Genomic DNA, 72,089 nt, shown 5'->3' with positions numbered 1-72,089 from the left:
TTGTTTGGGCATTTTCAAATTGATCATTAATAAAATTAATTCTATTCATCCACATCTATGGTGTCTTGTTTTTACTTTTTTGCTTTACTCTAAAAATGGTAATCACAAAAAAAACATAAATAAACAATATAATTGTCCATCTACATAATATTTGGTCACAAATTCACTTCTCTAAAATCAAAATATCAAATCATTATGCAGGTTGGTTCCTAACCCCATTGAATACAATGATCCTTATCCTTCTCCAAATTTTGAATTCCCTGTGTTTGAGGCCGAGGAGGAAAGTGATGTAGAAGTGAGTGATGAATTATCCCGTCTTCTTGAGCAAGATGAAAAGACCATTCAGCCGTTCGAATAACAGATTGAGCTTGTCAACTTGGGTTCCGAGGATGATGTGAAGGAAGTCAAGATTAGGTCTCGCCTGTGTCCAGATGTCAAGAAGGGGTTGATTGGTCTTCTTTGAGAGTATTCAGATGTGTTTGCTTGGTCCTATCAAGACATGCCTGGTTTGGATTCAAAGATTGTGGAGCATAGATTGTCGTTGAAGCCAGAATACCCGCCAGTTAAGCAGAAGTTGAGAAGAACGTATCCTGATATGGCTGTGAAGATCAAAGAGGAAGTGCAGAAGAAAATTGATGTCAGTTTTCTAGTGACCGCTGAGTATCCGCAATGGGTGGCCAATATTGTGCCTGTGCCAAAGAAAGATGGAAAAGTCCGCATGTGTGTCGACTATAGAGATTTGAATAAATCCAGTCTGAAATAGGCTTTCCCTTTGTCACACATTGATATGTTGGTAGACAATACTGCTAAATTCAAAGTCTTTTCGTTTATGGATGGATTTTCTGGATATAATCAGATTAAGATGGCACCCGAAGATATGGAGAAAACCACATTCATTACACCTTGGGAACATTCTGCTATAAGTGATGCCTTTCGGTCTAAAGAATGCTGGTGCAACTTACCATAGAGCAATGACTACTCCTTTTCATGCTATGATGCATGAAGAGATTGAAGTTTATGTCGATGACATGATTTCTAAATTGATTGATGAAGAGGAACATGTTGAGCATTTGTTGAAGTTATTCCAGCATTTGAGGAAGTATAAACTCCGCTTGAATCCCAATAAGTGTACATTTGGTGTTCGTTCTGGTAAGTTGTTGGGTTTTATTGTCAGCGAGAAGGGTATTGAAGTTGATCCTGCCAAGGTCAAAGCAATACAAGAGATGCTTGCGCCCAAAACTGAGAAGCAAGTTAGAGGTTTTCTTGGCCGCTTGAATCATATTTTCAGATTCATTTCACACATGACTGCCACATGTGCACCTATATTCAAGCTTCTTCAGAAAGATCAGTCTTATGATTGGACCAAAGACTGCCAGAAAGATTTTGACAGTATCAAGGAATATTAGCTTGAACCTCCGATTTTGTCTCCACCTGTAGAGGGAAGGTCGTTGATCATGTATTTGACTGTGCTTGAGGATTATATGGGTTGTGTCCTTGGTCAACAAGATGAGACTGGAAAGAAAGAATTTGCGATCTACTACCTCAGTAAGAAGTTCACCAACTGTGAGACTCGGTATTCTATGCTTGAGAAAACTTGTTGCGCATTGGCTTGGGATGCTAAGCATCTGCGTCAATATATGTTGAATCATACAACTTGGTTGATATCCAAAATGGATCCAATCAAGTATATATTTGAGAAGCCTGCTTTAACTGGGAGGATTTCCCGTTGGCAGATGTTGTTATCAGAGTATGATATCAAATACCGATCTCAGAAAGCGATCAAAGGTAGTATCTTGGCTGACCATTTGGCTCACCAACCGATTGAAGATTACCAGTCAGTACATTATGATTTTCCTGATGAAGAGATTTTGTACTTGAAAATGAAGGATTGTGATGAACCATTGCTTGAAGAAGGGCCAGAACTTGGTTCCCGTTGGGGCATGGTATTTGATGGAGCTGTTAATCAATATGGAAATGGCATTGGGGCAGTGCTCATTACTCCTCAAGGAACGCATCTACCATTTACGGCTAGATTGACTTTCAAGTGTACAAACAACATGGCAGAATATGAAGCTTGCATTATGGGGCTTGAAGAGGCCATGAATCTCATAATCAAGTATTTAGATGTCTTTGGAGATTCAGATTTGGTTGTGAATCAGATCAAAGGTGAATGGGAGACGAATCAACCCGGTTTGATACCATATAGAGATTATGCGAGGAGGATTTCAACTTTCTTTACAAAGGTTGAGTTTCATCATATCCCTCGAGATGAGAACCGGATGGCAGATGCTCTTGCAACATTGGCGTCAATGATCGTAGTGAAGTATTGGAATGAAGTTCCCAATTTGTCTGTGATGCGTCTTGATAGGCCAGCTCATGTGTTTGTTGTTGAAGAGATCAAAGATGAGAAGCCGTGGTATTACGACATCAAAGTTTCCTCCAAAGTCAGATTTACCCGCCTGGGGAATCTTTGAAAGATAAGAAGACTTTGAGAAGATAAGTCGGTAATTTCTACTTGAATGGTGATATATTGTACAAGAGAAACTTCGACATGGTTTTGCTCAGATGTGTGGATAGACATGAAGTAGACTTGTTGATGACTGAAGTGCATGAAGGTTCCTTTGGTACTCATTCCAATGGACATGCAATGGCGAAGAAGATGATGCGGGCAGGTTACTATTGGCTGACAATGGAATTTGACAATTGCAAATTTATGAAGAAGTGCTACAAGTGTCAAATTTGTGCTGATAAAATTCATGTTCCTCCAACACTTTTGAATGTTATCTCTTCCCCATGGCCCTTCTCCATGTGGGGAATTGATATGATTGGGATGATTGAACCCAAAGCTTCGAATGAACATCGTTTCATTCAGGTGGCAATTGACTACTTCACAAAATGGGTTGAAGCGGCATCGTATGCAAATGTAACCAAGCAAGTTGTTGTAAGGTTTATCAAGAATCAGATTATATGTCATTATGGTGTGCCAAGTAAGATCATTAATGATAATGGATCGAACTTGAATAACAATATGGTGGAAGCTCTTTGTAAAGACTTCAAGATTGCACATCATAATTCTTCTCCCTACAGACCCAAGATGAATGGGGCTATTGAAGTTGCGAATAAGAACATTAAGAAGATTATTCAGAAGATGGTTATAACATACAAGGATTGACATGAGATGCTCTCATTTGCTTTACATGGGTATCATACATTTGTGCGCACTTCAACAGGGGCAACCACTTTCTCACTTGTGTATGGTATGGAAGCAGTGCTCCCCGTAGAGGTTGAGATTCCTTTATTGCGTGTACTCATGGAAGCCAAGTTGACTGAGGCTGAATGGTGTCAGACCAGGTTTGATCAATTGAATTTGATTGAAGAAAAGAGATTAACTGCCATGTGTCATGGCCAGTTATATCAGCAAAGGATGAAGAAAGATTTTGATAAGAAGGTCAGACCTCGGGTATTCAGAGAAGGTGCCCTTGTGCTCAAAAAGATCTTGTCGTTCAAACCAGATTCTAGGGGAAAATGGACCCCCAATTATGAAGGCCCATATGTTGTTAAGAGAGCCTTTTCAGGCGGTGCTCTGATTCTTACAACTATGGATGGTGAAGAGTTCACCCATCCTGTGAACGCAGATGCAGTTAAGAAATACTTCGCCTAAAAAGAAAAGAACAACTCGCTAAGTTGAAAACCCGAAAGGGAGGCTTAGGTAAAAAAGAGCGTCTCGGTGGATTGAAAACCCGAAAGGGCGGTCCAGGAAAAAGTTAGAGACATAAAAAACATAAAAAATTTCCCGATAAGTTGAGTACCCCACCTTGGGGCAACTTATGCAAAAGTTAGGGATTATGGCAAGTAACTGCAGTCTGTTGATCACCTAGTTTTGGAAAAGACTTTGTTAAACACCAGGGTTGACATCAATTCATCATCCCAGCAGCGGTCAAAAGTACAGTGGATATCAAGAGTTGGTAGAAGGACTAAGGATCATTTGTATTCAATGTAGCCTTTTTCCATGTAAATTACCATTTTCAACTTTGTAGAAATCTATGGAGTTTTGTCCAAATTGTTTCTTATCTTATTTACTTCAGACAATAGTTTAAATTTTATTATGATCATTTTGAAAATTTAAAATTTTTAATCAAAATCTTTTTCTTAAAACATATAAAAATAAGAAAATTTCAAAGCAATTAAAAGGAAGTATCAACAACACTTCAAAGAATAGCAAGTCCTTAAGTACTAAGCATTGGAGGTTCCCCAAGCAGTTGACCCTTCGGGTATCCCTAGTCGTTTGTGTTGATCTGGTTCCCCTGCGAAGTGTTTGTTCCCTAGTGGAGTTCCGATTCTTTTTCCTAGCTAAGTTGGTTAATTTAGTACCTTGCAGCGTGTTATTTCCCGACAGTGTTTCTGTATTTCCCCAACAGGGTTGATCTTCAGCAGAGTAAGATCTTTTCCCCAGTAGATCGCATTGGTTTCCCCACCAGTCGCCATCCGAATCACTCCCAGTCAGAGTTTCCTCCTAGTTTCTGAGCAGCTATTTGTGTTTATCTTCTGCATGGTTGTCTCCCATTTGATAGGTGTTGACCTAAAATTCCTTGCAGACTCGATAACTTCGCCTCTCCTCATCAAATCTCCTTCTGCGGATAGGTTTTGAGCCTTTGGTTTGTTGATCTCTCTGTTCTCCAGCAGTTGTCTCCCTCTTTTTGTGGATTGACCAAGGATTGTACCGATTATTCAAATTCTTTGCGACACTGTTGTATCCTTTATGATCGTTTTGTCAGCATAATCATCATATATATACATATACATATACACATAATTTCATAATTGCATATTGGCACCAACATATTTGTTTGATTTGTCGATTTAAGATTCTCATTCTATGTGTGGCGGTACTTTATCCCCATACAAATTTTGGTGTATGTCCTCCCTCAATTGTAGAGCGTCAGCCCCTTAGGCAGAAAAACTTTAACCTTTCTCCTCTTCCCCACTGAGTTGCTCCTCGTGGATGATTACTTCAGTGTCCTTTCCAGTTGTTTATCTGGATGGAATTACTCCCCTTGAGTTATATCCTCATTAGGTTGAGTCTTAATTGATTGTTTCTTTCTAGCTCTTACTTGGATAGATGCCCCGAGTCTCCTAAGAGTTTATTGCCCAATAACTGGTAATATTATTTTTAGTTTGCAGTTTGTTACTTCTTGCCCAATACCCGACAAAAGTACCCCTGTTTTTCTCCTCAGTAGAGTCCCCAGTGGATCTATTCTCTAGAAAGTATATCCTTGATATGTTCACCCTCACCGGTGACGAATATCTTTCTCTCCCCGGTTGAGTTTATCCTTGATATGTTCATCCTAACCGATGACGGATACTCTCACCTTTGGTATTCTACCTAGTAAAGAGGTAGTTGTAATACCTATTCTTGTTCCCTAGAGAGTTAATCCTTGATATGTTCATCCTAACCGATGACAGGTTTCCTTCTCTTTGCGGTCTTCTACCCAGTAACTGGTAGTTGTAAATCCTGCTTTTTGTCCCCTTTGCAGAGTTAATCCTTGATATGTTCATCCTAACCGGTGACATATTTTCTCTTTGATGGTATTCTATCTAGTAACTGATAGATGTAATTCCTATTTTCTCCACTCTCAGAGTCTATCCTTGATATGTTCATCCTAACCGGTGACAGGTTTTCTCTTTGATGGTCTTCTATCCAGCATTCGATAGATGTAATTCCTACTTTTTGATAAGTTGGTTTATCCTTGATATGTTCATCTTAACCGATGATGAATATCCTCCTTGACATTCTCAGGCAAGTCTATCCTTGATATGTTCATCCTAACCGATGACGGATTTTCTTCCCTGTTGAGTTTATCCTTGATATGTTCATCCTAACCGATGACGGATACTCTCACCTTTGGTATTCTACCCAGTAACTGGTAGTTGTAAATCCTGTTTTCTGCAGTTTTCCCCAGCAAGGCTATTCTTACCCAGTAATCGGTAATGAATACTCTCTCCTGGCTTTTTCCCAGTGAGTCATCCTTGATATGTTCATCCTAACTGATGACGGATGTTCTCTTTGTCAGATCTTTATTATCTCCTCACCCAGTAACAGGTAGTAGATAATAGATTTATGCTCCTTCTGTGTTGAAGTTTATTTCTTCCCCAGTCGAGTTGAGTGCGCATTTCCTTAGTGAAATCGCTTTTCCTGCATGATTCAAGTACTTTAGTTTTATCCTGACTTACTCATATCCCATGCATATGTTGTTGTTTCTCTGGCTGAGTTTTTCCATGTTTGTATGGAATTCCTTGAGTCCCCCAGTAGTTTTAAGTCGTAGCATGGCCCACGCATAACTCCTTTTTCCCCCCAGAGTCTTTGTCTCCCCAATGAGTTTTCCTTATGGAATATGTTATACTCCTGTTGACTTTCGGTCTCTCTGATTTCTTTTCCTTTGTGGCAATATTTCCCCACATAGCATTAACTTTTGCATTCATACCATTTGCATAATGAGGTCTCTTAGGGACCAAAATTTGTTTCAATATGTTGTTATTTAAGCCCATTCTACTGAGTCGACATGAAGATTTTAACCTTCGCCTCCTCAGTTAGAATGTCCTTAAATAGGGGTAGCTGTAAGACCCCAATTTTGACCCTAAGATCCCTCATGCAATTTCATCATAAGCATTAACATTGGGATCATACCTTGGTATCCTCCTTACCCCTCTTTCATTGGGTTTGTTTTGGGAGAGATCACGAAGCACTTTGTGATTGTATCATACTTTTATATTATCATTTTACTAGCCAAAATATAAAAATATGTTTTTGCATTTGCCTAACTCTTTTGTAGGTGGGGCATGATCTCCATTGATCTATCAAGTTCATATCTAGGGTTTGAGACCCTCATGACAAAGAGCACAACCATTAATTGATCCAAGAATGGTTATGAGCATCATATATGAGTTCCATTGATTCCTACATGTTATATTGATCAAGTTTTCTTCAAGAGTTTGAGGGTGATTTGCCTTGGAAACCCTAGTTTAACTGGGTATCTTGAGTAACTTCTCCAACAAGCTATCTCATCAATTGATCAAATTTCTCAAGGGACAATTCAAAATTAATCATATTATATATGATCTACCATGAGCCAAGAAAGTCCAAAGAATTGAAGGTTAGCAAGTGGGTTGGTGGTGGTTGGCCAGATGAATTCATCTGATCAAAACTGGGTCTCCCTAGACCCTATCTCCTACAATTTTCACCATATGAAAATTATTACAAGAGAAAAGTTACTCTAAATTACATTCCAAGAAACTTTAATGTTGAGACCTAGAGCTATTTTTTCTTGGAAAATCATTTTCTATGTTGAAACATTATAGGTCATTTTGTCTAAACCCTAATTTGAAAGTCAACTTCCCAAGGCCATAACTTGCTCAATTTTTATGAGATGAAATATTTCCAAGTTTCACAATCAAATTCAAGATGTCTACTTAAACTTTGATGTTTGGAGTGAGAGATAATTCCACTTTTTTGAGCATGTGATATGAGGTTACATTATAGGTCACTTTTGACCTACACCATTGAACAAGTGATTTTTCCAAACTCAAAAAATGCATAACTCTATCATTATAAATCCAAATCACATGAAATTGGTTACCATTTTGAAGGTATTTGAAAGAGCTACAACTTTGATGGAGACACGTTTCTCATTTGAAGCTCACATAAAAAGTTAAGCAAGGTGGAATATTGAGATATATGGCTTGACACTTAGAAATTTTTTCAACATGTTGAAATTTCCAAACTCCCATCTCAAAATTCTTCATGTTCCAAGCTCCAAATAAAAAAGTGTTGAACATGAAAGTTGTTCCTCTTGATCTAACCTTTCCAAAAAGTCCAATTTCATCCATTTTGGACAAGTTTTGCTAGGGTTGCGCATGGCTGGAACATTGCATCATCATTTGGCAAAGATCAAACTTCAAGCTTCCATGTACAATTGCCTAGCACTTCAATTTTAGTTCAGACTTGTCCACACTCAATTATGGATCAAATGGAATGATCTCATGGGCCTGTACACGCCCATGCACACATGCATCACTCATTGCCAATTTTGGAAACTCATTTGGAAGGTGCAAATATCACATGATCCAGCTATAAATAGAGCTCCATATGCTCAGAATTGAGGACCCCTTTGCGCCAGCTTTGATCCCAAACACCAAAGCCTTCCATTTGAGAGGCTAATCCTGAGAAATTGCTTTGGAAATTGAGTTTGAATCTCACTGTTTTGATATTCAAAACTTCAGGGATCCAAGACCTTTTGTGCATTCTAATCTACTTCTGCAAGCATACTGAGCAAGATCAAGCACGAGCCAAAGCAAGAAAAGGTGAATCCAGACCTGCATTGAAGATATTTTCCAGAAAATTTCATCTCTTCGATTCTCTCTCAATTCCACTCAATTCTCTTGGATCTTTGGTTGTTTGAAGTCCTACCAATGTAGGCAAGAAGATTGAGTTGCTTAGATGTCAAATCGAAGCAACTCAGTTGACACACCTCAAAATTCAACTCCTTATATCTTTCTATATATGTGGAGTTAGTTAAAATTGAGGTCAGGTTCGTGCTCTATACCATTTTTCCTTTTAGATCATGTCCTCCTTTTTTATTTTGGTGATGGTTGAAGGTGGACCAGTCCGGTGAGGTCCACTAGAGAAGAAGACCGGAGCTACAGCTCCGGTCGTGTGTTGGCACGACTCCAACCATAAGATCCATTTAAAATGATATAATCTCACACGTTGGTTCTGATTACCATTCCTATGGCGCATTGACTCAAGTCCACGGTGGAAAACGCGTTGAGGACCACTTGATATGCCGCCTCAATTAATGAGGGAGATCAAGTGGTCCACGTTTTTTTGTTATTTTCTGATTTTCTTTTATTCCTGTCATTTTCATTAATCCATATTAATTTTAATATTGATCCAAAAAATATGAGAGTTTCACCAAAAATTTTCAAATAATTTCCTCTTTCATATTCTGAATTAAAATTACTTTTTGGATCATTATTAATATTTTTCATGATTTAATTGATTTTGCATTTGTTTTTAATTATTTAAAAATACTGTTGGTTCTAAGTGTTTGCAGCAATTTTGGTAAAACAAAGAGTGTTCAAAAGATGTTATGTGTGATGTCTTAACATGAGATATCCTATGTACCTACTGGAGCTCAAGAACATGATCATGCAGGATTGTTTCAGAATGTCATGATGACATAGCATCTGGTGATGTGTACCTGATGGAGTTTAAATGGAAAAACATAATTATGCAGGATTGTTTTAAGATGTCATACACAATGTCATGGCATCTGATATGTTTGTACCTGCTAGAAATTATAAAAGGAATTATGAAGTTATGCAAGAATTGTTCCAGGATGTCAGACCCGATGTCATGACATCCTGTACACAGAATATTCAGTATGAATGTCTGGTGTTTTGTGATTGCACAATTAATGACAATCTATGTATGATTGAAGATCTGATTTGCAGACGCATTCAATCATGGATTACAACCTGATTTACTTATTTTCCAAAGAGATCTAACCAGCTGTCATGAGAAGATTTGATTGGAAAATAAATTTAGGGTTTTCAAGATGTCCAAGCCCAGCTGAATGCTTCTATAAATAGGACATGGAAAACCTGTTTGAACACATAACCAATACTGAGCGAAATACAGAGAGAGAGCTAGGGTTTGTGTCTTGTTTAGTCGTGAGACTGGTAAGCCATTCAAGTCATCCATTGATGATTGAATTGGTCTGATTTGTGGTTGTAATTTGTTACTCTAAAGCTACTAAGCAAGAGTGTGTGTCTACTTGATCAAAGCTGTGAAGCAAGATCAGGTGTGTGTCTTCTTGATCAAAGTTGTGAAGCAAGATCGAGAGTGTGTCTTCTTGATTGAAACTGTGAAGTAAAATCAAGAGTGTGTTATTGAAAAGTGTTTTATTTTCTCAAGGGATTGTTGTTTAAGATCACAGGTGTGATTGTAGGGAAGTGAGTGGGTTCTCATATCTAAGAGTGCTTAGGTAGAAATTGCACGGGTAGAGATTAGGTGAGAAAGACTGTAACTTGTTTAAGTGTACGGAGAGTCTTTGAACTGGTTCTATTTTAGTGAATTTCCTTCCTGGCTTGGTAGCCCCCAGATGTAGGTAAGTTGGACCAAACTGGGTTAACAATTGCTTGTGTTTTTTGCATTACTATTCTCTATCTTTATTCTTTTTGCATTACTCAGATATTAGTGTCGTGACATTACCTTCGACATCTCATATCTGATAGCAGAATTTCAATTGGTATCAGAGCAGGCATCCTGCTCTGGTTCTGGGTGAGATCTAGGGACAATACTTTCTGGTACAATGGAGAGAGATGGAAGATCTGTTCAAAGGCCACCAATTTTGGATGGTTCTAACTATGACTATTGGAAACCTCGAATGGTAGCCTTTCTAAAATCTCTTGATAACAAGGCTTGGAAGGCTGTGTTAATAGGCTGGGTGCATCCTGTAATTACTAAAGAAGGAGAAGCCACTATTGAGAAGAAGCCTGAAGAACAATGGTCCAAGGAGGAGGATGATCTAGCCCTTGGAAATTCTGAGGCATTAAATGCAATATTCAATGGGGTAGACAAGAATATTTTCAGGTTGGTAAACAACTGTGAAGTGGCCAAAGATGCTTGGGACATTCTCAAGACCACTCATGAAGGCACCTCTAGGGTAAAGATGTCTAGACTTCAGCTGCTCACCTCCAAGTTTGAAAATTTAAGGATGAAAGAAGATGAAGACATTCATGAATTTCACATGAGTATCCTTGAAATTGCTAATGCCTCAGGAGCCCTGGGAGAGAAGATGACAGATGAAAAACTGGTAAGAAAAATACTCAGGTCACTCCCTAAGAGATTTGCTATGAAGGTGACTGCCATAGAAGAGTCTCAAGACATTTCCAACATGAGGGTTGATGAGCTAATTGGTTCCCTCCAAACATTTGAGATGGGGTTAAATGATGGTTTTGAAAAGAAAACCAAGAGCATGGATTTTATGTCAAACACAGAAGAGGAAAAGAGTCAGGAGGTTGATGAAGATTTGGTCAATAAAGTAGAAATGCTGGGAAGACAGTTCAATAAACTGTTGAAAAAGATAGATGTAAGATCTAAGGCAAATGTAAAGAACATCTCATCTAACATCAGTAAATCCAACAATGCTGGAAGAAGAGCTAGATCAGATGAGAAGCCCAAAGAAGGAAAAGAGGTACAGTGCTATGAATATGATGGGTATGGACACATCAGGACTGAATGTGGAACCTACCTCAAGAAGCAGAAGATGAGTCTTGCTGCCACTTGGTCTGATGAGAGTGAAACAGAGGAAGCTGCAAACCTTGTGACTGCTTTGACAGGAAGATGGGGATCTGATGAAGACTCAAGTGATGATGAAGTAACCTTTGAAGAATTGGCCTCTACCTACAGAAAGTTGTGTCACAAAAGTGTAGAGCTGTGCAAACAGGTTGAAAGCCAGAAAAAGGAAATAACTCAACTTGAGAATGAGAAGGTAGAATACTTGGAAACCATCTCCAAATTACAAACAGAAGCAGTGGTTCTGAATGCCAAGCTAGATGAAAATCAACAAGCTGAAAGTCAAAAGATAGCACAGCTGGAGAGTGAGAAGGCAGACCATGTGGAAACCATCTCCAAGTTAAAAACTGAAGCTATGTTCTTAAATGCTAAACTGGAAGAAATGACCAAGTATGTAAGGATGTTAAACAATGGTTCTGATTCTTTAGACAAGATTCTCCAAACTGGACAAATAACAGGAGATAAATCTGGCATTGGGTATAATCGGTCTAAGCCTGAGAGCAGACATCAAGCCAAACCCAAATGCAGCCATAGTAAAAGTAAAACTGAGATGTCACAACATCAGAGGATACAGAAGAAAGGGAAACACCAAAGATGGATATGCCATTACTGTGGGAAATTTGGTCACTTGAAGCCCTTCTGCTATAAGTTGTATGGTTATCCTAGCCCTGTTCACTACCAACCCAAACCCAAGCAACACAAGCCTATCAACAAGAAGCTATGGGTTCCTAAAACCAATGTTACAAGTCTAATATCTCACATTCCCCTCAGAATCTTAGCCAAAAGAGAGTGGTATTTTGATAGTGGATGTTCTAGACACATGACTGGAAACATAGACTTGATAACTGAACTACACCCTCATGCCATAAGCCATGTAACCTTTGGTGATGGAGCAAAGGGTGAAATAAAGGGGATAGGCAAGCTTGAATGTCCTGGAGGTCCTAAACTTGACAAAATACTACTGGTTAAGGGCTTGACTACAAATCTAATAAGCATCAGTCAACTATGTGATCAAGATCTGAATGTTAACTTCACCAAAACTGAATGTCTGATTACTAACAAAGACAGTGAAGTAATCATGAAAGGAATCAGGACCAAAGACAACTGTTACATGTGGAGCTCTCAAATTGATTATTCCTCAAAGTGTACCCATGTCAAAGAAGAAAGGATGAAGATGAGTATAGCTACTAGAGGAACTCTCAAGAATGATGAAAGACAAGTCTGTGGGAAATGTCAGACAAGGATGTCACACCAAAAGCTCAGACTTAAACTCACTTTCAAAGGAGAAAAGGTCATGATGGCTCAAATAGCTGAGAAGTTGGATCAAATAGGTGGACATGTGACTAGTCATATGCAGTCTGAAATTGGAAAGAGCCCTGTTGGAACTGGACCACAAGGGACTATGTGTACCAAGAACAATGAGGAGAAGTTTGAGATGGAGAGTGAAAGGACTCATGCTACTATACATTTGAAAGATAAAAATGGTGTATATAATGAAGATATATTAGATGAAAGCAGTTGTTCTTAACTAGGTTGGATGAAACTACTGATAATTGCATACAATGTCACACACGATGTCATGACATTGTATTATGACAACCAGAAGGCTGCAACTATGTCCAAAAATCATATTCATCACAGTTGGACTAAGTACATTATTTGCTGTCATCACTCAATTAGAAAATGTGTGGAAGACAAATTCATAGTTCTAAAGCATGAAATGCAACTAGCTGACAAGGCTGCAGGGGATGTGGATGATTTTCAATTTGAATTCGTAAGAGGGAAATTAGGAATGTGGATTCTTGATAAATTATGGCAATTAATATGGAAAGGAAGAGGTAATAAAAATATTGTCTGGCCAATTAAAAGAAAGAGCCACATTAATGATGAATCATTACCTTGTATTGGAAATAGTATCTATGTTATCTTCACACGCTACCTGAACACAACTCCTTCCATCTTCATCAAACTGCTCAGAGGACCTCTTCTAGGGCAAAGAAATTTCTCTCAAAAGTCCAACAACATGTCTCAACATCCTTCATCATCTTGATCAAAACCCACTCAGCATGAAAAGACTCCTTCCATGGAGTTTCTAGATGAAGACGTGCTGGACATCACTCCTCTTTGTGTGATACCCAGTGACGCACCAGGCCCTTCTTCCACGACTGAAAGTAAACTAGGTAACATCCCTGATAAATCTCCTTTTCCAAAAGACATGCATTATGTTGATCGTGCCATTAGGAACCTAGTGACTAGGATTCTAAGTGAAGGACGTTCAGTCAAGGGGGTTTCTACCCCTCTGTCCAGAAGGGACCCCTCACCTGAGGAGGAACCCCATGCTGATAAAGATGATGACTCATCTAGATCAGAAAAGGAAGTGGCTGCTGAGGGGCTATGCTCTCTAGGTAAAACCCTACCTAGCAAGAAATCAGCAAATATGTCTCAGGAAAATATTATTGACCTAGAGGAAGAAAGCTCTGAAGAAGAGGATGACACTTCGGTCCATCTTGTAAAACCAAGTGTAGTTGAGAAACTGAGGACTAGAAAAGGGAAAAGTGTGGCTAAAATAAGAACATCAAGAAGAGTGAAGAAGGCTGTAGGACCCTCAAAAGCCTGGAGTAAAGTTGAGGTTAGGAAAAGGAAAGAAAGAGACAGTTCTGACTCTGATGAGGATGTCCAAGACGATGTCCCAGACATCTCCCCTGCAAAAAGACAGGCTGTTAAGAAGTCTCATGGCAAAACTGTTGTTGTGCACCTAGACAATATCTCCTTCCATTTAGAAGATGGTGCTGCAAAATGGAAATTTGTCGTTCAGAGGAGGGTAGCTGTTGAAAGAGAGCTTGGAAAAGAGGCTGTAGAGGTAAAGGAAGTACTTGATTTGATCAAAAATGCTGGACTTATGAAGACTGTGGTTGCTCTACCCCAATGTTATGAGGGGTTAGTAAAAGAGTTTATTGTGAATATCCCTGAGGATATTTATGAAAGAAGCAACAGAGAGTTCTGCAAGGTGTTTGTAAGGGGTAAATGTGTGAAATTCTCACCAAGCATTATCAACAAGTTCCTAGGAAGAGGAACTGATGGAGGAGTGTATCTAGAGACTACAGATAATGAGGTCTGTAGGATTGTTACAGCTGGCCAAGTTAAGGAATGGCCTAGCAGGGATCACCTATCAGCTGGCAAGCTAACTGTTAAATATGCCATCTTGCACAAGATTGGATCAGCCAATTGGGTGCCTACTGTAAGAACAAAAATTGTTCTACAACAGATTCCAAGATTTTGATGATAACAAAGGACGAAACCAAAAATGGCACTCTAACAAAAAGTTTCTAAGTGTCCAGGAATCTAAACAAAAAGAAAGGAATCTGATTGCGTCATCAGATACAGAATCATATCAGATACAAATTATCAGCAACATCTGAAGTAGTAACGCGCTCAAGATGTTCTAACTCTGAGCAAAACAGCAAAACATCAGAAGCATCTGAACAAGGAGTACGCTCTAGAAGTTCTGACTCTGAACAAAGGCATATCCAAATTCCAGAAGCTCTCAGCGTCATCTGAAGACATCATCAGAACCCTAAGAGAATCAAAACATCAGAAGCTCCGAATCCACATAGCAAGATCTCAGATTAACAGAGTCACATAGACCTTGATTATGGATTTCCTAAATCAGATAGAATAACGTCAACTTCGAACTTAAATGGAAAGGAACTATTATTGGAAAGAAGTTATTCAGGGAGACAAAGTTGTTTTGGCAAGAAACAACAGAAGTTATGGCATTGATTCCTAATCAAGACAAAATCATCTGCCATCAATTTCAACGGTCCTTTCACCTCTATATAAAGGACAGCAAATAGCATTGAGAGACACACCTGAACACATTGAAATATTCTCTCTCTCTCTCTCTCAAAGTTTCACGAGCTTTTGCTCAGAACGTGAAATATTCTATTTGCTCTTACAGCTGTAATACTTGCTTTATCTTAGAAGCACTCTAGATTACAAACTCTGTTTCTATCTAAGTTGTTTTTTATATTCCTCAAGTGACTCTGCGCAGTCTGTATACTTGAGAGGACTAAGAGATCCTTCTCTTAGACGTTGGTTGTAATAATCTTTCAAGATTAGTGGATTAAGTCCTTGTTGAAGGCGAAATCACCTTGGCCGGGTGGACTGGAGTAGCTTTGTGTTATAAGCGAACCAGTATAAAATCCTGTGTGATTTTAGTTGTTTTCAAAAGCGCTTATTTTCCAAAACAATTCAAACCCCCCTTTTTTGTTTTTCTCACCTTCAATTGGTATCAGAGCTTCGGCTCTGTTATTGATTTTCTAATCAAACACTTAACAGTGTAGAGAGATCCAGAACGAGAAAAACCATGGCCCACGCAAATGAAAGAGACAGTTACAATGCTAAGCCTCCTGTCTTTGATGGAGAAAAATTCGACTACTGGAAAGATAGGATTGAGAGCTTCTTTCTAGGCTATGATGCTGATCTTTGGGACATTGTCACAGATGGATACAAACCTCCTGTCATAGAGGATGGAGTTGAAGTTCCCAGAAGTAAGATGTCAGATGATCAGAAGCGAGTTTTCAAAAATCATCACAAGGCCAGAACCATACTTCTCAATGCTATATCTTACAACGAGTATGAAAAGATCACCAACAGAGAAACAGCCAAAGACATACTTGACTCTCTGAGGATGACTCATGAAGGAAACTCTCAGGTCAAAGAGACAAAGGCTCTGGCGCTTATCCAGAAATATGAAGCCTTCAAAATGGAGGATGACGAAGCCATAGAGGTAATGTTCTCTAGATTCCAAACTCTTATTGCAGGTCTCAAAGTTCTAGACAAAGGGTACACAACTGCAGACCACGTCAAAAAGATAGTCAGAAGCTTGCCAAAGAAGTGGAGACCCATGGTCACTGCTCTGAAGCTGTCTAAGGATCTGAACAGTATCAGTCTTGAAGAACTTGTCAGTTCCCTCAGAAGCCATGAGATAGAACTAGAGGAAGATGAGCCTCAGAAGAAGAACAAGTCTGTAGCATTAAAGTCCAGATCTGAAAGACGCAAATCTGACAGAACCAAAGCATTCCAGGCCGAGACAGAAGATGTAGATGACTCTGAACAAGAAGATTCTGATGAGGAAGAAGAATTGTCCCTCCTGACCAGGAGAGTTAAACAACTCTGGAAAAAGAGGAACAACAACTTCAGAAGACCAAGACCCAGAGGGGATCGATCAGAATCAACGTCTAAAGGTAAAACTAACAAAGATGTTACTTGTTATGAATGTAAAGAAACAGGTCACTACAGGAACGAATGCCCAAAGTTAAAGAAAGACAGTTCCAGAAAAGAGAGCTTCAAGAAAAATTCCCTTAGAACCAAAAAGGGGTTAATGGCTACCTGGGATGATAGCGAGTCTGACTCATCAGAACCAGACTCTGATGAACAGGCCAATGTAGCATTCATGGCTACCACATCCAATGACAGTTCAGATGAAGAATCTGAAGAGGTATTTTCTGAACTCTCTCGATCTGATCAAGAATCATGTCTATCTGAAACTCTTAGCTCATATCAGAAACTAAAACAAAAGTTTAAAGCAATAAAAGGCTGTCTTGAAGAAAAATTTGAAGAATGTGGCAAACTTGAGATGACAATTCTAGAATTAAAAGATGAAAACAGATCTTTAACATTATAAAGAGATGCTGCAAAGAAAAATTGTTTAAAACTGGAAGAAGCGTTATCTCAAGCTCCACAAACTTCAAATACAATAATTTATAAATACGAAAAAGCCTTTCAAAAGTTTCTGAAAAATGGGATAGGAAGGAGTGTAATGGCATCCATGATTTATGGAGTCAGTCAGAACAATAGAAAAGGAATTGGGTATGATCCTAAGAAAGATAAAACCTCTACTAGTGATCAACTTAAATCTCCATTTTCATATCACTATACACACACACAAGAACAAAAATTTGAAAATGCTAGAAAACCCAAAGTTATAAGAAACTCTGGGAAAACTAATCAAAAAGGACCCAAGAGACTCTGGGTACCAAAAGATAAGATTGTTTATGTTGCAGATATCTTATGCAGCAAAGTTCAAACACCAGTCATGGTACCTGGACTCTGGATGCTCGCGACACATGACGGGAAGAAAGTCTATGTTCCAAAGCCTGGAACTTAAAGACGCTGGATTCGTAGGTTTCGGAGGAGATCAGAAAGGAAGGATCAGAGGCTCCGGAACAATTGGTAATGGTACTCTTCCCTCTATATCTGATGTCCTTTACGTAGAAGGATTAATGCATAATTTGTTATCCATAAGTCAATTAAGTGATAACGGTTATGACGTGATCTTTAATCAAAAAACATGTAAAGCCATAAACCAAAACAATGGTTCTGTCCTATTCACAGGCAAGAGGAAAAACAATATTTATAAAATTAATCTTTCTGATTTAAAAGAACAAAATGTGAAATGTCTGATGTCTGTTCACGAAGAGCAATGGGTATGGCATAGACGCCTGGGCCACATTAGCATGAGAAAACTATCTCAGCTAAATAAACTCGAGTTAGTCAGAGGCCTACCTAAACTGAAGTTTTCTTCAGATGCTCTATGTGAAGCATGTCAGAAAGGAAAATTTTCAAAAACATCCTTCAAAAAGAAAACTATTGTTACTACCTCTAAGCCTCTGGAACTTCTTCACATTGATTTATTTGGTCCTGTGAAAACAGCATCAGTCAATGGAAAGAAGTGTGGACTAGTCATTGTTGATGATTTCAGTCACTGGACATGGGTGAAATTCCTAAAACACAAGAGTGAGTCACACTCTGTATTCACCAGTTTCTGCTCCAAAGTGCAAAAAGAATTTGACTCTAAAATTATTAGAGTCAGAAGTGATCATGGTGGGGAATTTGAAAACAAAAATTTTGAGGAATTATTTGACTCTAATGGAATATCCCATGATTTCTCCTGCCCTAGAACTCCACAACAAAATGGAGTTGTAGAGAGGAAGAATAGGACACTCCAAGAGATGGCCAGAACCATGATCAATGAAACGAATGTGGCTAAACACTTTTGGGCCGAAGCTGTAAATACAACGTGTTATATTCAGAATAGAATCTCTATAAGACCTATTCTGGAAAAGACTCCCTATGAACTGTGTAAAGGAAGGAAACCAAACATTTCATATTTCCATCCTTTTGGATGTTCTTGCTTTATTTTAAACACTAAAGAACATCTGAACAAGTTTGATTCCAAAGCACAGAAAGGTATTATGTTAGGATACTCAGAACGCTCTAAAGGCTACAGAGTATACAATACAGAAACCAAAATTGTGGAAGAATCAATTCATGTCAGATTTGACGATAAGCTTGACCCTGAAAAGTCAAAGCTAGTTGAAAATTTTGCAGATTTAGAAATCACTTTTGTAGGATCTGATAAAACTCCAGAAGCAACTGCCACTCAGAACTCTGAGGAAATTAATTCCCCAGTAATCCCAAAGAAAGCTAAAAGTCGCATCAACGTATCTGAAGATTTGATTCTGGGCAACAAAGACGAACCTGTCAGAACCAGATCTACCTTCAGGACCTCTGAAGAGACGCCTCTGGGACTAGTGTCTCTGATCGAGCCTACGTCCTGTGATGAAGCACTTCAAGATAACGACTGGGTTTCAGCTATGCAAGAAGAGTTAGATCAATTCACAAAGAATGACGTCTGGGATCTTGTTCCCAAGCCCAGAAGCACTCACGTTATTGGAACCAGATGGGTATTCAGAAACAAGCTGAATGAGAAAGGAGAAGTCGTCAGAAACAAAGCTCGACTGGTAGCTCAAGGTTACAGTCAACAAGAAGGTATTGACTACAATGAAACCTTTGCTCCAGTCGCAAGGTTAGAATCTATTCGTCTTCTTGTATCTTTTGCTATTAACCATTCTATTAAATTATATCAAATGGATGTCAAGAGCGCATTCCTTAATGGTTATATATCAGAAGAAGTGTATGTCAACCAACCTCCAGGTTTTGAAAATCCAAATTTTCCAGAACATGTCTTTAAACTTAAAAAATCTTTATATGGACTTAAACAAGCTCCCAGAGCTTGGTATGAACGTTTAAGTAATTTTCTTCTGGAACACAATTTTATCAGAGGGAAAGTTGACTCCACACTCTTCTGTAAGAACCTTAACAATGATCTCATGATATGTCAGATATATGTTGATGATATTATTTTTGGTTCTGCTAACGCCTCTGTTTGTCAAGAATTCTCTGAGTTAATGCAGGCAGAATTTGAAATGAGCTTAATGCAAGAACTAAAGTTCTTTCTAGGAATTCAAATTAACCAAACTTCAGAAGTCACGTACGTTCATCAAAGCAAATACATAAAAGATATTCTGAAGAAATTTGACATGGCTGAATGCAACTCTGCAAAGACTCCCATGCATCCAACATGCATTCTTGAAAAGGAAGAAGTCAGTAAAAAGGTTTGTCAGAAGCTCTATCGTGGTATGATAGGCTCCCTTCTCTATCTGACTGCTACTCGACCTGATATTCTCTTTAGTGTCTGTCTTTGTGCCAGATTCCAATCAGATCCTAGAGAAACTCACTTAACAGCAGTTAAGAGAATTTTCAAATATCTGAAAGGAACTCCTAACCTGGGCCTGATGTATGAGAAAACATCAGAGTATAGACTTTCGGGTTACTGTGATGCAGATTACGCAGGAGATAGATTGGAACGAAAAAGCACATCTGGAAATTGTCAGCTCCTAGGAAACAATCTTATATCCTGGGCCAGCAAAAGACAGTCAACTATCGCTCTATCAACTGCAGAAGCTGAATACATCTCAGCATCACTGTGCACAACTCAGACGCTCTGGATGAAAAATCAGTTAGAAGATCTGCAAATCTTCGAGAGTAACATTCATATCTTTTGTGATAATACTGCTGCCATTTGTTTAAGTAAGAATCCCATCTTACACTCCAGAGCTAAGCACATTGAAATAAAACATCATTTTATCAGAGACTATGTTCAGAAAGGGATAGTAACATTGAAGTTCATTGATACAGATCATCAATGGGCAGATATATTCACTAAACCTCTAGCTGAAGATAGATTCCTTTTTATCTTAGAGAATCTGAACATTCAAAATTGCCCTGAATAAATTGTGCCTCTGAAGATGTAAAATGAGACTCTGACATAAACAAATGAGCTTCTGCCTCTGACTCTGATACTTCTACCAAGTTAAGAAGATATCTGAGTTAGAAATCTCCAGGAACCAATCCTTTGGTATTCCTTAAGATCAAATACATCAACACGTGGAGTGAATTGCGTCTAACCTTGGAACTTCTAGACAGCTGTCCAGAAGAAATTCAAAGGACAGACGTTTGAGATCTCCTCGAGCAGTGTGCATATTGTTGGGATTAGATATTCATTAATGAGTCATAATCATTTCTCCCTCTAAGCGTGCTTACTTGTTTTTTGTGCTAAACTCTGATTGTTGTGTCGTTTTGCATGCAGTTCGTTTTAGTATATAAACACTTCTCTCACATTGTGCACACACTTCACTCTCACTCACTTTCTCAAACCAGCTCTCTCATGCATTTCTGCAAGCAGTTCATCTTCATCTTGTTCTTCATCATCAATGGATTCTCAACAACAATCAGTATTTAACTACTCTCAACAAATGGACTCCAGCAACGCAGCCCAAAGCACAAGCTCTCCTACTCCAACAGTTACAGGCGTAACCATAACACCAGTTTACAAGGAGCCTCATATTCTTGACCGTGAAGCTCACATCAATCTTGCAACTCCTTTTGAAAAACTGGAAGTTTTGTGTGAATCTCTTGTCGATTTCAACAACATGAAGAGGAATGGAGTAGACCTAACTGAAGAACTCCGTCAATAAGGTTGGGAAAACTACTTTCAACGGCTCTATGGCCCTGTTTACCCAAACCTCATCAAGGAATTCTGGAGGTTTGCTGACGCTGACGACCATTTCATCGTCTCCTACGTTTTGGGGGTAAAAATCGTGATTACTGAAAAGTCAATAGCCTCATTGCTAAACATGGAGAAATCTGGAGGAAGAAGGATTTATGACATCAATCCTAGGTCAAGGTACATTGCTCAAGAAATCAACCCCACTATCTTCAAACACAACACAGAAGGCAACCCATCAAAGAATAAAGAACTACATCAGAATCTCCGAGTGTGGCTCAAGATCATTCTAGGAACTATTCATCATCGCCCAACATCCAACTCATCAGATTACATCAATATAGATCAGAAGTGTATTCTGTACTGTATTCATAAGGGTCTGAAGCTTTGCCTCCCAGCCCTCCTCTTCAAATATCTCAGAGACTCCGTACGGGAGACCAGGAACAACATGAAACCCAGAACCTACATCCCTCTGGGAAGACTTCTCTCTGATGTTCTGATAGAAAATGGGCTCGTAGATCATCTGGAGAAAAACAAACTCATGGAAGATTTGGCAATAGATACTGGAAGGCCTCTGAACTCCAGAAATCTGAAGAGCATGGGAATTCTGAAAAAGATTCAAGTCAAACCTACGCTGGACACCTCTTGGGAAGCTTTAAAAGATCCGAGGAATATGCCAAATGGTCTCGCAAGGTTCTACAAGAATGAACCCAAAGAGGCAATCCTCCACTATCTCCAACGTCTGAAGGATGAAGGAGTGGATATCTCAGACTTCCGATTAGACGATCTGCTAGATTCAGAATCAGACTTCGTGAAGTTCAAAAGAGGTCCATCTGAGAAGTCTTCAAAAGCGAAGAGAGCAAAGCTAGGAGAATCTTCTGAATCAAGACCTCCAGCACCTCTGCAAGAATCTTCTGGTAAGTCTGCCTCTACTGTTCCCTCTGCACAGCCATTGGCTTCTTCTACTCTTCTACCTACACCCATCTATACCACCTCTGAAACTCCTCCTTCCACCACCAAAACTTCTCAACCCTTACCCAAATTCAACCTTGACAATACCTTCTTACCCCTATCCGAAGCTGAACAATTAAATCAAAGCATTTCCTCATCTTCAGCCCCAGAATCACCTCCCTATTTTATCATTTCCTCATATACAGAACACTCTGACCCAACTTCTCCAACCCTAGCCCAACTTCAGGCTCAAAACTTTGCCTCTCAACAACCAACACAACCTCCACCTGAAGTAACTTCACCACCCACAGAACAACCAACCATCACTCCTTCTGAAGTTCAACCCTCTGACCTTCATACCTCTGACACTATCCCTCCAAACCCTTCCGCTGAACCTGAACCTGAACCTCAAACACTAAACCTAAGCCCTCCAACCTCTCCACCTCAAACATCTGAACCTGAGCATTCCTTGCCTATCCTAGAGGAAGCCATTATGCTATTCGCAGGGGCTTCAGTACAAAAGGTCAAGTCTCTGACCATAAACTCTGGCATCAGTGATGATCCTGACTCTGTAAGGACACACTGGAACAGAGTCATTGGCTGGATGACTTCTGAGGCCTTCAAGCTGAAGCACATCTCTGAGCAAGTCAGAAACGACTTCATCAGAGATGCTGAGGCAAGACTACAGGAGCGTCTGGCCAGAGAAGCTGAAGAAGAAGCCAAAAGGCAAGAAGAAGAAAAAGCCAGACAAGCAGAAATCCAAAGGGCCAAGGAAGCTGAGGCCAAAGCTCTAGCTGACGCTACTGCTGCTGCTGCTACTGAAGCTGAAGCACAGGCAGTTGCAGAAGCTGAAGGCAGAACTGCTGAAGAACAGAGTGCTCTGACTCAGGGGGAGTCCTCTACTGTCATTCCTATGGTTCTCAAGACACTTGAAGAACTTCAGAAAGACCAGAAGGAACTCAAAGCCAGAATGGACAAACAGGACACCGTCAACGACAATATCCAGAACCTGCTGACTCAACTGCTTCAGAGAATGCCTCCTCCTCCCAACCCTTAGGCACTTAGGATCTTTTGCTTGTTTCCTTGCTTATCTTTGTTTCTGATGTTTGTTTTTCTTGCCCTTATCTCTGATGTCTGTTATCTGAATATATACAATGTTTTGTTGATTATGTTGTTTAAGTCTTTTTGATTCTGACAAAAAGGGGGAGAAATCAAATACAACTCTGATGAAAAATTGCCTAATACCTTAAGCACTCTGCAAACATACTATTCCTTAAAAATAAATTCTTCTAACACTGGACTTAAGAAAGTGCAGAAGGTATCAAGAAACTTCATTGCTTGGAAGCTCTGGTAAGAACTTCTGAACTCCCTAGTCTATCTCAGGGGGAGCTCACTTCTATCTGATCTGATTTTTTTGTTTCATCTGCTAATTGAGTTTGTTTTGTCATCATCAAAAAGGGGGAGATTGTAAGAACAAAAATTGTTCTACAACAGATTCCAAGATTTTGATGATAACAAAGGACGAAACCAAAAATGGCACTCTAACAAAAAGTTTCTAAGTGTGCAGGAATCTAAACAAAAAGAAAGGAATCTGATTGCATCATCAGATACAGAATCATATCAAATACAAATTATCAGCAGCATCTGAAGTAGTAACGCGCTCAAGATGTTCTAACTCTGAGCAAAACAGCAAAACATCAGAAGCATCTGAACAAGGAGTACGCTCTAGAAGTTCTGACTCTGAACAAAGGCATATCCAAATTCCAAAAGCTCTCAGCGTCATCTGAAGACATCATCAGAACCCTAAGAGAATCAAAACATCAGAAGCTCCGAATCCACATAGCAAGATCTCAGATTAACAGAGTCACATAGACCTTGATTATGGATTTCCTAAATCAGATAGAATAACGTCAACTTCGAACTTAAATGGAAAGGAACTATTATTGGAAAGAAGTTATTCAGGGAGACAAAGTTGTTTTGGCAAGAAACAACAGAAGTTATGGCATTGATTCCTAATCAAGACAAAATCATCTGCCATCAATTTCAACGGTCCTTTCACCTCTATATAAAGGACAGCAAACAGCATTGAGAGACACACCTGAACACATTGAAATATTCTCTCTTTCTCTCTCTCAAAGTTTCACGAGCTTTTGCTCAGAACGTGAAATATTCTATTTGCTCTTACAGCTGTAATACTTGCTTTATCCTAGAAGCACTCTAGATTACAAACTCTGTTTTTATCTAAGTTGTTTTTCATATTCCTCAAGTGACTCTGCGCAGTCTGTATACTTGAGAGGACTAAGAGATCCTTCTCTTAGACGTTGGTTGTAATAATCTTTCAAGATTAGTGGATTAAGTCCTTGTTGAAGGCGAAATCACCTTGGCCGGGTGGACTGGAGTAGCTTTGTGTTATAAGCGAACCAGTATAAAATCCTGTGTGATTTTAGTTGTTTCCAAAAGCGCTTATTTTCCAAAACAATTCAAACCCCCCTTTCTTGTTTTTCTCACCTTCACCTACTAATCATATCTCTACCATCTTCATTGGTCTTGGGAGAATTATTCATGCTATTGGAACCAGGATTAACTATGACTTTGGGAGATTTATGTTTGACCAAACTATCAGACATGCCTCCACAAATGCTGTGAAGTTACCCATTGCCTTCCCATCCCTTATTTGTGGTATAATCTTAAGTCAACAACCAGACATACTTAATACAAGTGATACTCCAAGCAGAAGAAAAACTCCTCTATCCATTCATTATAAGCTGTTTGAGGGAAGTCATATCAATGATGTTGTCATGACATCTGCCAGAAAGGAGCCTGCATCTCAAGGGAGTTTAATTGATTAGTTGAAGGAAACCTGCAAGGAACTGGATAATGGTATAAGGGTAGCCAAGGCAAGAAAAGAATCTCTGGAAGTTCTTATTAGGAGCCTAGAAAAGGAAGAAATGGAGAAGGCTGGTGAAGATTCAGATGCCAATACCTCAAGAGAGAGGTCAAAAGCTCAATCCAGTGGCAGCTCTGAAAGCTCTGAAGGTGAGGGTGATACTTCTTCCTCTGATTGATGGTTCCCCCTTTGTGTTAAAGACTGGTATGCTGTGGTGAAGTCTGTGAGGTGTGCTGTGAAGCTTGATGCTTTGGAAGCTGTTCTGGTGCTGTTGTGTTGGATGCTGAAATTTTATTTATTTTTTTGAAATGTTTGTATTTTGTGGCAGTCCTTATTGATGCCTGTTTGTAATATTTTTGGCTCTTAATGAGTTCCTTGGATTTGTTCATTATCTCAGCTATCACAACTGTGTATGATGATGGTTTGTATCTCCTGAACAATTATGTTTTAACATTTTTAATGTTATAACATCTGTGCTGACATTCTCTGCTAGGCTAATTGACATTTATTTTGTCTAATTGGTCACCTTTGGTCAATTTTGACTAAAAAGAGGGGAGAAGTATGTGGAGCTGGAGCTGTGAGGAGATGTATATGGCTGGACAGATGGACAGCTATTGTTAAACAGAATGATGTTCTATTTACAGATGTCAAAGGGGATGTCTGATGTGTGGTGATGTTGAAGCAGATGTCAGAATGACATTCTGTTTGTTACAGGTGCTGTGGTTACAGGTGCTGTTATTAACAAAGGAGATGAATGCACATATTTAGGGGGAGAAGGAGTACCCTTATGCATTTGTGTGTCTTACTAGTTGCATCCATAACTAGTAATTCTGTTTGTGTTGCACAGATTTAGGGGGAGGAGAAGTACCCTTGTGCATGTGTGTATTACTAGTAGCTATAACTAGTAATTGTATTTGCTTCTGCTGCTGTTTAAACTGTTGTTTAACTGCTGATAGTTCCTCTTGTGAACATAAAAGGACAGATGTATGTTTTAGCCAAAATTTTCCAAAGGGGGAGTTTGTTGGTTCTAAGTGTTGGCAACAATTTTGGTAAAACAAAGAGTGTTCACAAGATGTTATGTGTGATGTCTTAACATGAGATATTCTATGTACCTGTTGGAGCTCAAGAACATGATCATGCAGGATTGTTTCAGAATGTCATAATGACATGGCATCTGATGATGTGTACCTGCTGGAGTTTAAATGGAAAAACATAATTATGCAGGATTGTTTCAAGATGTCATACACAATGTCATGGCATCTGATATGTTTGTACCTGCTGGAAATTATAAAAGGAATTATGAAGTTATGCAGGAATTGTTCCAGGATGTCAGACCTGATGTCATGACATCCTGTACACAGAACATTCAATATGAATGTCTGGTGTTTTGTGATTGCACAATTAATGGGAATCTATGTATGATTGAAGATCTGATTTGCAGGCGCATTCAATCATGGATTACAACCTGATTTACTTATTTTCCAAAGAGATCTAACCAGCTGTCATGAGAAGATTTGATTGGAAAATAGATTTAGGGTTTTCAAGATGTCCAAGCCCAGCTGAATGCTTCTATAAATAGGACATGGAAAACCTGTTTGAACACACAACCAATACTGAGCGAAATACAGAGAGAGAGCTAGGGTTTGTGTCTTGTTTAGTCGTGAGACTTGTAAGCCATTCAAGTCATCCATTGATGATTGAATTGGTCTGATTTGTGGTTGTAATTTTGTCACTCTAAAGCTGCTAAGAAAGAGTGTGTGTCTACTTGATCAAAGTTGTGAAGCAAGATCAAGTGTGTGTCTTCTTGATCAAAGCTGTGAAGCAAGATCAAGAGTGTGTCTTCTTGATTGAAATTGTGAAGTAAAATCAAGAGTGTGTTATTGAAAAGTGTTTTCTTTTCTCAAGGGATTGTTGTTTAAGATCACAGGTGTGATTGTAGGGAAGTGAGTGGGTTCTCATATCTAAGAGTGTTTAGGTAGAAATTGCACGGGTAGAGATTAGGTGAGAAAGACTGTAACTTGTTGAAGTGTACAGAGAGTCTTTGAACTGGTTCTATTTTAGTGAATTTCCTTCCTGGCTTGGTAGCCCCCAGATGTAGGTAAGTTGGATCGAACTGGGTTAACAATTGCTTGTGTTTTTTGTATTACTATTCTCTATCTTTATTCTGTTTGCATTACTCAAATATTAGTGTTGTGACATTACCTTCGACATCTCATATCTGATACCAGAATTTCAAATACTTTTAAGTCTTTAAAAATTCTGAAATTTTTTCTCCAAGGTTCTTTGACCTTGTTTGACCTATGATAAATCTCATGGCCATTTATGTGGTGTTTTTATGAGGTTTTAGGAATTTGACAAACCATATTTAATTTAAATGCCTTATTTTAGTATTTTTAATTTGAATAAATACCAAATAATTTTGTTGACCAATTGTGATGACTTGTTTGTGTTTGACTCTTGTTGTTGGGCCTTGGTCAAGGTTGATTTGACTTTGTCAAGTTAATATCGTTGGATTTAGGGGATTGATGGAATGTACATTCCATATCCTAAAATGAATGGATGATATTAATTTGGTAAAAGTCCTCCTTTGACCAATTTGAGTTTTGATCCATTCCCCTCCCTCTTCATCTCATTCCCATTCTTTATGCATTCATGTCATTTGGCCTATGACATCTCAAAGTCCTAAAGCTAGTTGATTGAAAAACTAACATGAGTATGGATGAGATTAGGCCACCTCTTTTGCATATTCTTTTTGTGTGTGGTATGTTTCATGAGCATAGTCCATTATACTATATCTCTAACATGCATTAACACCAAAATTCTATTGCCCGACCTCAAATAGTTGTGACTTCTACATAAGTCCAATTACGATTGCTTAACATAGCGCTAAATTTGTGACATAAAAGGCATAAAATTCTAGTTAGTGAGATTGTAAGTCTCCCCTCTTTCAAGGTATTATGTGGAAACTTAGCCTTTTTTCCTTCCTTTGGAAGATGTCTTGGTTCAAGGATCCATGCTTGTGATAAGTGGGTTGAGTGTTCTCCAAAGAATGACTTGAAAAATGAAAAGCAAAAGCAAAAAAATACTAACTTCTAACTCATTAACAACTAACTTTTAATTTCAAGCCATTTACTTTAATGTCATTTAATTCTTGCCTTTACTCATTTGCCATTGTTCATATAATTCTAATTGTTTATGTTAATGCAATTTTCCCTTTGTCCACTTGGACCATATTGTGTGATATTTCTTGTTTGTATATACTTTGCTTATTTGTGTGGTCTTTGACCATTAATGTACATAATAACAACAAAAAACCCTAACAAAATTTTGTGTGGACTATTGGCTTGATCTTGGACAAATGGACTTAGAACTTAGGCAACATTCCTATGCTAAAGGACTTGGCCAATGCCAACATGTGTGAAACTAAGTGCTTGCAATTTAAAACTTCATCTGATACATCATTCAAGATCCCTCTGATTTCATATGCAACATGACCATTGTAAAGCTGTTATTTTGAACCTGTGACTTGTGGAATTCATCTGCTACATGGGCTAATTTTGAGGAAGATCATGGAATGGATAAAGCTTGGATGTGGCTATCTTTATTTGATGCCTTTGCTCTTCAAGATAATATAATTGTGCATTTATGTGTTGCTTGATTCTAAATGTCCAAGGAAATTATGGGTTTCTATTGACATTCTTGTCTATTGGATTGCTACCCATTTGGTCAGATCTTTTCAACTCTCAACTTTTAATTTTGTGCATAGGATTAGTCTCTTCATCTTCTTCCCATTTCTTTAATTTCAAAATCTCTCCCTCCCTTTTCAAAAATCTTATTTAATTGAACTTATTATGTTCTAAACTTTATCCACTTTGCAAAAGGTAGAAACTTTGGCCTTATGCCATTGCATTTTCAAACTTCTCTTTCTTAAATCAAACTTGTAAATAAACTTAACTATACTTGACTTAAACTTTCAAAAAGCCAAAAAGAACTAACTCATTCAAACCATTTTTAGGCCTTTGTGCCTTTCAAACTTAATTTTTGCTAAAAGCAATGCATCCACTTTGAAATTTGTATCACGAACTATGAGGTTTTGATCCCTTATTTTTATGTTGGTACATAGGCACAAGTCCTAAAGGCTTGTCAAACACAAAAATATAATTAATAAATTCTTTTCTCATCCCCCCATTCTATTTTGTTTGTAAACATCATTTTTGTACCAAATACATATGCACACAAAAAAGGCTCCCTAGGAGTACCTAGGACACTTTGGGTGCTAACACCTTCCCTCTGTGTAACCAACCCCCTTACCTGTAATCTCTGACATTTTATTAGTTTTGATTTAAAAACTTCTTACTTTGGGTTTTGTTCGTACTTTTTCCCTTTTCCCTTGGAAATAATAAAAGCACGGTGGCGACTCTTGTTATTTGATCTCTAGCTTATCCATAGCTTGATGGTCATGAATTTACTGCTACAAGAGGCAAGGAGGATGCCAAGGTGTGATCCCAAAGCTAATGCATATGATGAGATAGCATGAGGGATCTTAGGGTCAAAATTGGGGTCTTACACAACTCAACATGTTATAATTATATGTATAATAATTCATCTCATAATTGCATCAACAATATAAATATTATTATCAATCTCATTATCGCATCATTATATCAATGTTTATTCTTAACATCACAATGCAACAACATTGTACTCATCATCAACATCATACACGACAACATCAAATTCATCATGGCATTCATCGTCAACATAATGTAAATAATACATGTAATCCTCATCAATTATTCATATTAATACAACATATTCAAAGTCTAATTACATTATCCTTTGATAGGAAATCACGTTAACTTTCCAAAGCTTTGAATAACGTCCAAATCAGACTTACGAATCAAAAGTTATGGCCAAAATCGTCGAACAATGCAAAACGAATATTATGAAAGTTATGTGTTGACACATAACATGTATAGATTGGCACATAACATCTATAGGCCGGCACATATACTACATTTTAAAATCTTGTATCTTATATCCTATGTACTGACTGCATGTGTCGACCTATGACCTATACAGGTCGGCACATGACCTTCATACGTCAACCTATAATGCAAAATTTCCCCAAAAATTAGTTTTTAAACCATCCAAACACTCCCTCATGTGCCCGAAATTTATCCTACGAACTTCCACCAAATAAAAACTAATTTCTCATGGTTATAGCTTCCTAATTCATCAATTACTCCATAGTTTTCATGAATCAATATCATATTACAACAAATCATCACACTCGTCATCTTTAATTCACCAAATAACACAAGTCAAGGTTAAAACCTTCAAACATCAATCATTGGCATAACATCATCAACAACATCAAACAAACATATTCATACATATGATACATGGACTTCACACCAAATTCATCGTAGAATCAACAATTATAACATGGAAACCATAATTTAGATTTAGAACACCCAACCCTAAGGAGGTTAAGGATTCCTCCATTCTATCCTTCTACCATACCCTTTACTATTGGAATAAGTTCCCACCCTTATCTTAGATTTCAAAATCTGCAGCAAAAGCAAGGTGAATTGGTGTTCTTTCCTCAAGCCCTAGCACTCCTCTTCAAGCTTCCTCCCCCAAAACTCTTCTCTAATTTTTGTTTTTATAAAATATTTAATCATCTTTCCCTATTTACATCTTTGGCCCAACTAACTAAATCTCTTACTCCTTGCCCTCCCCCCTATTTATATTAACTCATACTTTCCAGTCCATTCTTACCAATTATCTATTTCTATCATAGTAATTTAATTAATTCTACCCATAGATAGAACTAGCTTTGGGGGGAAGATTTTATGATTTGGGAATTCTTGGGTTTTGTGATAGTGTTGTTGTTGTTGTTGTTGATCATAACATGTTGATGTTGCTTCCATGTTGTTCTTAATGTTATGTTATTTTGTTGATTATTGTCTTTTATTGCATGATTTTTATGTGTTTTGGTGTGAATTCATGTTAGTGTATGTTTTGACATGGGTTGGAATGATTAAAATTGGAAAAGGGAGTGTTTAGAACATGGATTTGTGAAGAAAAGTGATGAACCAATCAATTGGTTTTGGAACCAACTGTAAAACAATCGATTGTTTCATGACTCTGTAAAGAAGAAATAAAATTTTCATCATGTCAATAGATTGACATGAAAGACCAATCGATTGGTCTTATCCAGTTTGTGAAAAATACTTATCAGAAGCTCACATTAATCGATTGGCTCATATAACAATCAATTGGTCTCCCTTTATTTTGCCTAAAACCACTTATTCCATGTTTCTAAACCACCTTGGATGTATTATAACTTTTACTATGATGTGTATTCTTTAGATTAACATTTAATCGGTTAAAATTCATGTGATTGTTTGAGGTTTAACCTAGAATCTTCGTGAGATTAAATGCGTGGTTCTTGTTTCCACCATAATTCAAGAACCATGAATCCGATGGATATGAGACTTGAAGCATTAGAAAGATAATCCAATGAGTTATTGCATGGTGATGATAGACCATAAATTAACCAAGGATTCTTTACAGAAGATAGTAATGATTATATGCTAATGTGTATGTTATGAACTATATGTTGTGATGCTTGTGCGTATGCTTGAATGCTTAAAAGTCTATGATGATGAGTGAGGAAACCTATGAGTATAAATAGGTGAATGAACTAGAAATATAACTTAGGTTATGATAAATGACTTAGATGGCGATATTTGAATGCAAAGGTACCTTGGTGTGTACCATGGACAAGTAGTCGCTAGAATTATGGCTTAGTCGTGAACTAATATGCTTTGTATGGAACATGAGTAAATGTTAGGAAGATTGGTGTTTGTGATCACCTAGTGATTCTTGAGTACAATCACGTTGCGTTTGATGAACTAGTCATGTATTCGAAAACAACCCCCATTATCGTGCCCGTCCCAAAGTTCGTTGCTTATGACAAGTAAGAATTGGGATATATGTATTATTACTTCACATTAATCGGAAGGGTTAGAGATAATGTCACTACAACAAAAATGAGTTTAGGCAACAACCAAAAATCGTGGCCATATACATGAAAACCGTAGCGTAAGACGTTAGACTACGGTTATTCAGGCGTGGAAGTCGTCGTTGCCTATTTCAATAGACTACGGTTTTTGCATTTAGCCCACTAAAATGTAAAGCGTTGCCTATAGTATATGAATAGGCCGCGGTTTTTGAACTAGTTTTGGACCACGGTTTTGATTAAGCTACACAAATCAAACCGTAGTCTACTAGTTATAGCACAATTTGTTTCCAACTTTAGTCCACGCTAAACTGTTGCTTAGTCTTCATACCACAATATTTATTATATTAATTTTTTTTAATTAAAAATATCTGTTTAAATTTTAACAATCACAAATTTTATCAACATAAATATGTTAAATTAATGATAAATTTTACTGAAAAATTACATTATCAAAATAATAAAAAAGTTAAATAATGATAAATTTACATAAAGAAATTGCACTATAATAAAAAGTTAAATATACAATAATAAATACCCTAACTTATTAAATTCTAATCAATTCTTTTTGCTTAAGGTTTGTTGTATTTCTATATACATAATGATAGAGTCAACAAAATCATGAAACAAAAATATAAAAATAGTTATATTTGTGCTTTAGCTCTCAACTTCATGTGCATACGCAATCAAAATTCCGACAATAGAAAAAGCAAAAATTGTCCATGCAATCAAAATTCCGACATAACATTAGAAATATTTTTCAATACAAGAACAGTAGACGACAATACTATAACACTTAAGTAAATTTCTCGGCCACACTTCACAAGTGGAAAACATCCCATGAGTCCTAGCAAATAAGTGAGATTGCATCAAAACCTTGATAATAATTCATTAATAAGACAAGTTACCATGAAAGGCTAGTTATTCAGACAACAACCACCCTAAGTTGGAAGCCCAAAAGAACAATGGTAGACAAATAATAATAGTGTAATAAAATAATCAACGTCTTCATGAGTACTTACAGGTGCTTGAAAAAATTAACCTTCTCCCGTCGATTTTGAGAAGCCCGGCCAAATTGTTTTTTTGGAGTTCCAAATATTTTTAAAATTCGGAAAGGAAAAAAAACGTCAATATAGCGGGCAACAACCTTAATAAAATTGGTTAGACACAAGAAAACAAAATTTATAAGAGAAAAATGAGAGCATACATTCTACTAATTAATTGACACTTAGCATATAATTTATACAGTTGATCAAATTCTGTTTTTTTTTTCATTGAACAATGATTCCTTAGACTATAGTTCGCCCGTTATACAACCTAGAGACCAAGTATCAATAGTTGTTTAGTACTATCTTGCCCCAAATAAGAAGTTCAGCTTCCATGAGAAACACATAGATAATTCAATTTCCTCTATGAAATTTAATACTTAACCACGGGACAACAAAGAACTACTATAAGTCAGAACAACTAGTCAAATTTTGCTATTGGTCCATAAACCTACTTAATCTCAGAAATTTCTACATCTAGAATAGAGAGATAATTTATTCAAAATAGGGAATGATTCAAGACCAAACAATTAAAATCTAAAGCTTAAAAAAAATATATTGAAAAAGAAAAATACTATTGATTGAAGATGGAAGAATCTAACCTTCAATAGACTGACCATGATAGTGCATAAACCCTTATAGATCTTAGATGGCAAGAGACAGAGACGACAACATAACGATTTCGTTTGCTTTTTCGACTTCCTCGCAGCTTATGAGAAATCGACCCTCTTTTGAAATATATGAAAGACGAAAACAGAGAGGATTGACCCTTTGATTAACTTAGTCTTCCTTGTTGCATGTGAGAAGAAACAATTTGGAATTTAGGATTTGGATGTGAGAAGAAACAATTTAGAATTTAGGGTTTGGATGAGAAGACGACACAAGACATGTTTTGGACTTTGAAGAGAGAGATTTTTGTTTGAAAAAAAAATATGAACACAATACTTTATACTGTTATAAATTTTTTATTAAAAGTAATTTTTAATTATATTAAATAAAATATAATAATTTTTACACATGATCAAATCAAATCATATCATTTTAATATTTGCGAGATATTTTATATGGGTTTAATGGTGATGCTCTAACCGTGTAAATTTTGTTTACATTATATTTATCTTTTTTCTCATTTTATATTTATTTAAATATGATTTTTGTTCTCTTATATTTATCTCTTTGAATGAATTATTTTTTAAAGTATTAAATAAAAATAATGGTTTTTTTATATTATAAAAAAAAATCATATCAGTCAAAAGTAAAAACATTTTTTTTAATATTTTTTTATTTTTACATTGTAACAAATATTTTCTAATTTTTCTAAAACATCTTCATATTAGTAAGAGAAGTCTTCACATTGTAAAAAAACTATTTTATACTGAATATAACTTTAATTTTAGTAAATTTGTATTTTTTTATTTTTTCCTTGTAAAAAAATGTGAAAGATATCCCATTATTTGCAAAAAATCTTAAATTTCTAATTTTTTTTTTATTTTGTACAGTTTTTTATATTTATGCCCATATAAAAAGTTATTATAGATATTATTGAGAAAACTGATCAAATTTACAACAAATTTTTATTTAACTATAATTTTTATCAGTTTTAAAAAGATTATAAATATTATTGTCAATTTTTTTCTCTTTTGCAATTCTTATCTATTTTAGAATAAATTTGTAATATAATTTTTATTTCATAAACTTTTTAATATTAAAAAATTGATTTTTTTCATACATTTAATTAATCACGAACGTTACATTTCTAAATATATTTGATTTATTATAAACACATTTAAAGTTTTGAACATGAATAATTGGAATGTTTAACGGTGTAAATTTTTTTACTTTAATGATAAATAACAATAAATGTATTGTAATAAAATAGAAGTTATGTGTATGTGAGAGTGAAAATATTTCATGAACATTGATTCAATATATATATATATATATATATATATATATATATATATATATATATATATATATATATATATATATATATATATATATTTCGTCAACATATAAGTTTATTTATGTAGTTAATGTACACTAGTTTGAATCCCGAAATGGAAAAACTTTTAAGCTTTTTATTTTAAATTCACAAGTTTTTTTTTATCAAAACCGTCATCTTTAATATTAGACCCGCTTCTCAGACGCTGCCTTTAAGATAAAAAATTACCACACCTTCAAAACCATGGTTCAAAGTAAACAAGCAACGGTTTTAATATGCCAACACTTTCAAAACCGTAGCTTAAAGTGTATACACAACGGTTTTCACCAAAAATCTAGAAATTTATCCACATGTAAAAAACCGTAGTTTATTACCCTTTAGGCAACGCTTTTTAAGTCGTTGCCTATTCTTCCGTCGCCTAAAGCTAAAAATGTTGTAGTGTGTGTACCTTAAAGTGGGTTAGAGTCCCATACGAGAAAAATACTCAAAATGGGTTTGGAGTCCCATATGGAGTAACGATTCTTAAATGGGTCAAAGTCCCATCGGAAATCCGAAATCCACGGGGTGGACCTCAAAGTGGATTAGAGTCCCATATGAGGAATAAGACTGGAAATGAGTGTTGAGTCCCATAAGGAGAAAAGATTCTTAGATTGGGCACGATTCCCATGTAAGAATCCGAAATTCACTAGAAAGCAAAGCATGAAACAAGGATCTGTGATCCGTGTCGAGAATCCTAGACTTAGGGTTCATCGGGGAAAGATACCTTGACAGGTTTCCGAATAATGATTGTTTTGAGTTGATGAAATCAAGTGTACATGTTTCCATACAATTCTAAAATTCCCTAGTTATTTAATTCCTTATCCTCTTTGAAGACTTAAGTTAGAAGATCGATTGGAAACCCTGTAGAGCCGAGTGAACCCATAAGATAAGGGAACTTACTAAGATTGTTATCTTACTCCAATATTATATTTTCTTTTCAAGTGTTGTTTGTAGGTTATATGCAAGAGAAGTTGTCTATTGATGTTTCAAGGGATGTTGGTTATTGTAATCTTCCGTTGTGGATTATGTGTAATGTAGATATTGCACTAAGATCTTAGTTTTTATTTTTAAACACTATTGTATAACATGTACCATAAATGTATTTTAGTTTGGGCATACGAATATAAATGATGCCATTATGCTCTTATGTTGGATCAATATCAAGAATTAACACTTATATGATATTATTCTAGATGTATATTATACGGGTTGTTACATAAAAATGGCTTACAATACCATTTATTTGTTGTATTATAATTGTTATATTTTTTTGGATTCTCTATATTTTAATGTGAATTCTCAATGGAATGAAACATTTCAAATGCCCTTACGTTAATAAATGATATTGGTTAAAGTATCATGCAACATATAAACTATATATGTTTTAAATATATATTGTACGGTGATCTAATAATTATAATAGACATATACATATCATATTTGTTAGTTTAAATCCAATCCACACTATAAATGTTAAATTAATTTTCCTAGACACGACTGCGAATGGGAATTAGAATGTAATTAATTTTCAAACACACAACACGGTTGGTTTGATTGTAAAGTTTTGTTCTTTTATTTATTTCTCAAAGTTAATTTGCATAAAGGTTAATAAATGTGTTAGGTTAAGTAATTAGGTAGAAGGATAAATTGAAAATTTGAAATTTCTAAAATTTGAGACGTTAACTATCAAAATAGTCAAATCTATTAAACTTTATAATTTCAAATTATATAATTCAATTGTGATGAATGATACTACTATAATATAGATTTTAATTTATTTATTAAGTTATGAATAAAATATTATATTTATATTTTAAAATTATTTATTAAAGTAGAGTTTGTTAAGAACCAAAGTGGTAAAACTCATAAAAGTTTATAATTTTAAATTTTAATTGAACTTTGATTCGGATGCTATGTGAATTATTTGTGTTTGATGATATTTATTATTATATGATATATAAAGATCATTTAAAGAGGGATCATGACTTATATAAAATTTTGAATTTGGAGTCTAATGAAACTATTGAATCTTGAGATGTGGAATTTTGAGAACCTTATCACGAAAGATATGTAATTCGAGATTCCCACAAATGAAGAACCTTGTGAGGAAGGTTTTCCATAGATTGTTGAAACACAAATAAAAAGTTCATCACATATTGTTGAAAAAACAACCCGAACATAGAATAAGTAAGAGAGGCCAAAAGGTTAAGGATCTAGAACCGAACAAAATCAATAATCAATTTATTTCTTTTATCTAGTAGAAGGAAATAGTGAGAATTTTGTCTGCAAGGTTCCTATTATTCTTCAAGTGGAAGATGATCCTAAGACTATATGGAAGTAGTAACTTCAAGGGACTTCTCTTGTTTAGAAGGAAGTATAATAGTGATGGAACACTAAAACACCTACAAGGATAAATCAGTAGTCAAATGGAATGTGTTGATTGTTTCAACACATATGCAATGCTAGCTAGGACAGTGATAATTAGAAGTATCATTTGCATTAGCTTCTTTGCATGACCATATAGTTCATGAAATGGATGTTAAAACGAAATTCCAAAATGGAGATCTCAATAAGGATATTTACATGGAGAAACTAGAAGGTTATATATGTGCTTCCTGATAATGAACAAACTATGTGCAAGCTTGTAACATCATTGTATGGGTAAAAACAAGCACCGAAACAATGACATTAAAAGTTTGACTCTGTCATAGCAAAACTCACCAAGTAAGGGGGGGACCATAATTTAGGGGGAGACTTTTCAACCATTTTCAAAACACAAATTCAAAGAGTTTACCATCACCAAAAGGGGGGATTGCGAATAATACATCTTATATCTAGTTCAGTTTTGATGATGATAAAGATTATCAAAGAAGAAAAGGTTCAAAAGTGTCATGCACATAAATGATGAAGTTGATGAAGAAGGTTTAACATATAAATTCAAGTGAAGATTTAAGACAAGTGAACATAAATTAGGTGCTCATTGCAATTTGTATTATACTGCTCGTAATTTCATCTCTCACTTCATCTAAAAACCTCCTTGCTTCATCATGAATGATTATCTAAAAATCTTCTTCATCTAATTCTTATTACAAGTGTTTATACACAAAGTTGTGTGAGAAATGTTATGATATTCATTTGTCTCCATTTTAATTATATGATTGATCATTAGCAACAATATGAATGGAATTTTAGAGAAAAAAAGGTTTTAACTTCCATATTCAAGTTGAATGATCTTGGACTAATTGACACACTTTTGGGGATCAAAGTAAAGCGAAATAGTGGAGCACATTATATTGAGAAAGTACTTAATAAGCTCAAACACTTACATTTCAAGAAAGTGAGTACTTCATTTGGTCATAATGTCAAACTTTAAAATAATGATGGAAGAGTTGTGGCTCAATTGGAATATGCAAGTGCAATTCGTTGTCTAATGTATTTGATGCAATGTACCTAACAAAGCATTTGCAGTTGGTAAAATGAGTAGATTTACTAGAAAACCAAATGGTGAGCATTAGAAGGCCATCACAAAGAATTTTGGTTATCTTGTGAAAAACAACAATTTCGCCCTTCATTACGGTAGATTTCTTGCTATAATAGAAGGATATACCGATGTGAGATGGATATCGAGTGTTGAATATCATAAATCTGCATTTGGGTGGATATTTACACTAGTCGAGGATGCAATTTCTTGCAAGAGTAAGAAACAAATATGGATCACTTACTCAACCAAAGAATCAGAGTTTGCGGCTCTTGCTTCCGCTGGTGAAGAAGTTGAGTGGTTGAGGGACCTTCTGTTGAAAGTTCCATTTGCTATAGACAATGTTTCAAAGGTGTTGATACATTGTGGTAGTCAAGCCACTTTACGTATAGCATACAAAAAGTGTATAACATAAATTCTAGGCAAGTAAGACTTAGACATTATTTTGTGAGAAAATTGATTAAGGATGTAATCATTTCATTCACATATACACACGATCGATCTATAATTTGCTTAATCTATTTACTAAACCACTGGTCAGAGATTTAGTAAAGACTACCTTGAGAGATATGAGATTGAAACACCTTGAATAAGGGTTCCGACAATGGTAACAACCCAATATGAAGTTAGCAAACCTTAATCTAAGATTCAATGAGTAGCAACAAGTTATTGATTTGGATGTTTGTGCAATATTCTATGACAATGTTGACTATTATATATTGAGGGTTGTGTTTTTTCAAACTCTTAATGAAGTTCTATATCGAGGATATGTATCTCAAGAAATAGATACAAAAATGAACTTCACCTAGATGAATTTCGAGATGGTGCCATCTCAAAGTAAGAGTTGGAGTTTCTCTCATGAAAAATTCACAAAAACAGGAAAAGCACATGGTCATAAATAGTGTTAGGCGAGATATATAGGCGAAGAACCACTAAAGAGTGTGTGTAAGGTAATGCTGATTTAATCACAAGGGATAACAGTTCAAAGCATTGCTACCTACAATTCCGATTAGACTTTGCATTATCCTTACAAAGGTTGAGTTCAAATCGAAAGAACTTAACTGTATTAACATTCTTTGTTTCTCTTTTTCTGAAATTGGTTTTGTAATTATTAGAACAAGTGGGGGATTATTGTAAATTATTAACAATAAATAATCTTCAGTGTGTTCCAAAATTACAAGAAAATATGGAACAGAAGGTTAATTTTTTAATTTAAAAATAGGCAACACTTGTGAAGTATTACAGTAAGCAGTTTGTATTTTGAATTCATAAATAGACAACATTTCGTGAAATATTGTAGAATGTGAAACAATACAACCTTTAAAAACTGTTGTTGTAGGTGAAACAATGCAACATTTAAAAAGTGGTGGTGTATGAGAAATAATGCAACATTTACAAAAGTGTTGTTGAAAGTGTGTGTTTCATCGAGGATCGCAACCTTATGAAACAACACCACGTTGACCTATAAATTGAGCATTCCGTATTCATAAAAATTGATTCGAAAATCCTATCCTCTTCATACAACATTTCATATTTCATCTTCCCTACATTCAACTTTTCATCGATCTTGTACAAACTCGAGTATGGGTTGAATTATCTTGGGTATTCTTGTTGGTGTAAGCCCTAGAGGCCAATACTTTTTGGTACTTGTATCGAATTATTTATTAATAATAAAAGGCATTTTCTTTATTATGGTTGATTAATAAAGTCCCTGGAATAGATAGTCCGTTTAATGTATTAAGTGTGACTTAATCATGAGAACACATTAAACATAAGGACACTATTCTTAAAGTATCCGTAGTCGAGCTTTAGTGTGAAGTGGGATAACATTAAAGCATTAAGACTATTATGTTTGTAGACTGATGATCACATCTCATGGATCATGGATAAAGAGTTATCAAGTCTTAAACATAGGTATGAATATTAAGAGTAATATTTATACCGGATTGACCCGCTATGAGAATACTATATAGAAAGTTATGCAAAGTGTCATAAGTTATTCTCATGGTGATAATGGTGTATACCACTCTTCGACCTGAAACCACTATGGACCCTAGATGTGGAGTCGAGTGCTTTATTGCTGATCCAACGTTGTCCGTAATTGGATAACCATAAACGCAGTTGATGGGTACTCCACGAAGCATGCTGAGGGACATGAGTGACCTAGATGGAATTTGCCCATCCTGCATAACAGGATAAATGTCTATGGGCCCAATATTGAACTGGACAAGGATGACACGGTCTATGCCTTGTGTTCAATATAGACATAAGGGCAAAAGGGTAATTATACACATAAGTATTATCACAGAAGGTTTTGTCAGATCACATGACATTTTCGTGTCTTGGGTAGCAGTGATGTGTTGCTAGATACCGCTCACTGTTTATTATGTTAAATGCGTGATTTAATATAATTGCCAACGTCACGAAAACCTACAGGGTCACACACAAAGGACGGATTGATGAGAGATAGAGTAACCAAGGAACACCGTAAGGTACGGTGCCCTTAAGTGAATTGTAAAACATCGTAAAGGTACGGTGTACTTGAGTAGAATACGAAATATGGTAAGGTACCATGGGCTTAAGTGATTTTGGGCATATTATAAGATATGGGCCAAAATACACTTAAGTGGGCTTTTTAGCTTGAAGCCCACACAAGTGGTTCTATAAATAGAACCCTTGTGCAGAAGCATTAATTGCGGTGGCATTACTTTCGTTTTCTCTCTCTCTCTCTCTCTCTCTCTCTCTCTCTCTCTCTCTCTCTCTCTCTCTCTCTCTCTCTCTCTCTCTCACTCAAAGCCTTCATTCGTACCAGCTAGCACTGAGATTGAAGGAATTCGTTTGTGTGGACTGAGTAGAGACGTTGTCATCGTTCAACGTTCGTGATCGCTTCGTGGATCTGCATCAAAGGTTTTTGATCGTCACAAGAGATCTGCACCAAAGGTTTCAATCGTCACAAGAGGTAAATATTCTATCACTGATCATGACCATTCGTAAGGATCTCTAAAGGAGAAAATTTTAATTTCCGCTGTGTTTTGGACCGCAATTCTCCTTCAATTCTTGCGTACAAACTCTAAGAAAATTTGAGAGTACTTGAAATACTATAAGTAAAGTGATTCATTCATAATTTTAGCCTCGATCCATTTAATTTATAATTTAATTTTCTAACAATCTTATAGTATTTCAAGCATGACAACCGAGACTTCCGTTTCAAGTATCAAAAAATAAAATGTTGTGTCGTAGACACATTCTGTACACAAGAAGAATTTAAATTATGAATCCGGATACGTTTTATTTTTTCTCATATATATTAAAGCATTATGAAAATCATAATTTTATGATTCAAATGTTTTTTTTTTCAAAAATTCGATATCAGAGCTTTGATTACTTATATTATACTTTTTCGATAATAATTAAGATATATGTTGTAGCGGTAAATTCATGACCATTAAGCTATGGATAAACTTAACGTCAATAAGACAAGAGTCGCCACCACGCTTTTATTGTTTCCAAAAGAAAAGGGAAAAGTACGAACAAAACCCAAAGATAAGAAGTTTTTAAATCAAAACTAATAAATGCCAGAGATTACAGGTAAGGGGGTTAGTTACATAGAGGGAAGGTGTTAGCACCCAAAATATCCTAGGTACTCCTAGGGAGCCCTTTTCTTATGTGTGTATGTGTTTTTGGTATAAAAGATGTTTGAGAAAAAATAGAGTGTGGGGATGAGAAAAGAATTCATTTATTATATTTTTGTGTTTGACAAGACCTTCAGACTTGTGTCTACGTACCAACATAAAAATGAGGGATCAAAACCTCGTAGTTCGTGGTAACAATTTCAAAATGAGTGGATTGATTTTAATTAAAATTTAAATTTAAAAGAGGCACAAAAGGCCCAAAAGTTTGAATGAGTGTTAGTTCTTTTTGTCTTTTGAAATTTTAAGTCGATATGATTAGATATTTTACAAGTTTGATTTAAGGAAAGAGTTTAAAAATGCATTGGCATAAGGCCAAAGTTTCTAATTTGAAACATGTATAAGTTTGAAATCACAAGCAAATAAATTTTTTGAAAGGGGGGAGAGATTTGAAATTTAAGAAGTGGGAGGAGATGAAGAGACTAATCCTAAGCATAAAATTAAAAGTTAAGAGTTAAAAATATCTAACAAATGGGATGCAATCCAATAGACAAGAATGTCATATAGAAAACCCACTTCCCCTTTGGACTTTGAATCAAGCAATAATCAGCAATCAAATAGCAATATAAAGAGCAAGGCATCAAATAAAGATGGCCACATCCAAGCAAGCAACTTCACAGCTAACAATCTTCTTTACTTCTTTATGCATCAAATGAGATCTTCCTTGACTTTGCTCAGAATAAAATATTAGGCATAGGTTCAAAGTAACAGTTGCATCAAGACCATATAGCAGATGAACTCAAGTGGGTCCAAATACTTGCATAAGATGAAAGCTCAAATCATAATAACTTAATCTTAGAAATGTTGGCATTGGCCACGTCCTTTTGCATATGGAATGTTGTCTAATTCTAAGTCCAAAAGCTCAGATCAAACCCCACAGTCCATACAAACATTTTTTAGGGTTTTTTTTAATTGTTTATTAAGTATTTTAAGGCCCCAAGACCACAAACACAAACAAAGTATGCAAACAAAAATATATACAATCACAATATATGGCTCAAATGAGCAAAGTGAAAATGACATAAACATAAACAGATTAATGAAATGAAAATGGCAATGAATGGTAAATGACTTGAAATTAAATTGCATAAAGTAAATTACTTGGAAGATAAAAGCAATATAATAAAAAATTAGTCAAATGTTAGTTGATTAGATGTTAGTGGTGTTTTATTTTTCAATTGATTAAGTCATTCTTTGGAGAACACTTAACCCTCTATTCACAAGCATGAATCCTTAAACCAAGACATCTTCCAAAGGAAGGAAAAAAGGCCAAGTTTCCACACAATACCATGAAAGGGGGGAGAATTACAATCCCACTTACTAGAATGCTATGCTTTTAGGGTCAAAATTTAGCTCTATGTTAAGCAATCGTAATTGGACTTATGTAGAAGTCACAACTATCTGAGGTCGGGCAATAGAAATTTAGATGCTAATGCATGTTAGAGATTTGGTATAATGAACCAAACTCCTAAAACATATCATACACTAAAAGAAAAAAGCTCAAAGGGATGAACCTATCTCATCCATACTTGTATTTGTTCATCTAACATAGAGTTATTGATGAACCAATTAGCCTTAGAATGTTGAGATGTCATTGATCAATGGAAGGGATGGGAAAGAATGAGATTGAAGATGAAGAGGGAGGGGAGATGAGATAAACACAAATTGGTCATGGGAGGAATCTTATCAAATTAAAATCATTCATTCATTTTGGGAGATGAAATGTATATTTCATCAATCCCCTAAATCCAATGATTTTAACTTAACAAAAGTCAAATCAACCTTGACCAAGGCCCAAACACATAGTCAAACATCACAAGTCAACAAAAATGTCTCAACACAATTTCGATACAATTAATCAATTAAAAATCAAATTAAAATGAATTAAATTTCAATTTAAATTGGCCAAAACCTAAAACCTCTTCAAAACACCAAATCAATGAAGATCAAAGGACCTTGGACAAAAAATTTCATGATTTTTGGAAAGTCATAAGTTTTTTTAAACAATTAAAAATATGCACAAAAACAATTAATTCATAAAAAATACCAAAATTAATCCAAAAAATAATTTTAATTCAGAAAATGAAAGAGGAAAATATTTGATTTTTTTTTTTGTGAAAGTCCCATATTTTTTGGATTAAAAATGAAATTGATATGAATTAATTAAAATAAAAGGATTAAATGGAAAAATCAAAAAATCAAAAAAACAAGGGCCATCTGATCTCCCTCATTAATTGAGGTGGCTAATCAGATGGCCAGGAGCGCACATTCCATATGTACACAAGTCAAACGCGATGCAGGTGTGGTAATCATAATGGACGCGTAAGATTAGAACATAAGACTCAGGTTAGATGGTCCTGGATAAGCCAACACACCACCAGAGCCCTAGCTCCGGTCATCTTCTTCGGTGAGCACCATCGGTCTGGTCCAAGCTCAACTCAATGGAAAATGAAAAATGGATACACTAATTTGAAGAAAAAATGCTCAGGAGCACGAATCTGGCCTCAATTTTCTCCAATTCCAAGTATATAAAAAGATACATGAATTTGAATTTTGAGGATCATGAACTGAGTTGCTTCGATTTGACCTCAAAGAAACTCATTCTTCTTGCCTACATTGATAGGATTTCATACAACCAAAAATCAAAAAGAATGGTGAAGAATTGAGGGAGAATCGAAGAGATGAAAATTCTGAAAATTCACCTTCAATGGAGCTTCAGATTGGCATGATCTTGCTTTCAATTATGCTTGGCTTTGCTTTAGATGCTTGTTGGAAGTGATTAGGATCAATGAAAAGTATGGACTCTTGGAGTTTCAATCTCAAAATAGTTGGAGATTTGAAACTCGACTTTCAAAGAAAATCTTCAAGCTTATCCTTTAATGGTGAGGGTTTGGAATTGCAGATTCAAAGCTTGAGAATGAGGTCCTTAATTCTGAGCAATGAGGATCGTATTTATAGGCCATGAGATTGATTTCCACACACTTCCAATTTTGGAAAATTTTGAAAGTTCTCTTTGCATGCTTGAATGTGAATCATGTTGAAACCATGTTACAAAGCCATGCAATCGTGTATGAAAAGTGGAAGTAGAAACCATCCAAATGGTTCTTCAATTTGCACCCATGTGCAAGTCCTTGATACTTTGGCAAAATGAGGTGTTCTTGGACTTTTTGGAAAGGTGGGATCAAGGGGAACAACTTTCATGTTGAACAATTTTTTATTTGAAGCTTGGATCATGATGAATTTTGAGGTGGGAGTTTGGGAAGTCAAACATATTTGAAAATTTTCTAAGTACCAAGCCATATGTTCACTTCTTCCACCTTGAATAACTTTTTCTATGGACTTTAAATGAGAAAAGTTCCTTCATCAAAGTTGTATCTATTTCAAACCTATTCAATTTGGTAACAATTTTTACCTCATTTGGATTTTTCATGAAGGATTTATGCATTTTAGAAGTTGAGGAAAATCACTTGTTCAATGGTATTGGTCCAAAATGACCTATAAAGTTTCCTCTTGGCACATGCATTTGCAAGTTGAATTTGAACTTCCTCCAAACATAAAAGTTGAATTATATGTCCTTAATTTGATCATGGAATTTTAATGGATTTCATATCATAAAAAATGAGCAAGTTATGGTCTTGGGAAGTTGACCTCCAAACTAGGGTTCAAACAAAATGACCTATAATCTTTCACCATAAAACATGACTTTCCAAGAAAAACTAGCTCTTGACTTTTACATGAAAGTTGTTTTTAATGTCATTTAGAGTAACTTTGATCTTGGAATCATTTTCATATGACAAAAAGTCCAGGAGATAAAGTCTAGGGAACCCCAGTTTTGACCAGTTGACTTCCTCTGGTCAACCACCATGAACCATCTTGCTATCTTGACATTATTTTGACTTTTGGGGCTCGTGGAGGATCATATAGGTGTAGGATGATTTAATATGAAGTATCCCTTGAAATATTTGATCACATGTTGAAGAAACTTGTTGAGGAAGTCACACAAGATACCTAGATGAATTAGGGCTTCCAAGACAAACAGGCTTCAAACTCTTAGTGATTTCTTGATCAAAATGACATGCGAAGATCATAGGGATTCATGTATGATACTAAGAGCCATAGTGAACTGTTTCTTGGTTGAACTCCTTTCCTCGAGGGTCTCAAACCCTATATATGAGCTTGATGAAGCTTTGGTGAGCACACACACTACTTACAAAAGAGTTAAACTATACATTGACATATTTTTGGAATTTTGGTTAGTAAATAATGAAAAACAAAGTATGATACAATCAAACGTGCTTGGTGATCTCTCCCGATGCAAACCCAATGAATGAAGGGTAAGGAGGATGCTAAGGTGTGATCCCAATGCTAATGCATATGATGAGATGACATGAGGGATATTAGGGTCAAAATTTGGGTCTTACATATGTCATACATTTTTTTAAATTGTTAGTATATATTATATTTCTTGTGATTATATAAGAGATTACATGATTGTCGTAATGCATCGGCATAAACATGACATAGTAGTAATTCAATATGGTTATAGTTTTCAAAAGATAGAGAATAAAAAAGATTTACAAAAATTGACATCTACATGAATCATATTCATAGAATATATTGTGATAAGTATACAATAGGTTTTACCGACCTTACACTTAGGTTGGTCAAACTAAATTTCTGGAATGTACAATTTTCATTGATTATTTTTCCCAGTTTGGATATCTTTATTTGATTAAGGAAAAATCAGAAGCACTTGAAAAGTTTAAAATCTTTAAAAATGAAATTGAAAAACTACTAGGAAAGGTGATAAAGATGGTGCGTTCTGACCGCGGTGGAGAGTATGATGGTAGATATGATTCTACTGGGAAATATATGGGGCCTTTTAGAAAATACTTGTAGGATTGTGGAATTGTTCCACAATACACCATGGTTGGTACTCCTGAACAAAACGGTGTAGCCGAAAGGCAAAACTACATTCTTAAGGATATGATGAGAAGCATTATGAGTAGGTGTAACTTACCTGAATTTTTATGTGGTGACGCTTTGAAAACAACCCTCAATATACTAAATAGAGTTCCTAGTAAATCAGTTTCAAAAACACCTTTTGAGCTTTGGACAGGTAGAAAACCCAGTTTAAACCATCTTCATGTCCGGGTTTGCCCCGTAAACGTTAAAATATGTAATCTCTTTGAGACAAAGCTTGACCCCAAAACTAGTCGTTGCTTTTTCATTGGATATCTAGGTAAAGCCAAAGGATACAAACTCTTATGTCCTGGTAGAGGTAATAAAATTGTGGAATCCATGCATGTAAAATTCCTTGAGCTTAATGTTGTTGAGCATATCATTGTATCTGATAATATTGATTATGTTATGCCTGATGTTGTTTCTTTGCCACTGCCTAATTTTTTTATAACGTTCACTCATCCAATACTCGTGGAGGTTTTGCTCCAAATGAAAATATGGTTGAACCACTTGTTGAAAATGTAGTTGATCCTCCTATTGTGACTGAGATTGCACAACCTGCTGAGCCAGTTGAGCAAATTCATGTTAGAAGGCCAGTAAGACAAAAGCAACTTGTTATCCCTAGTGATTTTGTAGCTTATCTTAGTGAGCATGCTTATGATGTTGGTATTGTTATTGATCCTAAAAGTTATATAGAAGCTATTTCTTTTTCTCAATCTAGCACATGGATAGATGAAATGCATGATGAAATGGAACCCATGGTAAATAATGATTTTTAGGAACTAGTGGAGTTACCGAGAAACTATAAGGTGAATGGCTGCAAGTGGATATTCAAAACAAAGAAGGACTCAAAAGGTAAAATTGAGAGGTTTACGGCAAGACTTGTGGTTAAGGGATTCACACAAAAAGAGGGAATTGATTTAATGAAACTTTTTCTCCTGTTTCCACTAAAGACTCCTTTAGAATTGTTATGGCCCTCGTAGCATATTTTGACTTGGAATTGCATCAGATGGATGTTAAGAATGTTTTTCTGAATGTTGATCTTAATGAGGATGTGTGCATGCAGCAGCCTGAGGGTTTGTGACAAATGGTAATGAGCATTGGGTTTGTAAATTAAGAAAATATATTTATGGTTTGAAACAGGTTTCCAGACAATGGTACTTGAAATTTGATGAGGTGGGGACTTCATTGGGTTTTGAAGAAAATAAAGTTGATCAGTGCATCTATCTTAAGGTTAGTGGGAGTAATTCATCTTTCTTGTGTTGTATATTGATGATATTTTGTTTTCCAGTATTGATCTTGGTATACTTCATGAGATCAAACTTATGCTAACCAAGTTCTTTAATATGAAAGATCTTGATGAACCATCCTATGTATTGTGAATTGAAATACACAGAGACAGATCAAGTGGTGTACTTGACTTGCAATATAGGACTTATATCGATGTAGTATTGGAGAGGTTCAATATGCAGAATTGTAAGCTAGGGGATGTTCCAATTACTAAAGGAGGCCAATTCAATAAAGATCAATGTCCTAAATATGAGATTGAGCGGGAAGAGATGAAGGGAAAACCCTTTGAAAATACATTGGGCAACTTGATGTATGCTCAAGTATGCACTAGGCCTGACATTAATTTCATAGTTGGCATCTTAGGACGATACTAGTCTAATTCTAGGAATGATAATTGGATTGCTGCTAAGAAAGTGATGAGATATTTGTAGAGAAATAAAGAGTATATGCTTGTTTTTAGGAGAGTTAAAAATTTGGAAATAGTTGAGTATACTAACTCTGATTTTGGTGGTTGTGTTGATGATATGAAATCTACTTCTGGTTACATATTTATGTTGGCAGGAGGTGCGATATCTTGGAAGAGTAAAAAGAAAACTCTGGTCGTCTCTTCTACTATGCATATAGAGTTTATTGCTTGTTATGTTGTTGTCACTCATGTTGTTTGATTGAGAAATTTAGTAACTGAACTTCATATTGTTGATTCCATTCCTAGGCCACCAATTTTTTTTTACCGTGATAATAGTGCAGTCGTGTTCTACTCTAAGAATAATACAATTTCTAGCGATTCTAAGCATTTGGAATTAAAGTATTAAAAGTTAGATATCTTGTAAAGAAAAATGGCATTGTTGTTGAGTATATTGGTACTGATTTCATGCTAGCTAATCCCCTAACCAAGGGACTTAGGCTCGTTATGTTCAAAAATCATGTTGAGAACATATGCATTCTGAGTTCTTTTGATGTAATTGGTTAGTGAGAGTTTATTCTTTATGCCATTTTTTATCGTGTTGTATTTTATTTTGGACACTTTAAGTGTTAGATTGTCAAGTACTTTCTATTTTAAGTAATTGATATTGCAATTAATATTATTATTATTATTATTATTCTTTGTTTATTTATATGTCAATTGTTAAAATCGGGATTCAGTGTCATTGGAACCATTGTGCATATGGTCGACACAAGTTTGGAGTTCAGAGCATAATTATAATTTTGAGTTCGACATCTTTGGGACCAATATACCAATGGTTGATGCCATATTGGAGCTGATGTATGATTTTAAGCTCGTAGTTGACATGACCACCGTGTCGGTGGTCAACGCCTTATTGGAGTTGAGGCGTTATGATTTGTAAAATCATGCAATTTCTTTGGAGTTAAGGCATTTGAGAGAAATTATTAAGGACTAACAAAGAAAATAACAGTTTGGCTATTGGATCAATTTGGCATGTTGTTTTCTTGCCACACTCCAACTAATGACTAGTTGATGAAGTCCGTAGTATTCGTAACCATATAAGGTTTTACGTCAATGAAGGATATAATAATCGCCATGATTCGATACTACTTGAATTTTTTTAGATTGAGTCATATTCAGATACTGCACCTGGAATCATGCATTTGCTTAAAATGCGGTCGCATTTAAGAAATTAGTAATTAACCTGAGAGTCGTTTTCAAAATGTATTTTTTAAAATTTAAAATCACACAATTGTTTTTGTCCAAGTGGGAGAATTGTAGATTTATATGACATTTTGTGGGCTACAATCAATTGTCATTTTAGTTTGTGAAAAACAGGTTAATCATGATTCTTATGGGGTGCATAAATAAACCCCTTTATTGATTAAATGATTTTTTTTAATTAAAGACAGAGTATCTGAAACCTGATTGACGTGGACAAAAGTGTAGACTTTAACCCTTGGTCCATAATGCGTAGGGACTAAGGTTATATATATTATATGGCTAGGTCCCCTCAATAATCACAGAATCAGAAAGGTAACTGACGGTTCCACAACTTGCCCCCATTGAGAGTTGTAAACGGGAGTGTGAGATACAAAAGAAGATCCGGTCACTCATCTTTTCAGGATTCCAAATCAAGGTGACAACAACGACAACTCTTATTCACACAAATCATATCTTCAACAAATAAGTGTTGATATTCTAATTTCATATAATTGATTAGTGAATTTTTCTATTACACATAAATTCATGATATAAAAAAAAATAGGTACAAAAATGAATGAGGGGGATTCAAGACAAAATCTCAAATATAACAAATGCAAAAGCTAGGAAGACCTAACTTGTTTCTATTGAAATCTATATATTGAGATGTATATCATTCTACCATGTATAGTTAATAACTATCAAACCTAAATTAACTAGCTTTTCTGCACAATAATTCTCTTTTCTATAAACATGAGTTGTCAAAAAATTAAACTTACTCAAAACTTAAATACAATTGTCCCATACGTTCCTTAACTTCCAAGACACGACATATGATTTACGTCATAAACAAGCACCACTAACTTAGAGTTCATCTCCTGCCACAACCTATTCCAATTCTGATGTGCAGTTACAACACTTGCAACACTTCTTTATAAGATTTTTGTAGTTAGAACACTTCTTCATAAGATTTTTGTGCATTGAGTGATACATGTAAAAGATGAGAAAGGGGTGCAGTAGAACAACAGGCCAACTCGAGCAATATTTGCCACAAATCATTTCATCTAATTCTAAAATGGTTGAGTGATACACATAGAACAATAGACCAACTTTGCTCATATCACATCCGTAACATAACATAAACTTGTGTTTTTTTTTTCTTTCTGAAATGTGGAAGAAGAGTAACAATGTAGACATAATAATACACTTAAAACAGTAGTCTAATGAAGTTAAACACTTTAAAGGACAGCTGGATGTATTATTTTCTATTAGTTAATTGCTATGTTGTTTTACTCTATCACCAAAATTAAAGATAAGCATTACTTTGGTTCAATTATGCCAATAGAAATGTTAGTAAAAGACGTATATAGGAACTACTTGGTTGTTTGGGGACCACAACCCATTTCTTAGCAAGCAGAACCCTAAGAAATCATTAGGAGCTACTAAAATGTCACTAAAAGACATCTACAGATACCTTCTCAAAGATGTAACTATATAGAAACTTTAATGGGCAACAAAAGTTAACAATAATTACTTATGATCCCTTGCGTCAATCGAATCCCATGATTCCTTGTCAAATTCAGAAAGAAAACAAAAAATACCTCCACAATGTCTAACTCAACTGTTTGTTTGAATGAGGGAAAAAATAAAATCCAAAATCGCATATCTATTATGTCCCAATATATGTTTTAATATATCCAGTTCACAATCTAATCTCACATTTTTTACTTTTAAAATAATGATCAAACAAGGAACATCATGTACAAAATAAATGAGAAAAATCCTTTGGTGATAATTTTAATTCTTCAAATTGAAAGGTATAGCTGCCATCAAAGTCCAACATCCAAAATTGTGGTCATAAATTAAATGTTAGATCATAAATGTGTTAAAATATTTATAGTTGATTTTCTAGTTAGGTCATAAAATAATGAGTATCTTCATGCACCATAAATTGAAGACATTAATCTCATCAGTAGGTCAACAACTGAATTTTCAACACAAGCATAGTATCAGTACGCCATGCATATGATACAATTTTATACAATTTTAACAAGTTGAATCCAAAATGGCTACAATAAACAAGTTTGTATCAAAGCGAAACAGAAGAAAACACAAACCGGACATGAGATTCACCATTCAAATTTTGTGTTTGGTTTTAAATGAGTGGTTAAGTACCATCACGAATATGAATAAAAAAAAGATGTTGAGTATCTAAGAGAAAACACTTGTGGAAGAGAATGAAAAGGAAGGTGAAAATTACTTCTAGTTTGGGATTCTATTGTAGAAGAATCAATTTCAAATAGTCAAAAGATATAAAGAGAGCATGTAAATAAGCTTGGAAATAAGCAATTCCTAAATCAGGATCTTTTTGGCGGAAGGGACAGAGAAATGGGAGAAGAATGGCAGTAGAAGATAGTGCGAAAAAAGATCTAATGGGAAGAGAAGAGAGAAGCGATTCCTAAATTAGGATCTTTTTTGGCCGAAGGCACACAAAAAATGGGAGAAGAGTGGTGGTTGAAGATAGTGCGAAAAAATATCTAATTTGAAGAGACGTAGAATCAATGTTTTTACTTGATCTAATGGTGAAAAAATTGTCTGGTCTATCATAGAAAATCTCTTTGATAGTAATCCATGGTAAAAGTCACCTTCAAGTATAACCATATCCTTCATCTGGGGATGATTAGGTTTGCATACAAAACAAGATTGGCCAATATTACAATCAAAACCAATATTTATAGGAAACAACAAATGATATCAAAAGAAAATAAAGATTGAAGATAATACCATTAATGTAAAATCTGAGAATCTTTTCAATCCCTAGAAACTGTAAAATCTGAGAATCTTTTCAATCCCTAGAAACTGTAGTAAAAGAAAACATGTATATCTCAGCTCATCTTTTGAGACATTACTTAACTGAAGAAAGTTTTCCTATGGTTCTCTATTCATATCTAAGCCACATAACTGGGCCAGCTCTAAGCTTAAATTACAATGAATAACTCATCGCAACTATTTGAGAAAAAATTTGTTGAATCTGCAAGGACTATAAGCTATATTTTTCATGAGAATCATGAAAATCCTTTTCCGAAGATCTAAAATTGTGTCCCAAATCTATAAGACTAATAAAAAAATATTTATGACTTTCACTCAGACAAAATGATGAGTTGGGTATTGGTTCTCATAACCATTATAATCATAGTAAAGCCTCTCCCCCTTGGAAATATCTCGGGTAGCAATCAAAAAGACCCGCGATTCATCATTAACATTGTATCTCACACATTTACAGTTCTGCTTCTTCTTACCGTCCCTGCATATGAATTTAAAATGAAACTTAATAAATAACAACATCAATTTACTAAAGAAAAAGTATAAGTATTTTATGATATTAGAGTCCTCAAAAGTTTAGTTCTTTATAGAGCATACCAAAGCCAAACAGCTTATGAAATGGACTGCAAGAAGGATTATGGAAATAAGAATGTCCAAATTAACAGTATACCACAGAAATATAGAGCAGTTCACATGAAATGACGAAACCAAGTAAAATGGTCTTTATCCCACCCCATCCCTCTTGTTCTATCCTTCTAAATCAAGATTAATATGAGAAAGTGAGACAGGCTTACTGAGTATGATTGTTGATGCCACTGATAAAGCGAGCAATGTTTCCACGTTTATCAGCACAGGCAACAAGACTGGTAGCAGGGTTTCCTGAAAGAAGCAGCGTCATCATGCTGTCACAATCATCAGTTTCTCTGTTCTTGATAAAATCCACATCCCCGGTGTATTCAGCAATAAATGTCATGTCTTTTATAGGGCCATCAGCCTCCACGGTATAGCTACATCACATATCAAGGAAAATCCAATAAAAAGTTAAGATAAAACCTAAACTGCTTTCCTACATTACGGTAATGACTATATGCTGGGTCAAAGAAATCAGCTATATATTAAGTTAACAGATATTGATTTCCTACTTCACGGTAATGAGTGTAAGATAAATATGTACCCTTGACATGAATCAAAAACCACCATTAATGGTGGGAATTTGCCTCGTTTGGTCATAGTTATGCAGCGCTCTAAGGTTTTTGTGTCTTCCTTATTAAGATTCTGAGGAAAATAAACAAATAATCTATCAAACTAGAACACAATGATGGAGATGTGCATGCTAATTAGTTTGTTTGCGAAAATTCTATTTGAATGTGTGAAAAATTTACAAGAAAATTAATTAGTTGAGACCTGCATTCCACCATTTTCAAAGGTGGACTGATTCGCTTCTTGGGGAGCCATTCCTGGAGAGTAGGTCAGGCTATTACTGAATTTAATATTCAGTGCTGTTAATGCAGAAGCTAGGGAGGCCATTTGTTTCAATCTCCTGGCTGGATCTACAGTAGGAACAAAGGGCAGTAACCTTCTCCTTTTCTTCTGTAAGACCAGCGGTTTTGGACGTCTCCGCCGCCTCATAGCATCTACAAGTCCATAATGGATAAATTAAAAAGAAAACAACTTCCAATTTAATATCATGTATATATATAATTATATAGACATCTCACACAAATGAAGCAAAACTATACTTTAGAGTAATCTTTTGTACATATCAACCAAGTACTTAGAACATGACATCAAAACATTAAAAAATTGTAGAAAAATAAGATATCTAAAAGTAACTCTTTTAGATTCATTTACCATTTAAATATTTTCTAAGGATCCATGGTACATCTTGTAGAAGTAACAAGAGAGTAAATGTGTTTGCCATTCTAGATAACATAAGCATACAAGAACAGTTTCGACATAAACATGAATGAACAAATATCCAAAGGGATATTAACATGCATCATTTTTCATTCATTAGTAATAATGAAGAGCTTCTATACACCTAGGATGTATCAAATAGCTTTTAAGATAAGCCAAAATCTTCCTAGTTTTCTTGAAAATGCATAAATATCAAATACTCTAATGGTTAAGTTATCCTAGTAACTTATTTTCTGGCAAACTGTAGACCACTTTTGAATAAATCTATCTACGTTAATATCAAATTTTCCTTTTTAACTTCAATTCATAGTATAATTTGCAACTAAAACATCCAGTAAAAGCATTTGATTGGGCTTCCTTTACCTTTAGACAGCAGTAAAGGCTTATCATACCAATTGCACCAAAATGTGCAAGCTTGTGAGATGCTACCTTTCAGCTGCCTTACATATAAATTGTGATGCAAGAAGTTGAAAGGTGTGTTTTGCATCAAATGCCATTTCTGTTTGATAGTATCTAAAGGTCGCTTCAATAAATAAAACTATGGTAGCTATCTGTTCATTAAAAACACAATCTAGTAAATGTAGATCACCTCAATAAGTCTACTTCTGTAAATCCATCCAAATTGCCCAATTGATCATTGGACAATACCAATAACCAAAGTCTCAAGCTTAAAATTTACGGAGCTCGGTGACGGAAATATCTAAGTCCGCATCCTACATAGTTTGTCGAGAAACACTCCACACCCGAGGGGCTGACATTTCATAAGCTAAAAAAACACCAAGCCCTCAACTACACATGCATGCTTCATTCACAAAAAATTAAAACAAGTTCCAAAGATCATTACATTACAAGAACTCGTTCATATATCTGATCAATTTAAAAAAACAAGCTACAAAATATTTATAGTTCACAAGTCAAGCTCCAATGTACAATAATTGGTTCGGCATAAACAAAATTCAACCAACATCACATTCACAAAAACAAGCAACTACTGAGAAGCTCAATTCGAAATGGCAAAACAAATATCCACACAGCACATTGAATAAAAATGATCATCAAAAGGATTTAAAATTAACAATAAAAAAAAAAGTAGATATTAAAGATGTCTGAATTTAAATGTACATTACCCCGAGAAGCAGAATTATTCCGTCTGAAATCAGGTAAATCCCTTGGAAGCCCAAAGAAATCAAGTATTCTCCTTTGCGTGAACTCTGAAACACATTAAACGATCACAAAAACAATGCCACATTCATAATCACGGTGAGAAAACAGCTCAATAAAAAAGCTAAAAACAAACACGTTTTGAAGACGAAGAGAATCACTTACTTTTCACTTTCTTCACCCCCGAACACTTAGGGCAAATCCAGGAACCAATCGGAATTCTCACAACAATCGGCCTCACACATTTCATATGGAATCCTTTGTCACATTTGTCGCACAATAGCAGCTCCTCCGGTTGCTCACCGGTGCCACATTGCTCGCACATGAGGCTACCGTAATCCTCCTTTTCCACCACCGCGTACTTCGCCCTTGCCATTATATCATCCATTGACCTGTACTTCTTGACCGGCGGCGAGTCAAATGTCTTTTTCCGAATGTGGTGCGGTGCATGCGTGCGGTGGATGAAGCTCGTGAGCTTCTGAGATGAAGGCGATGAGGTCGCCGGAGCCATTCCGTCACGGCGGATTGAAAAATTCGAAAAGGTTTCAAGGGTAGAATTGAGAATTTTGATGAAATGTTTTTTCAGAAAACTCTCTAATTTATAGAAATGGTGTAAGCTCTAGAAAATGGGGGTGATAGAAAAAAATCATTAAAATAAATTTAAAAAGGAAAAAAAAAGCTTTTATTTTTTTTCTTCTTTCTTTTTGTTTTTGTTAGTCTCACCCGCGGGAGTGTGACACTTACCGGTGGAGGAAGGTGAATGTTAACATGGATGACGTGGAGGAATGTGGTTGGTTGTACTAACTTGCGCTTGTTTTGGCACAGACTTTTATGCGTGGTTTGCGCATTGTTTTGGTTGTTTTTGCTAACTTGAGTCATAGGCTGAGATAGCCGTTTGGATTTTACCAGCCAAACAATGTGCTTTCATTTTCTTTTTACTAAAATGGAGGAAAAAGGAAAATAAAAGTTTTATACACATACATTGAATTTCTAATTTGTTTGAAAAATTATTTTTTTTAAAAAGGTCTAACAATCTTTTATTACTTGAATTGTAATAAAATGACTTTATTTTATTATGGTAAAATAATAGAAAATTTTAGAAATTTGGTCAAATAATAATATTAAGGATATTTTAAAGTTTTATTTTTGGAGTTGTTAGAATTATATAGCCGTTGAAAATTGGTAAAATTATAAAAATTGATTCTATATATATTGAAGATATTTCTAGCTTTTTAGTCTAAAGTAATTTTTACATAATGCATTGTTACTCTTTTTTAAAAATTAAAATTTTATTTTAAAAGTTACATTATCTTATGCTAACAAATTTAAAATCTTAAAAATAAATAGTATAAAAATATATTGATTAAAGTTTTTATACATATACATTGTATGTATACATTATATTTTAAAATTTATTGATTAAAGTTTTTATACACATACATTGTATGTATATATTATTTTAAAATATATTGAAATTTTTTTAAAGTATGATTTTTATTATTTTAAGTGTATTAGAATCTCTTTATTTTATCTTGGTTAAAAATTAGAAAATTTTAGCAATTTCGTAAAATAATAGTATTAAGACTATTTTCTAGAAAAAAAGTAATATTAAAACTATTTTTAATTTTATGTTTGGAGCCGTTAGAATGTTAGAGCTCTTAGAGACGATTATCTAATTATAAAATTGGTATTTATAATTTTAATTATTTTTTATAGGATTAGTTTAATTTTAAAAATTGATTGTTGAAGATGAAATTTCATATTTTTTAGCCTAAAAGCAATTTTGTATTGAAAATTTTCATTTCAAACTCACATAAATATATTTAAATATAAATAATTTTGCATTCAACTTAATTTTAAATAAAATTAATTAATTTACAATCAATTTTGTGACTGCTCATTTATGTACTAATTTATAGTATATTTACTTTCCTTTTCTCTGAAAATATAGTAATTTATTTGAATCTCTTAAACAAATAGGGACGTCCAATTTGAAAAAACTATAAATGAAATAAAATGTAAAAATTTATATCTATAGATTTATCATTATTAAAATAATATCTCAAGTATTAAAATTATATATATATATATATATATATATATATATATATATATATATATATATATATATATATATATATATATATATATATATATATATATATATATATATATATATATATATATATATATATATATATATATATATATATATATATATATATATATATATATATATATATATATATATATATATATATATATATATATATATATATATATATATATATATATATATATATATATATATATATATATATATATATATAGTATCATTATTGCTTACTATTTAGGTATATATTAGTAGTTTTTTTCTTTGACCAAATATTTAGTTTTCTCTTTAACTAATGATAAATCTATAAATCTATTTCAAGTATTAGTATAATATATAGTATTAAAATATCACATATAAGTATAAAACAATTCATATGTTTGACTAATTGTAAAACATGAATGAAATATTATATTTTTGTTCATAATTAATATTATAAAATAGGGGTGTATTTTTTATACTAAAACCTTAGCTATTGTCTTTTTTACAAAAAAAAAACTAATTATTATTATTGACTAGTAAAAATTATATACTTTTTTACAGAAAAATATATGTAAAACTAATAATTTCTATATTTATTAAGATAATATATTATTTACCCTACTCATTTACTCTTGATAATACTGTTTAAATGATCTCTTATCATTTCATTACAAAAAGTAAATTACTCATTCATATGCATACTAAAGTGTGCATTTGATTTCAAAAAGTGAAGGTCAAATTACGGATGATTTTCTTGAAAAAATTTAGAATGTCTTTTTGTATCTATTCTCCTTTTTGGTAAAATAAAAAAAAATTATTCTATTTTTTTACATTTCACTTTTAAAAATATTTTATTTTTATTTAATTATTATTTTAAAAATTCAATGCAATATTAACTAATTTTTTATTTATAATATTTGATAATGTTAACAGTGTTCTAGAGACACAAGTTAAAATTTAGTTTATAAAATATTTATATTAGAAAAAATCAATTAAAATATTAATTTTATATTTTTATTAAAATTGATGACTAATTTTTAATATAATATTTTTTATTTAGTTCTTAATTGTATTTTAGAACACAAGTTAGTATTATTTATAATAATTTTAAGTATTTTTTTTAAAAAATAAATAGAATAAAAAGATAAATAATAAAAAATATTATTAAATTTTTTTATTAAAAAATTAATTAATATATATTATCATTGTAAAAAAATATACCCCATCAATTCATGACCATCATCTATATCTATTATTTTATAGATTATTAAAATAAAATTAATTTTTTTTAACATTCAATATCTCTTATTAATTGACGGCATAAAATATTTTTAATGTATTTCAATTAAACATTTTTTACTAATAATAACAAAAAAAAAGTTAGTATAAGATATAACTCTAAAAAAATCATAATTGTAAATACAGTCAAATGAATACAATAAAAATAATCAATATTGTGTATCAAATTTTACTTATTTATATTTTATTATCAGTGTTAAATTTATTTATATTTTATTGCATAGAGATTACTAAACCTCACAGAACTGTGAATAATTTATCGTGAATATTGATGAAGAAAAAAAAAAGAAAAAATCGTGAATTGATGATGATCATTATTCAAGTAAAGATGGCTGGAAAAAAATCTATATCAATTTAAATAGATTTCAACATCCAGTAAAACAAACATAGATAACGCATCTCCATTAATTTTTACAAAGGAAATAATAACTCACTCATACAATTTAATTCGTATATTCCTTAGACTGTGTGTGTATAATCTTACATTAACATTTAATATCTATATTTAATTAGTTTTGTGGTGATTAATGTTGAAATTAATAGGGAAGATCAAGGTATGTTATAACCGCAAGCGTTTTATTATAATTTGCTTTGCGTTTCATTTTTTCAAATTTGGTTATGGTATGATTTTGATTTATTTTATAATGATCAGGGCGTAACAAACTAATATTTGATTTTATCGGTTCATGTGCAACCCTTTAATTGGTTATTGTTGCATTTAGATATTGTACACGTGTTCGATTGTTTAGCATAGTGACAATCCGCACTTGTACTTCGTACTAATTCGCGTTTCGATGTGCAATTTGTCTTTTTCATTGATTTTGTTATCTTGTTGCTTCTTGATTCGATTTGCAATAGCAACTTGCTATTTCGGTTTGTGCTTTTATTCAACGATTCAATATTGTTACGATTAAGTCAAATTTAATTTTTTTTGTAGTAGATTTGCACGTCTTTGCGTATGCGACTTTGATTCGCGTCTTTGCATCATGATTTAACCCGTGCATGTTTCCATTTCATTTTACTTTCTCAACTCATTTGTTATGGATGTATGATGTAGATATTGTGTATGCTTTTGTATCCTCTTATCATGTTGAATGCTTGATTGTATATGTGATTCTTGTGGTGTTTGATTACGTCTTATGCTTGAGTTCACGCCACTATGTTTGAACTCGCCTTTCTTTGCGATCCAATTCGCATCCTTTGTGTTACTATTCATATCCATTATTTCTAACCATTGATTCCAACCATTTCAAATCATTTTCAAACTATTTTACGATGCAAGTCAAATGCTTGATCCAACATCAAACTATTTTCAAAATCATATTCCAATCATTTCTGAACCATTTTCATAATTCAATTTGCATCACAACGCAAAATCAAACATTGATCCAATATCAAGTTTTTTTCATAATCAAATTCAAAACGACTAATTCATACTTTGACCATTTCAAACAATAATGAAAGAAAAATGTTTAATTTGGTGAAAGGTCCACTCATAGTCCCGAGTATTAGGCCCAAGTGGAAATCGCTTGTAAGTCATAAATATCTCATTTTTCACTAAAATACAAATGTGTCTAATTTTTGCGATAAATGGAAAGAAAAAGACTATTTGGGTGAAATGTTCCGTCATAGTCTCAAACACTAAACCCAAGTGTTATCGATCGCAAACCCAAGTGTTTGTCTTTCATTCAAAACACTTATTATTATCCAATATGAGACTATTACCCACAATACTCACACTTGATACATTCTCAATAATACGAACAAGAGCGAAGTGAGTAAAGAATATATTTTATAGTTTACCGTTCTTCAACTATGAAACTTGTAAGTGCAAAGTGATTAAGCATTATATTTGATAGTAAAATATATAATTTTTCATTGGTTGTTAGTAACGATGGTCACATCATTGTATAAAAATGTTAATCTTGCATGCAAGTGCATGTTATCACTTATTGATAGTATTAATCTTGGATCTAAGATTCTCTTCATTTTCTTTCTTATTCATTTTTTTTACTAAATTTTGAAAATATAAATATAATAATGTTAAGTTTTTTTCTTTCTTAAATAAAAACGCATCCAATTAAGTTAAGTTTTTTTCCAGTTAACTAAGCTAAGCATTTTGTTTACAGGAGTTAATTAATTAAGTTAAGCTAAATATAGGAAGAAGTAGAAGGCATGCAAATTGAAAGTTTTATCTTCTGGTGTCTAAAAACTGGCACAATAAAATACACTGAATCAGTGTTGTATGTATCTCTCTACTCAACCACAAAGAGAAAGAAAGAAGAATACAAAAGTTGAAAAAATAAACTTAGTCGTAATTGAAAGGATTGAACTGGATCGGTGGCGACGGTGGTGACTGTGGCAAACCAACTTCAGGGGAATGAAACTCCGACGGTTTTGCAAAGGCGTTGTTCTCAGGCCAAACGTCATTATAAGACAACACCGTCTGCGACTGCGGGCTTAAAACAGGTGAAAACACCCCGATCGGTTTTTGTTGTAATGTCTCCGGTGTCGATGGGAAAATTTGCGAGAAAGCATCTGTTGGTGTCACTGGCCATGTTATCGGTGAGAAATTCTGAGGAGACAATGGCGGCAATCTCGCCGGCTCTGGCAATAAAATTCCTGGAAATTGACTCATTTGCACGCCATCCTCCAACATCCGCATCATGTCATCATCACCAGTACTCCAAGAAGGCTTTTCTTTCTTCTTCGTTCTTTCCGTCGAAGCAAGCCTCGCCGCCGGAGAAACCTCACTGGCTGCGGTTGGTTGTCCGTTACCCGTGTGGACGACGTCTTTGAAGTCCTGGGGGGAAGTGACGTTGGCGACTCTTTGAGGCAGGGAATAGATGATAACCCGGGACTGAGGAATTTGCAATGGCGCGTTCTTGATGATCTTATGAGATTCTTTATTGAGTTTGAGAGAGTTTTGACGTGACAATGGACGCTCTCTGTTCAATGAATTCTGGACTTTCATGGTGAAATCAAAAGTAAGAATGGGACTGTGAGATAGAGAAGAGAATGTTGGTGTGAGTCCCAAACAAAATAACTAGTTTAGTTATGCAATTACTAGTCACCAATGACTAAATAGGTTTAGTCATTTCTGGATCTTTAGTAAGTTTTTATTTTATATTTGAGATATACATGATAGTAACAGGGTTATATTTGGAGTTAACCACTTTGCATGCTTGCATTTAACAACCCTATGTAGATTAATGTAAATAGATTATTATTTCCTTTTAACTTTTAGTAAGAAAAGATTAGAGTTGATAATTAGTTAAGTGACTAGGGGCAAAATTGCCTTTTGCCAATTCACACTTTATATGATCTTTGGAAATTTAGAGAAAAAAACATTTTCTCACATTCCTCCCTTTCACGATAAAATAAAGAGGAGGTAGATTTTCTTTCCTTTGAATTTCAAGAACCCTAACTTGCATGCATCAATATCTCATTTTATTGAAACAAAATTGATTTGTAATATATTCTTTAAATTTTGATGATAGCAAAGTATTTAAAAAAAAATTAGGTATACTAATATTTGTTCATGTGTGCAAGACAATAGACTAAAGTTTTAAGAATAAACTAAGTATTGGTTCTATTAGTGAATATCTAAAGAGAAATTTAAAGATTAGAATCTGAAGGATTAGAAGTTGAAGATCAAATTCTGAAGAAGTATACTTCTGAAGATCAGAATATGAAGAATTGTTAACGCAACAATCTCTAGCCTTCCTATCAAGGTTTACTTGCAGGACCGGCTACAAAGTCCTAGACTAATATGTGTTAAGTATATGGTGTGTTTCGTTGGTAAAGTGTTTGGAACACTAGAACAATAAGTAAAATGTTTGCAAATAGAAAGTGCAGTAAAATTAAAAGAGGGTAAAAGCAAGATAAAGATGTAAATGAACAAAGTAAATGAAAATAACTTGACAAGTTAAATGATTTGCAGGTAAATATGGAAGCATGTGTACATTTTGCAGGAAGTTAACTCTTTTCTCTTAGACGCTTGATACTTCAAGTATTTTCTTATTGCAATGTTACAAATGCCACCCTCTAGAAATGAAAATCACGTCTACTTAAATAGTAATAAAAAATAAATGCTAGGAGGTTATGACTCATTCATGATGCGCCACGTATCGGAGCCTGTCAACCCACGTCTCTAGTATCTTCCCACGCTCTGCTTCCCACAATCGGTGTCCATCATGGTACGCTTGACTTCGACTTCAACAGGATCACCCCTTTCTTCGACTTTGCTTTCCTAATTTCTCCCTCCGTCGACTTCGCTTTCGAGCGCCTTTTTGCTGTCCTGGTTTCGTCCTTCGTTGTGGTCGAAATTTTCCAGCTAACGAATTGCCCCTCTAAAAGGCCAGTTTCGGCTGAGAGATGCTTCAACCGAGAAACTTGGCTTTTTGACTTTCCAAATTTTGGCTGGATGTCTAATCGTTAATGATGCTTTGCACAACGATGATTTTTCCTGCGCCACGATTTCCCAAAAAAATGTCATCATTAGTAGCTACTTCCTAGGTCGTGGGCTTTCAACTAACGCTACTAACTTTCCCACTACCACTTAGTTGGGCAGCTGTCGTCAATCGACTGACCCCTGATTGTCATTTGGTTTGCCTATAAATACCACTTTTTCATGTTCAACATTTTCTTTCTGCTTATTCATCTGCGCATTTTCTCTGCAATCTCTCACGACGATATTATTCTTATCATTTTTTCTCCTTCTTTCACTGCAATGGCTTCCTCTACTCATACCAAGAACGTAGCAACCTTCAACACTGGCAACAATCCTGTTGCATTTTAACTCACTGAAACAGACAACATGAAACCTATTCCTCAATCCACTTCTACTGATGAAGTTGTGGTAAAAATCTGGCAACGTCAAATGCTCATTCCATTTATTGTTGCTGACAAACTTGTTTCCTTCCACGGGCCTTACCCAGACACCAAAACTCAACCAGAAAATGTTCAATCCAATTTTCCTAGTTTTACTTCTGCTCTGCCTCCAGCTTTTGAAAAGGACAGTACCATCGACATCAAGTTCATGGACCCAAAGGCTAGAGTCTTCAGGTTGAGGTATACTCGAGGCAATAAGGAGTGAGTTGCTTGGCTTAACAAGGTTCAACGAAAATGCTAAGACCAATGGATAAGCGTTGGGATCTTCTACGCTATCCAAATTTCGAGGCATGCCCATCGAACCAACCCATGTATGTTGCTCGCTTCGATGTATTTTTGGGAGGGTTCGACCAATACCTTCCAGCTTCCCTGTGACATGTTGACGCCAACTCTCTTCGACGTGGCGGCTATCACAGGTTTATCACCATTGGGTGAAACTTTCGACTCTATGCTTCCGACAAAAGCCACCTTTTTGTTCAGTCGCACCAGCCTTCAAAATGATATAGAAGACCACCATAATAAAGATTATGTCGAAGTCTCTGATGAATAGCATATTGCTTTTCTAACCCTTTGGCTTTCATACTATGTCTTTTGTCCTGGCTCTTAACAAATAGTCAATAGTTACATAATCCTAGCGATCCAAATCCACTAAGGTCGACAAGTTTCTTTAGGTAAGCTTTTACTAGATTCCTTGTACCACTCTTTGGGGCTCGCAACCCTAAAATTGAAATACCTCCATTCTACTCCAAAGGCCCTGAATTTGTCAGGCCCTATGTGGATGTTGCAACACTGGTTGAACTCCACTTTTGAATACCAGTTAGGTTATCCGGTGTCGGAGCGCATAATGCGTTTGAATGAGGATCGACCAGTTAAAGGCGTAAGACTCGCCTAGATGACATGTCAGGAAGCCCCCAACAAACACCTTTTTATGAAGTACCTCAACATTTTTATCGAGGCCGACTCCTTTGTTCCAGGTATGGCTCCATTTATGCATCGAAGCTTTGGTCTGAAATGGTTTAAGAATCCTTTCCCAGGTGATTCTCCTCAAGCTGCATCACAATCGCGTGTTGTGTGGAGGGCGTTTTTGACTCCTACATTGTTATCCTTCAGGATAGAGGCAGTGTCGAAGGAATACAGTTTCATGAGCTACCAATCTAACTTGGTGGCTCACCAATTTGTCCTTATCCAGATGTTACTGAAATCTTTGGTGTCACATTCGACTGACATCGTATGAGCTAGTTGACCACGGAACGCTGAAGGCCATAAAGCTTGCCTAAGATTTCACAAGTCTACTCAACGTCTCGAATTACCAATTTTCAAGTTCCAACAATCTTTTTTGACAACCAAAGGTTTCGACGAATGGTGGTCCGACTACAAACATCAATTTTTCCCTAGTGCAATCTTTATACAACATATGATCGACGCTTTCTCCATTCTCGCTGGCGAAATGCCTACTCCATCGCCGACTATTGATGCTCCCGACGCAATAATCCAAATTACTAATGCTGACAAGGCCCAAACAAAGAAGGTAACCACTATTCTTTCGTCTTTTCCTCCTTTAAGAAGCAAAAATAACAACTTATTTTTCTTTGTTTCTATCTCTTAGGGTCGAAAGAGGGTTCCAGCTACTGTGCCAACCCCTAGCAAACCTTCAAAAAGACAAAAGGCTTCATCGACTCTGAAACCAAAGGTATTTCGTGTCTTAGCATTTCATGAGGTTTTTTAAAATTAAGTCACCCTCTCACCTATCTTGTGACTTAGGTTCCTAAAGAGGTGCCTTCGGTCAACAGTGAAGACTCTGATGGAAGCATGCATTCACATATCTTTCCAACATCAAAGGTGCCACCAGCTACTCTGTCTACTTCGGCCCGAAAAAAGAAAGTCCAGGCCAAGAAACTCCCTTTAAGAATCACTCCTTCGATTGCGAAGACCTCAGTTCCATATGATCTTACTAAGGTCTTTGCACCCTGTGGTCAAGAAAGAGATACTCCCGCTTCCCTACAACACGTGGCTTTCCAGGTATTTCGACACTCTTTATTTTTCTAACTCGTGAATCATTCTTCGACGTGGATCCTGACTTCTTTGTTATAGGAACGTTTGGCTGATTCAACTCCTGTTGAGCCCACTGTCGACGTGAGGGTTGAAAGTCAAGCAGCTGAGACTCTCTTGAGTCCTAAAAAACAAGACGAGTTTTGGAGCGTGTCACCTGAGGCTCAACAAGATCTTAATACTTAGCAAACTCAAGCCCCTTCAACCACTGCTGGCAAAGGCACTTCAATCAGCACTTTAACTCCGGAAGAAGTTTTGGCCATGAAGCAAAAAAAATCGGAAGAGGCCTTAAGGAAGCTACAACAACTTCGTCAAATATTGAATAAGGCCCAACCTTCCTCTTCGACTGCCATACCTTCTCCACGGATGGATGCCACAATCACTCTCAAACTTCAACAATTAAAAGATTATTTATTTGAGCGCGGGGTTTTAATTGTCAACGAAGAAGGAGAAGGCTTGGTGTGCGACATCCTTAAATTGCTCGACAAACTTGCCCTTCATGAGCTTCCTGCCTCGGTTTCCAGATAATTGATTGAGTTAGAAGCTTTATTCACCCAACTAGTCAAGGATCTTGCTCTTCGTCAGAATGCTGATTTTCAGATTAAAACGAAGATCAATGAGATGAGGCTAGAGTGGGATTTTAGTGAAGACAGTGAGAAAAAACTTAGTGACTTCGAGGCCAAGAAACAAGAACGTCTCAGCAAACAGAAAGTCTTCGATCATAAAATTTCGGATTATTAAGCTTAAATAGATGAACTTAATAAGAAGATTGCTGAGGTCGAAGCGCAAAAAGCCTCTTTGGATACAATTGAACCTCTTTCTACTCAAGATGTCGTCGACTGGGAAGTTCTTAAAGGGATTTCACATGGTGAAAAGGCCCTTAAAATAAAAGTCAGGATTAACCAGCTGCGGGAGAAGAAAAGCCTTCTTGACAACATAATTGGTCATGAGAAGACCCTTTTCGAAGACTTTAAGTCTAGGTTTCCCGTTTGATGTTTTTCTTTTGTAGAGGCAATTGTAATGCTGACGGGCTATTTTGTATGCCATCTTGGATTTAAATAATTAATGAATATTTTCACTATGTTTGAATTTGAATATCTTGTAGCATATGTTTATATTTTTTCAAATATTTCCTATTTACCCTTAAGATTCTTCGATCAATACCGAGCTCCTGAATTTCGTAGGCATTGTTAGGAAACATTTGGATTATTTGAAATGGTCCTTCCCACTTTGGTGATCATTTTCCTAAAGTTCGGTCTCTTTGATCCATAGGTAAAATTACCTTCCAAACGTAATCATTTATTGCAAAGGTTTTCATTTTAATCCTTTTATTGTGTACTTTTTCCACACGCGCCTTTTGTCGTATCAACACGTCTATTGCAGAAAACCTTTCTACGTTTTAATCAGTCAGTTCATCGAACATCAATCTCCAATACTGTTCCGATGGGATGTTGTTTTTCCATTGCACCCTAACTGATTGTAAACAAATTTCTACTGGCAATATAGCATCGTGTCCAAATGTCAAACGGAAAGGCGTTGAATTCGTTGCCTCTTTTGGGGATGTTCGACAAGCCCATAAAACTTGTTCTAATGTTTTGTGCCAATTCTTAGGTTTCTTGGCAACGTGTTTTTTAATTAAACCAATTATCACTTTGTAGGTTGTCTCGACTTGGCCATTTGCTTGGGCGTAGTAAGATGTGGAAGTGACCTACTTGAACCCTATTTCAGCAGTGAATTCTTGTATCTTTTGTCCCACAAAACAGAGTCTTGATCTGTAGTAATGGTTTCAGGAATCCCAAACCTATACACGATGTGTTTCTGAATGAATTCGATTACCGCCTCTTGATCCACTTTTACCAAAGGGATAACTTATATCCATTTTGTAAAGTAGTCTATTCTGACTAGGATAAACTTTTGTTGTTTCGACGAGGTTGGTCGAATCTCACCGATGACATCTAATGCCCAACCTGGAAAGGGCCAAGGCTTGATAATCGCATGTAACTCGCTTGTTGGTACATGTTGGACGCTTGCATGCATCTGACATTTTTGGCACCCTTTGGCGAAATCAATATAGTCTTTTAACATACTTGGCCAATAAACACCTTGTTGAAATAACAACCATTTCATCATATGGTCTGCTTGGTGTGCCCCACAGGTTCCACTGTGTACCTCAGATATTGCCAAGTAAGCTTATGTATTTCCAAGACACTTGAGCAATACTCATTCTGGAGTTTTCTTCAATAACTCATTTCCTAGGCGTACATAACTTAAAGCTCTATACTTGATTTTCCTGTCAGTGTTTCCGACTGGATTTTCCAAGTACTCTATGATTGGTTTTCTCCAATCTGATTGCGATAAATTGGCAATGGCAAAAACTTCATGCCTTGCAATTTTTTTGAAAATTTCAAGAAATTTATTGTTGAAGACCTCTGCCCCCCCCCCCCCCCCCCCCAGTTTTTGGGATTGCCATATTGGGTGGTGGCGAGACGTCCGACACCATATTTTCCTTTACCTCAATAAAGTCCTTGAGCTTTTCTTTCGATACCTTGTACCCAAAGGTAACTTGTGTTGACTCTTGGCTTCTTGACAACCTCGAAGCACTCTAATAGTTGCATCGCCATTGCAAAATACATCAACAGATTTTCTTTAATGCACTTGTATTCTCGTGTGATTTGTCCAATCACTAGCTCCAAATCACCTTTTATTTTGACTTTCTTGGCCCCTAAATCTCTTAAGATTTTAAGACCATTTATTAGGGCTTCGTACTGTGTTTCTTTATTGGAACACTTTTCGTCGACTTTACATTTGAACTTCGTCGGAATGTCTTGTGGGGACAATATTAAGACCCCAACTGCTATTCCATTTTTGTGACTTTACCCGTCGAAGTATAACCTCCAAGGGTTCGTGTGAACCATGTTTCGTGAAGGTTCGACTATGGCGTGATCCATAATAAAATATGAAACTATTTGGCCTTCCATAGCCCTCAAAGGCTTATATGTTAAAGAAAATTATGTTAATGCTAGTGCCCATTTCCCAATTCGACTATGTAGAATGGGTTTATACAACATATATTTAATAACATCACAATGAGACGAAACATAAACATCAACTAGTTTTATATATTGATTTAATTTCATACATGAGAAGTACAGGCACATGCATAACTTTTCAATCACATTGTACCTAGTTTTAGCATCTATCAAAATTCGACTGAGGTAATAGATGGGTCTTTCGACACCCCTGACATCCTCTTGAGATAACATACTTCCTATGGTTATATCCGACGCAGAAATACACAAAATCATATTCTTATTCCTACTAGGTGGTAACAAAATGGGAGGCTTTGTGAGGTACTCCTTGATGGCGTCGAAAGCATCATGTTGTTCTTGCCTCTAGTGAAAATCACTTTCCTTCTTGATCTTGAGTAGTGGCGTAAAAACCTTCGTCTTGCCACTTAAATTCGATATAAATCTTCTTAATAAGTTTATCTTCCCCAACAAAGACTGGAGTTGTTTCTTTTTCGATGGAGGCTGATCGCGACTTTATGAGTCGAATGGGGTACTAACTGCAAGTGCACAGTTCTGTCGCGTAGTTTTAAAAGATATGGATCCCACAGGGACTTATGAATCGATATACCGTTTTCTAAGGTTACTTCGTAAAGCTAAGGCGGATGATACTTTGATTGTTCGGGGGAAAAGTAAAACTAAAACTAGATCTAAATTAAATATCAATTAAACGGATATCGGTATGTAGTTCGTCGTAATTAGGGAATCAAATCTTCGTTGGTTTCTTGGTTTTAAAATAAATCTTTTCAGTAGACACTATTGATTAAAAGCCTTTTCTCAAACTCTCGCTCTGTTGAATAGACCATGACTTTATATTAACGTAGTTGTCACTTATTAGTTAAGTCCAAAATCACCTTTTGAAAACAATAGAATCTATAGAAACTCTTTTTATTAAAATACTAACCGTTTAAACACCCTCGTCTCAAACTCTCGCTCTATTGACTCAGATTATATAATTAAACTTAAATGCTTAACTCTCGTCCTCACATTTAACCTTTAAAAATACTTTTTGAAAAAGATTAGAATTTAATTAACTCTAAAAATTGCTTTCTCCCTGATTTAGAATTAATGTCCAATTTACACTGTCCAGTTAAAAACTCAAACTTTCGCTCTATTGCTTTTAACTTCTTTATGTCTTTTACTCTCGTACAAAAACTTTGGGATTAATGCTGTAAATTGAGGCCATAAAAAGAGTGACTTTATTTTTAAATGAAATTAAACCAACTTAGTTTCGATTCCTTCATTCCGCTTACTCTACATACCGATATCTAAATTAATTAGCCGGACATGCTAAACAAGTCTAAACAATTATCATGCTTAAATAAAACCATATCAGGCAAACAATATAAATAAACAGTAATGCAGGGCATATATAAATTAAAACAATAAATTAAAGAACCTGAATAATTAATAGCAATCTTGAACACTCCACCACAGACCGGTTGGATTTGTTCTTGAACTCCTCAATCGGACAGGAAAATAAAAGCGAAGGAATAAAATTCTAGGATCTAACGTAAGGTTAGATCTAGTAAAAGATACACAATAGTTTCCGGTGTAGAAACTATTGTGTGAAAAATTAATTTAGTGCTTAAAAGATTGATTGGAAAAGGAAATAAAAATTGCAAATAAAAGTGGAAAGCTGCAGAAAAGTGATGCTGTAAAATATGCACTACAACAAACAAGACCTTAGACAACGCTTTTTTTAGCCTTAGACAGCGCTTTAAAGCGCTGTCTAAACCTCCGCTGCTAAAGGTTTAGACAGCGCTTTTTTAAATCTTAAAAGCGCTGTCTAAGCCCCCCCCCCTTAGACAGCGCTTTGGCCAAAAGCGCTTTATAAGACCCTCTTATTTTAAATTTTTTAGGTATACCTAAGACAGCGCTTTTGAAAAGCGCTGTCTAAGCCCCACCCCTTAGACAGCGCTTTGGCCAAAAGCGCTTTCTAAGACCCTCCTATTTTAATTTTTTAGACAGCGCTTTTTTTTTTAACTTTTTTTTTTAATTTAAAGACTTTAGACAGCGCTTTATCAAAAGCGCTGACTAAGGTCTATATTTAAAAGCGCTTTCTAAAAGCGCTGTCTAAGGGGGGGTCTTAGACAGCGCTTTTAGAAAGCGCTGTCTAAGACCCCCCCTTAGACAGCACTTTCATTATTTTTTTGGAACATTTTCCGTGTTTTATTTTAATTTTAACCTTAGACAGCGCTTTCTTTTAAAAGCGCTGTCTAAGATGCGCTGTTAAAAGTCATTTTTGGCGTAGTGATGTTTGCACGGCGGAAAAAGACGGAGAGCTTCAGGGTTGGCTAAGAGCAACTATTTATATTAGTATACTTTGTAACGGTTTCCAAAAGTCCTTTCCGTAAAATGGTCTTCACGTTCCAAGGGTCAAGCGTAACAATAGGCTTCAACGTGCCTCTGTTGCGCTTCTGGAGCCTAAAATATAGGAGAGGGGTGTTACGGGCGTCACACCATGTGTTACGCTCGTAACACAAGGTAGTAAGGCGTGACGCTCGTCACACCTTGTGTGGCGGTCGTCACAGGTTCAACGCTCCTGGCTTGTAA

At 35.2% G+C, this 72,089-nt stretch overlaps 2 protein-coding genes across 2 annotated transcripts; both read right to left on the bottom strand.

Annotated features, from left to right (window-relative positions):
* Positions 1-52,985: 52,985 nt before the first annotated feature.
* On the bottom strand, positions 52,986-56,793 carry LOC127079465 (probable Histone-lysine N-methyltransferase ATXR5). The gene is made up of 6 exons (XM_051019846.1): positions 56,298-56,793; positions 56,099-56,182; positions 54,459-54,688; positions 54,229-54,329; positions 53,849-54,061; positions 52,986-53,535 (listed from the first exon to the last, which is right to left on the bottom strand). The coding sequence occupies exons 1-6, from the start codon at positions 56,641-56,643 to the stop codon at positions 53,376-53,378; spliced, it is 1,134 nt and encodes a 377-aa protein (XP_050875803.1). The 5' UTR covers positions 56,644-56,793; the 3' UTR covers positions 52,986-53,375.
* A 5,041-nt stretch (positions 56,794-61,834) lies between these two features.
* Positions 61,835-62,500, bottom strand: LOC127079387 (protein MKS1-like). Its single transcript, XM_051019770.1, has one exon. The coding sequence runs from the start codon at positions 62,498-62,500 to the stop codon at positions 61,835-61,837; it is 666 nt and encodes a 221-aa protein (XP_050875727.1).
* Positions 62,501-72,089: the final 9,589 nt, after the last annotated feature.

This window comes from Lathyrus oleraceus, chromosome 5 (genome assembly GCF_024323335.1).
Source record: "Lathyrus oleraceus cultivar Zhongwan6 chromosome 5, CAAS_Psat_ZW6_1.0, whole genome shotgun sequence".
NCBI lineage: Eukaryota > Viridiplantae > Streptophyta > Magnoliopsida > Fabales > Fabaceae > Lathyrus > Lathyrus oleraceus.
The sequence above is the reverse complement of the archived record's forward strand: the minus strand, read 5'-3'. Positions and strand labels throughout refer to the sequence as shown.

Bases quoted from the DNA above. Each gene is read 5' to 3' on its own strand.
- LOC127079465 (XM_051019846.1), bottom strand. From the start codon at position 56,643: ATGGCTCCGGCGACCTCATCGCCTTCATCTCAGAAGCTCACGAGCTTC. The intron at 54,689-56,098 runs GTAATGTACATT...ATGGACTTGTAG, and splicing joins GAATAATTCTGCTTCTCGGG to ATGCTATGAGGCGGCGGAGA. The intron at 54,330-54,458 runs GTCTCAACTAAT...TATTTTCCTCAG, and splicing joins TTGAAAATGGTGGAATGCAG to AATCTTAATAAGGAAGACAC.
- LOC127079387 (XM_051019770.1), bottom strand. From the start codon at position 62,500: ATGAAAGTCCAGAATTCATTGAACAGAGAGCGTCCATTGTCACGTCAA.